Genomic DNA, 72,089 nt, shown 5'->3' on the forward strand with positions numbered 1-72,089 from the left:
GTTTACTTTCCCTTCATCCAGCTCTATGTTACCTTATCAACAGGTTGGATAGCAAATAAACATCAAGGTGTGTTCCATAAAGATTTTAATGTTGGGCGTTCAATCAACACTGTTTCCTATGGTGTGGTCCATCTAATTTTTGGATCCATTTAATTTGTGGGATCATGTTATAATATGAAATGTAAAAGCCGATGGACGGCATGGATTTTAAGAAAATACATCACGGTGAGCCCTACAATCTCAGAGCCACTGAATTAGGTGGTTTCCCGAATCCACTCAAACAGCGGCTGTCTGGAAGTAGCCGTCTTGACGAATGACAAGTCATGGGTGGCCGTTGAAATTTTGAATGGTAGACGAGTTGAACGCCGCTCATCATTATGGTGGGGCCCACTAATAAAAAAATGAGGGTCCTATCGCGGGACTACCATTGAAATCCAACTCCTCCTTGTGTGATCGTGTGGCACGTGTGCTCAGGTCGACTCGCATTGCTTTTGCCGTGACCAGGAATCACTCTCAACCGTTCACCAGGTTGCCCACTCGCGAGAAGAGTGAGTGCCACGAGTCAATTTCTTTAAACCGTTCATTTCTTTTGCAAGCGTGTGACCACCTGATGAGTGCACCTATCAATTTTTTGGCCCTGACCACCCACACGAGGGGCGCAGCGGCTAGGATATTACACGTGAATCAAGTTAGCACGTGTGAGCAGGGAGTAATTTTTGAAGTATACTCGCGCGAGTTCGCTTCAAAGAGCTCGAAAATCGCAAGCGCCAGTTTCTAGACTGCGCCCACAATAGTTTGTTGGGTTTGGAGTTATTTGATACTCTGTCAGAGTATGACGCTTGATACACAGTCACTCGTAAATCGTAGAGGTGGATATACTAAGTTCAATCAAGCCGTTCATATTGTCTAGTAAACTGCCTCTAAGTCACACGCCTAAAATTAGATTGGTTGAGAAATATTAACATCTCATACCTAGACACCTGTTTGTTGAAATAGGACCATTGGATATTTTCACTTTTAACCGTCCAATCAATGTCCACCATTTTGATGGTCAGATAATGAAAAAAAAAAAACATAATTTATTGATCACGGTACATCTGAACAGGGACCAATAATTTTTACAGATAAATTTCGATTACTTGCATGCCACGTATGCAATTTCTAAGTGCACGTGTATCATCCGTGAAAACCACTCTGCCAGAGTATCAAAGTTCCCTTTACTTGACCGGAAAGTTCATTGAACGAAGCTAACAGCCGCCACGAAGTCGTTTCCTGACCGTTCTTTTTTCATGGGACGTTGCTGTTTTTGTAAAGCTGGCATTTATTGCAGATGTCTCTTTCCATCCGTTGATATAATGCATTTGTCCATCTGATGGGTCCAGTAGGGAGTGTATGGCCCAGATTCACTTTGATGCTGGGATAAACAAACTTCAAAGTGTGAAAGAGTGATCGCCTAGGATTTGGATGTAAACTGTCACGTACATCTCCCTCGTTTTAGCTTACGTGTAAATTGTTTAAAACATCCCAACCGTACATCCATGGGCCACACCATGAATATTATCTTGGACAAAAAATCAGGCTGATCTATGAATCACGCGAGCCACACCGTTGAAATCAATGGAAATTTCAGAGATTAATCAAAACACGCATGTGTGGCCCACCATTCAGAGGACCAACCTGATTTTCACTTCCAATAATCTTCAGGATGCGATCTATCTTTTACACGGGTTGGATGTCCCTTCACGTAATAATTCATCCATAATCATCACCGTCCATTTTCATATTTACATTTAAGAATGGTGATGATTCGCACGTCTTATAATAAAGAAGGATTGAACTGGTATATGATGTGGGCCCTACTTGCTTCCAATTTCCAGTCACGTGGTGGATTGGGTGGGGCCCACGTATTGATCCCCAATCAATTTGGAGCAAACCGTTGAGAGGATTCCCCTGCACGGGTTGGATTTCCCTCTGTCGTGACTTAGTATCCAGCTTCTGTCGTGACCCACTGGGGCCCACATGCTGGGATAATAATATAATCTGAACCGTCCATATTCTCTTTACCGCTACAAATAAAGTATCGGTTCATGATCATGCTTCTACTGATGTCTCAACATTTGATTTTTGTATTCAAATACCAACCGTTGAAATTCATTGTTCCAAATTTATCTAGAGATTGTGATGGTCTCAACCGTCCGCTCAATGTATGTTTATTGAAATGGCCCTTATAGCATACAATCCACAATATGGATGGTTCAGATCGTGGGAGGAGACACACGTACCCTGGTCTCAAAAGAGACAAAACGACCCACACCTCCATCATGGGCAAACCATCTTCGAGGACCATCCTTCCACATGGGAAGAAAAATGGAAATCATCTGCACATTCAATGTTAGCCGACTGTTCGAATTTAGTGCATGTGGGGTCCATGCGTCAATAATCGGAACCGTTGAAATTATGGACTTTACCATCGATGAGTGATTTGATGAACGGTTTTCATATGAAGGCTTCACAGCCCTTTAATTTTTGAATTTGTATTTTGGAGCGTTGCTGTATTTAATTATATCAACTGAGTATTTGTAGACATAACTATTAAAGGTTAGGATCTTCAAGTTTTTAGATGTCATGATTTCAGCCATCCATGCTTATCAGGCCTGCAATATAAACGGTTTGGATGATCAATCCATGAGTTCTCGTGATCAGACTACATCTGAGCCGTGCATCATATGGGCCCTACCGTGTAGATAGATGTCTTTGTCCACCATCTGTCTGCCTTAGATCTCTAGCTGTGCATCACAGGCACAATAATCATAGTTGCAAAACTTACCAACGGTTGGATGAGTTGAATGGCCTGATATTTTGGTCGAGTCCAAAGTGAATCAATGTCGATCAACGGACAGGATTGGCCCCCTTCGTAGCATGTTAACACATGTGGCTGCTTCTAGAGGTGAAGGAGCTCTTGTGCTCTTGCAAAGTTTGACCTTTTTCCGTCTAGGAAATTAAATTTTTTTTAAAAAAAACTACCTACTGAATTTACATTACAGTACCATTTTTAAAAAGTAATTAATTACCTTAATTATCATTAGAGTTCTACATGAGTGGATCACATGGTGGGAAACAATGTATAAGGCATCACTCAATCTTTTAAATTTTTTCCTTCTATGTGGCACACCTTAATTCTAAAACAACTTTAGTGTGGCATATAATAGTTGAAATAGATTTCATATAATCATCAGGGTATAATATATATACCATGTAAAAATCAAAAACATGAATCTTCCGGCTGTTTCCTTTGACATGCTCATGGTCACATAAAGATACCTTGTTTCAACAATGAGGTCTTTGTATAGATTCCCTGGGGTGTGGCTAACAATGATGCTGACATTGACGTGTGAACTGACGGTGGGGTGTAACAACAAGCTAACAAAAAAAAAAAAAACAAAACAAAAAGATCCCATAGTCACATGACAATGGGCCTTTAAAAAATCAAAGGTGGCATTCAAATTTCTTTTTATATATCCATTTAATTTTCACTAGCCCACCCCTTTGTGTGAAATATTCTCCTGCCATTTAAGTGGAATCCTACATTAAGTTTAGGGGGAAAAAACAAGGTTGGTTAGATAGTCTACACTAAAGGAAACAATTAGGGGCGTTTGGCACAAGGCATTAGATGAGATTAAGTTAAATGGAATTGAAAATACTATCATTTAAATTTCATACCATGTTTGTTTTTTTAATATTTGCTAGGTTTATATGCTTTGGAAAATGAGTCATGCACCAAGAAAGCTTATGAAGAATAGATTTGTAACATAGGCTTTTGAAATCCATTTGAAATTCGAAATATAAGAGGCCATCCTACCTGCTCAATGTGAGTATCCGACTAATGAGTATGTCGATGTTAGCAAGTTATATGAATCCCACCATGATACGTAGACAATACGTGAACCTTTTATACATTTTAAGGCATGAGCTGAATTTTTGTCAAATACTTAATTTTTGTATGGCCCGCTGAGATAATTATATGAAAGAGAATCCAACCATTAAAAGCCGCACCAAAAGTTACATCTATGGCTCAAAAATCTGGCCCATCCATAACTTAAGTAAGCAACACTAGGAGAAATAATTTCAGACATGATGATTGCTTGTATACTGTTTTCCAATTGTGTGGTCCACTTAAATTATGGTTTGTGCTGAGTTTTAGAATGCGAACCTAATAAGGTGTGATGCACACGATGATAGGGGTGGATTTCACGTAAACATGTGCCACTGTTAAAAAATCAACAGAATATGGTCTAATATTAATAATAATGTAGCTTATTGAAAACTTTTTAAAAAGTACCATAATATAAATTAAATATTAATGAGTGTTTTGTTTTTAAAAAAATCCTTTAAAAGCTTATCCTCCTTTCAGACATTCGTTTTTTTTTTTTATTGTCCTTTTGCTATATCATGACACTTCCTTTTCTTTCTATTCTTTTTCTTTTTTCCTTTTTTTTTTTTTTGCTAGGTTATTTGCTTTTCTTTCACATAGCGACACCATGGACTCAGTTTATGATCTGCACCGTCCATTTGGGAGAATTTCCTGTGATAATCTATTCTAGAGAAATCTCACTGAATGGTTGGTACAAATGATCGTGCCAAAACGAGAAATGCTGGTATTGGAAGATCAAAGGCCCATTAAATGGATGGTTGGGATTTTCTATTTGATGAAAGTTTTGGTTGTGGACATTACTTAGTGGATGAACATCTCGGATTTCTGAGCGTGGAACCTGTGAACCTGTAGTCGCTGTGATGTAGGATACAGGTCTTGCGGACTACAATTTTGGGAGTCTTCCAGACTATCAAGACGCCCTGATGATCGGATCTTCTCATGCGGAGCCCGACTCGCGAGTAAGATAAAAGAGTCTTGCCTCTAACGCACCATCTTAACATACGTGTAAAAGATCCAATCCATTAATCAGCTTTTCCTTCCAACGTTGACGATGACTCTTCTGGACGCGGATTTCCTGCGAAAGCCTTTCTCAAGGAGTTCCTGCGCTGGAAACTTAGGTGGGGCCCACCGTGATGTTTATGAGAAATCCACCCCGTCCATCCGTTTTGTGAGCTCATTTTAGTACATGAATTAGTAAAAAAGGTGAGCAGGATCCTCGACTGAAGTGGGCTGCACTAAAGGAAAAGGTGGGTAGGGAAATTCCTACCGTTGAAATCACCTTGGGGTCGACAGTGATGTTTACATGCCATCCATACCGTTCATAATGTTATTCTTACTGGGATGAACTGAAAACACAAATATTAGACTGATTCAAAACTTCTATGGCCTCATGAATATTTCAACTATGGACGTTAAATCCTCATGTTTTAGGCCACTTGAGTATTTTACCCAGCTCATTTTTGACCTCCTATCCTAAAATGAGCTCACGGAACGGATGGACGGAGTGGATTTCTCACAAACATCATGGTGGGCGTCAACTAAGTTCCAAGGCAGAAACTTGGTGTGAAAAGCTTTGGCAGGAAATCCGTGTACGACTCACCTCCCAAAAATGCGAAGGACGCTTTATCAGCTTACATCTAATGCCTGAGAAAAAAAATAGATAGTTACAAAAAGGTTGAACGGTCCACACTCAAACTTAGCATACATAACTAATGGAATGGATTGAGTCTATGGAAGGAAAGTGTTTAATGCCCACGGAGTTGGGTGTAATTGGAGTAAAATACACTAAAATGCATCCTTTGCTGTCACGGAGTTGGAGGTAAATGACAACCTAAGTAAAATGAATATTAAGCATACGCTACATCTAGGGGTGTACACGTTGGTTAGGTCGCCCGACTCGACTTGAAAAAGGCCGGTTCGACTCGGTTCGAAGCTGAGTTCGAGCCAAGTCGAGCTGATTTTTTGAGCTCGAAAATGAGTTCGAGCAGGCCCTAGCTCGACTCTACTCGGATCAAATCCAGCTCGAATCAAACTCAGATATGTGCCATTGATGTTGTTCACCAACCGTTTGATACAATGAGAGAGAGCGTGTTCACTTTTGAAGACCAACTACAAATATGGTTTGAATTTAACTTTTGTATGTGATGTCAGCATCTGTGCCCCCCTCAATAGATGCTTATGCGGTACACTTTTTGGGCATCTTTGGATATGAGAAATCCACGATGTTGACATGGATAGCTATTCTGATTATCTTTTCAGCACTAGCCAACTGGATTTAAAAAGGGTGTTGTTTGGATAGTAAATAAAATATGAGATTTATTAGGTAATAGTCATTTTATATATTGAGCAAGGTAATGTAGACGAGAGTAACACTGTTTGTAGACGGAAGTACTGGCAACTTTGCGAGGCCGTAGTTTTCTTCGTAGTCAAAACAACAAAAAACCAATAGAGAAGAGAAAAGTTTCCTTGTCATCTTCATGTGAATTATATGTGTCCAGGGGTGCACATTGAGTCGATAGTTTTCTTTGTAGTCGGTGGGGCTGTCATGAAACAAATATCTTTTTTTTCTTTGTTTTTTTGGATTTTTATGTTACTTAGAAGGTGTTTGATAAAATACCTGTAAAACCATTGCCATGTTTGTAAAACAGTGGAATTTTGAAGTTGCAGTTTTAGGTGTCTGTGGAAATGCCTTGATGGCGAGCTCGGCTCGATCTTGGCTCGAACTCGGCTTGAGCTGCTGACCAAATCGAGCCAAGCTGGCCAATCAGGCTTGAGGACCGAGCCGCGCCGAGTTCAAGCTGAGGTCAGCCAGTGTTCAAGCCGAGTCGAGTTGAGGTCAGCTCGACTCGGTTTGACTCGATGTACACCCCTAGCTACAGCATACTTAGTAAACTCTACAGGGTTGGTCATGGATTAATTTAGGACATGAGCTTAAAATTGAAGCATATACAAGCTCAAGTGGACCACAACACAATAAATAGTGAGAATATAATATCCGTTATTGAAACCTTAGTAGGGCCATAGTGATATTTATTTATCACGGAACCTGTTTAAAAGGTCATAAAGACTTAGATGAAGGGAAAACATAATTATTAATTGTTTTTGTTAAATCCAAACACATGCTATGAATGACTTGAATTTGGTTTGAATTTGGTCAAATGTGTGTGACCATCAATAATGTCTGTCATGCATGCTAGAGTCATATTCGCCTCAAATCGATTGAACACTTGTAATCCCAAGTGTCGAAGTAGTTGGATTAGGGTTGAACTTGTGATGGTTGATATGATTGTTCAGGTACTAATGTTACAACAATCAACAATCATGCAAATGATAAGAAATGGATGGGTAAATCATTTAAAATGAGATATTATTACCTTTATGCTAGGGAGAACTGCAAGGAGCCAACCCTAGTATGAGAGGACTAGGTTGGGCCAACCTATGGTGTACCAGTTGTTATGTCAATTGCAACGCCGGGTAGCTAAGTTGGTATGGAAGAATTGTTACGCCTCAAGAAATCTTTCTCTATTCAAGTTCACGTACAAGGTTTTTAAACAAAATTTCGATAGGCATCATCAATTTTATTGATTTGCATGTGAGAATAGTATAATAAATGAAAGTAAGCCAAAATAAGTAGAGAAATAGAAAATAATTACCTACAACTATTTGTGTGAATATAACAAATGAAGTGTACAATCTGTATGGCGTGACTAGTGTGATCTACTAAGGACTTAATGATTGATGGGATCTGACAACGAAGGTCATGGATATTTAATTTACTTGTAAGGCATATTACATGTTGGGCATTAGCGAATTTAATTTAAACTTATGGATGGTAGACTTGCTGTAGCATGATTAGACAAAACTGGAATATTTCAGTTAAAATTAGGATATGTAACATTGCGTTGTAGAAATTTATTGATTGTGCATATTGAGGGCTCAAAACTCTTTGTCGAATACTACTTTTTATCGACCTTAAAAGGTGATGACTGAGTCGGGATTTCTTGCTAATTCTTAAAAGTTACTCGATCGTGCAACAAGAGGATTTAGATTCTTTTTGTCATCATGATTTGATATTCTTTTTTATTTTAGATGAATTCGTCTTCCAACCATCTATGGTCTCCAAAAAAGCATCAATCATTTATGGGAAAAATTTCTTTTTGACATGATTATGTGAGACGACCTTGTTATGCGTATCATGAATTGTGAGATATTCGGTACCATTGATGCTTTAAATAGTTTTTTGCATACACTACAAGTTACAAATGCTACTCGTATGACAGTCGAAGTATCCCTCTTATCTCAACCACAAACGTCTGTACAAATATGAGTTGTGCTACTTTTGGCAGGTTATGTGTTGTTGAAGTCATGGATTGAAGATTTCTCAAAATGCATGTACAATTTGCCTCCCGTCATTTGTACAACAGTGTAGACATGCAGTAACATCCCATTGGACAACATGGATTACACCAAACCAGCGGTACACATCAATGTGGTCCAAAACTCTTGTGGCCCTAAGAAGTTTCTATATTAGGCATTCAATTTACATTATTTTCCATGGTGTGGTTCACTTGAGCTTTAGATATGCTTCAATTGCCACGGCTAAGACACATGCATCATGGTATGCCCACAAAATATACCAAAAACACAAACCATATTGAGTTAACCAGTACACAATCTACTTCCAACGACAACAAACTTTTTTATGTGCTTTCGGAATTCATTAAAAGAATGGTATTTTTGTCATGGATTTTAAAGGTAGGAGTATTTCATGATAACAAAGGTGTTATTAAGCTTATAACATGATACAATCATAATATTCGAAAACAATTCAATTATCTGCCATATTACACTTATTGAATGATGTAAATTGGCCAAACAGTTGTCATATAAATGGATAGTTAAAAATTAGTTGGCAAGTCACCTATTTGTGGCCCACTTAAGGCTCAAAACTTCTATATTTTAGTAAAAGAATATATTTTGATGGTTGTTATGGGAAAACTGGACCGACCAATAAGAAAAGTTCAAGTCATAACTTAGTGCACTTCATCAAATCAAATAAAGACATATGCGACTAAAAATCCGACCTGCTGGTCCTAGATTGAGGAAGGAATGAGGTTAAGCTTGGTTTCTTGTTAGCAGGTTGAAAGATCCATTGATCTGCCTGACGTCAAAAGAAGCTCAACTACTCGCCTAATGAGTTAAGTCGGCATAACCTACAACGTCCTGGATTTTCACTGTTTTGGATTTCCAAAAATCGTTGAATTTTTTTTAAAATGTAATTAACTTATATTATCACTTACTGACCATTAGCACTCAATGTTAGTTTATACACGGGTGGTACCAGTAAAGAACTGCATAAGTCCGATTAATCAACCGTAGGAAGCCAACGAATCCGCTCAATCACTTAAACACCGAATTTAGTCACATGATTGGCTCACACATAGCCTAAATCTAACCAACCTACCACTGATTAATCAAGATAATTGTAACTAAATTAAAAGATCTACTCAAAACCAAGTTAGATAAGGCCCAAATCTTGACTAATGGACCAAATCAACCCCGTTACTCTTTTAGCCTAAAACCGACGATTTAAAGTAATCATGACCAAATCTCGACTTTCACTAGTTATAAATAGGTCACACTATGAACATAGTTAATCTAAACCCTAATCATTACCCACGAGAAATTTCAATACCTAATTCATTTTAGAAATGCCTCGATTTTTCGAACAAGCTCTAGACCGCTCGTTAGTGGGCCACTAGTTCCAAAATTATAGAATAATGTCCGTTTTACTAGGCTCGACGTCTATCATGGGAGTCGAACCTGAGTAATGTCTAGAACTGCTCAACTTGAACCGAAGGACGAGTGCATGAGAAGTACAAATACCCTAAATGAAGAAGCTGAAACTTAGGTGAATTGGGTCATCCACTCTTATACAAAGTTGAGGATTTCGAACCATTGGTTTACAATCAAACTTCACACATAAAGTACAGATATTTTCCTACTCATATCCGTATAGCCGCGGCATCGATTGACCATCAGTAACCGTTGAACAAACTTCTAATCATATCTATCGATTGACGCATCCAAATGGGGGGCTGATCATGTCCATACGTAGATCAGCATTAGGGCTAACTATCTTACGGTGTATATCAATATGTGCACCCCATAGTGTGCCTTAGAGGTTAGAAAAAACCCTCATATAGGGCTGGTATAGTAAAATTCTAACCCTTGCGGCCATTTACACCAAATCTGACACTATAAAAGGGCCTCATTTGGACACCCCCTTCACCCATACGAATTTCATGCCCGTCCTTGGGTGAAGGAGAAGAGAAAGAGAAAGAGAGATGAAGAGAAAATGAAGAGAAAGATAAGGGAAAGAGTGTTTGTGTGAGTGAGGGGAATCTTGATACTTGTAGGGTTGGTATTTCCTCAACTAAACTGGTGGCTATTACAAACCTCCACTAAATACACCAATGCCAATAATCGGAGGTAAGAATGGTATATTTTTTCTTCAATTAAGAAACCTAGTGTAGATTTCTAGTCATTAATGTTGTTTTTCTTGATTTTGATTTAGAAATTGGTGGTTTTACCCAAATCTCCAAATCCTAAGATCTCAAAGAATAAAAATCTTCTCTTAAGGTGCGGACCATTATCCTTAGGTAGCCAAGTACTAATTTTATGATAAATTTAGTGATTGTGGATGTTAGATTGATGTACATAAGTACTTTAGAGAAAATCTAGTTAGGAACCTACATGCTAGGTCTACTCAACACGCATGCGATGATAAATTGATGTTTGATTGATTTTCAATTCGTTTGGGCATGAAATTGGTGTTGCATGTTCATTTCACATCCAATTTTTGCTTGATCTTCTCTTTAGCATGTATGATTGCCTTATTTCTTGTTAGATTTTTATACTATGAGTGATGTGTTATCCTTTGCCTCTTAGAAAATCTAGCACCACACGTACACACGATTAACTTATGCTGTTAAGAGTAGTTGCATTCATTTTAATATCCTGAAATTTTATGTTTAATGTATTGTACTAATAATTCCATCTGTACTTGAAGATGAATCCTTAGCTACTTAGAAGTGATATTAAATACAACTCATTCTCTGGGTTGGTCAGGAACTGAGAATTATGAGGGTGGTTCTATTGGTTGAACTGCCTTGTGACCAGACTGATTAATTTGGACGGACATAAATGGGCGACAGTAGTGAGACTACATGGGTTGCTTGCACCCGATGTCGTGCGTTACATGCTCGCCTGAATTTGGACGGTCTAGTCCACCGACTGACCAACTATGCTTGTTAACCATGTTTGCTTGCGCCTGTTTGGAACCTGAAATACCCCTCGCCCACTGATGCCTACTGACAACAGCTAGAAACTGATCTACGGTCTTGTGAGTCGGGCATGGTGGAATGAGACACTGTGTCCGAGCTGTCGGCCTATGCTGGGGTGACGAGCCTCCCTGTAGTGACTCCGAGCAATCTCACTTTCCAGCACTCCCCACATGCTTGCAATCAGGGATGAGGACTCAGATGAGATTAAGGATCGCGGGGTCCTGGCCTCGCGCGTTGAGGGGTCCGGGCCTCGCAAATGGATGAGGGCATTGATATCGTCGGGATATACCAGTTTCCCTAACCTGTTGGATGAATGAAATTAACTAAATACTCAGCTAACATTATTCATACATCACATTAGCTAGGATTTAGCGGCTCGACAGTTGAAGTCGTAATGATAGAATGTTGGTCATGCGTGGTCGTGAGACGAAGTCGCTCGAGGGAGTGTTGTGGGTGAGGTCATGCATCATACACAACTCATGCATACACATTAACAAAGACTAGTTAGTGATTTATGAATGTGTGCTTTTTATTAAATTCATCATGGAATTGTTATTTGATGTAACTTATGGGTGATAACACCTACTGAGTTAGCTACTCACTCCCACTCTGGGACGGTGTTTTAAAACACCAACTAGACACGTCATTAGATGCAGGTGAGGCGGAGCTCGACGCGTTGAGCAGAGTGAGCATGGATGAGGAAGAGGAGTTTCCTACTTCCAGCTCATGGGCGGTCACTGTAAACTGCGCGGATTGATTATGGGTTGTTGAGCTGTGGATTTAGCGCACCATTTCTTTTGGACATTTATTTTATAAAATTTTTTGGACGACACCTTGTGCGACCCGTTTGATATTCACATAGACTTGTATTTCTTAATCGCATTTAATTCAATAGATTAGTTGTGGTTGTGGTTTATGTTCCAGCCAATTCTTTTATTGCTCATTTAAACTTATTTATGTACAAATCACCATAATTAGAATATAAGCGACACCCAGTAATTTGGAGGCCGAGTTTCAACACGGCCCCTGAAAATCCGGGGTGTTATATAACTATAGGTCAGCACACTATCACCAGGTCAGATCGGCATAATCTCATCCCGGCCTCCTACTGATTCCGAACAATCAGATTTTATCTAAGAGAGATCTGCCCGAAATCTTCTCTACATATCTCGAAAGACGTTCACAACACATTCGGGATCTCGAGATCTTTGCCAAGGATTTCAGGATATTCCCCAATGTATTCAGAACCAGAATTTTATAACAACACGTCCCTACCAAGTAAGGAGATTTCCTCTGCACCATGCCTCTACTCAGTTACAAATAGAAGCATCTTCAATGGTAAAAGGTACACACAATATCTAGCCAAAAAACTTTGCTTACAACTAGACCCAGATTTCCTACCTAACTTAGGCATTAAAAGATCCTTGCATGAACCAGGGTTTCATTTGTCCGTTGTGCGGATACTTAAAATTCCAAGAAAAGCTAATTGGATTTATGCATCAACAATAGTCTTATTATTATAATCATCCTATCAAATATTATATACAAAGGCTACTTTAAAATATTAAACAAATTTAATTTCCATATATTCTAATTATGAACATCTAAACACAACTTTTAAATTTCAATAATAATTCGATTCAAATGCATTCTAAATTTAATGCGTAAAAGTATCCAACGTGTGTGGGGGTGGAAGACTCTCAGGAGTTTCAACATCCGGTCAAAGGTTCAAGTATGCATAGGTGGTGAAAGCGAGTGTGTGTGTCGTGTGTTAAATTTTTTTTCTTTTTAAATTTTTAAAAAAAATGAAAGAGAAAAAAAAAGAAGAAGTAGCCCAATACCACATGATTAATGGCCGGATATAATAAACTATTGCGAAGACCCTTACCAATCTAACTCGCGCGATCCTACTTGTATTTCTCCAGAACTGCGGGCATTTACGTAACGAATTGACTGACATATCCAAAAACAAGCAGAACCCCTTTTCCCACGAGAATCACATTGGCGTTTTCACGCCCTTCTATCGACCGTCCGATCAGATAACGTCTCAGCAATCCGCCTCTTCTTTCCACCAACTACATCCTCGTGGTCGGGAGCGGATTAGGTGTTACCCGGGTAATACGTTAGTGGGTGCTATCCTGAATATGGGGTCCACCTTGATGAATGTGTTATATATCTACACCGTCCATCTGTTTTTCCATATCATTTTAGGCGGTGTCCCAAAAATTAAGAAAATATAAATCTAGTAGGACCGCACCACAGGAAACAGTGTTGATTGAATGCTCACCATTAAAAATATCTGGGGCCCAGTTAGGGATCAATGTTTATTTTTCATCCAACCTGTTGAAAAGGTAAAAAAGAACTAGATGAAGGAACAATACAAGATTCAGATTGATCCAAAAATTATATGGCACACAATAAGTTTTTAATGGCTAATCACGAAAATTTTCAGTGGTATGATCCATCTGGGATTTTAATCTTGTTAATTTTTTGGATCAAGTCCTAATATTAGATGGAAAAACGGATGGACGGCGTGGATATTCAATAAATTCATCAAAATGGGCCCCACATAGTCAGGGTAACACCCGGATAACACGTAATTCGCTCCCCTCGTGTCGTCAAGCAAACAGCGCCACGCGTTACTGTTCCGTCAATAATAGATGAAACTGGAAAGTAGAGCAATCCAAAAGTGCAGTTATTGATACTCTGGCAGCGCGTGATGCTTGATACACATGCACTCAGAAATTGCACATGTGAAAATGTAATGAGTCGAAATAAACCGATTAAATTGTGGAATCCACTATCCACGAGTCACAGATCCAAAATCATATTATCTAGACAATTATATCGTCTGATTCTATACTCTTGTTTATGGAAACAGGACCATCGGATATTTTCATTTTTGACCGTCCAATAAATGTCCCATCAATCCGACGGTTGGGTAATCAAATTAAGCTTAATTTTTGGTTAATAATGCATCTGGGGTGAGAACCATAATTCGTGCACTTTATCTTGTCTAACCCACCCACCCATTAAAAAAAATACATGCCTGCGCATCATCTGTCACACCACGCCAGCCTATCTATGCTTCCTGCATGTCGAGACCAAAACAAAAGGGTACGTTTTTGGTATAAATAAGACGCATCATTCACCTTTGTCTCATTCGACCCAAAACAAAATAAAAATAAAACTAGCTTATTAAAGTAAACCTCTGCTGATAGATGAAATTATGAAGATTAAAATATTTTTACTTTTTTCAGCTATTTTATCTTAAAAGTTTGAATATTTTCATCCAAAACTCACTTTCATGCCTTAAAAATTTATTATGAAATATAAATTTTCAGGCACCCAAAAAAAAGAGTACGGTGCTAATTTTTTCAAAACAAAATCCCACTGCGAGAAAAGAAAAAATTAGCACGGTGGACTCTCCCCTTGCATGTCTTTTTTATATGCTCGGAAATTTATGTTAGTAAAGTAAATTTTTAGGGTATGAAAAAATGCATGTAGACAAAAATGCCCTTATTGTTAGGATAAAACAACTCGAAATAGTAAGAGTATTTTAGGCTTTTTGGGTTAGTCTGTGTAGGCAATGTATACTTTGATAAGAAAATTTAATTTATTCGGGTAGAATAAAAAACGTGAGTGTTCTGTCAGGTTTATGGTAAAAAAATTACTGCCGCATCGTGCATTGCCATGCAGGCCTGCGCTAAGACTAAAATAACGACCGCCAATCACAACTGTTTCCTTTGCGTGGCCCACCTGAAATTTGGATCTACTTCGTTTTTTGAATAATGACTAAAATGATCTGAAAAAACTGATCTACGGTGTGGATATATATATATCAAGGTGGACCACGGTATCTGCCTTACCGAACTCGGTGTTACCGCGAACTGACCGAATCCGCTCCCATCAACTCCAAAAGCACGTGACATGGTTGTACCATCCATCCACTGGGAGTTCACCACGGGAGACGTCCACTGCGTGGAAATGGCGTATGTGGGCACACGTGTATAGAAATCCAAATCGTCCAATTTGTGGGCCGCATCGTGGATGGGGCATATCCCAAAATTCGCCCTTCAAGGACAATCTCAACAACTGATTTTGACCACTGCATTCCCTGTGTGGCCATTCTTTTTATCTGAGCATTGATGGCTCCCAGTTGGACGGTTTATATAAATCCTGCAGTCCCAAGCCATTCCCCGTGTGCCCCACCTGTGTACGTTCGAAGTTCCCAACTCAACGGCGGATTCGGATTCGGTAGTCACTCCTCCAGGGTCGACATCAATCATCAGTCTACGCTGGACAAGCTCTATGTGCCTTATCATGATGCATGCGTTTTATCCACGCTGTCCATGCATTTTTTCGTATTATTTTAGAGTATGAGACCAAAAATGAGGCAGATCCAAATCTCAGGTGGACCACACCACATGAAAAAGAGGTGATTGAACACCTACCGTTAAATTTCTTGAGTCCACAAAAGTTTTGGATCAAGCTGATATTTGTGTTTTCGTTGCATCCAGGACTGTATGATCCAATCAATAAGTTGGATTGCAAATAAACATTACAGTGGGCCCAAGAAATGTTTTAATGGTGGCCGTTGAATCACTAATATTTTCTGTTGTGTGATCCATCTGAGACTTGAATCTGCATGTTTCCACTAAAATGAGATGGAAAAATGGATGGACGGCGTGGATAAAACACATAGATCATGGTTGGCCCACAAAGCACCGATCTCGGTACTGTAGGGTGACTACCGACTCAAGTCCCTCGACGGCGTAAAAGCTACCGCCATCTAGAAGAGAGATTTTATTGACCGAAGAAGAAGGTTTTTATTTTTTTTTCTTTTAGACTCTCGCAGTGCCCGATGCTCCATATACACGCACACGTGCATCTGCACACGTGTAATACAACTCACCCACGTGCAATACAACTTACCTTAATCATTTTATTCAAATCGTGGCCCTCCACGGGTTGACCTCCAATACATGGTCTTAACTGGCTGATTCGGGGACATGTAATGGACGGTTAGAGCAGAAACCAATCAACGGTCCAAATTAATTAAATAAATTTCCATTGATTAACCAGTTTGATTTTGGACCACGACCCACTTATGTTGGTCCCACTTTTTGGGCAGTTTGACAAGCGGCAAACAGTCTACCGGACCAACGGTTTTATCTGCATGCGTATCGAGTATCGTACTCTGCCGGAGTATATCAAATAGCTCCTCTCTAGAAAACTAAAAGTTTTGATAGTGTGGCTGAGTGTGATGGTTGATGCCAAGCACAAACAAACTGTACACGTGGCATAAATTGAGCCGTACAAATCATTGGAGCACTCTAGATGGAAGAGGTACTGATTTGATTTTGTAACCCCCTGATTGAGTGATATTGACGGTCAGATTAAGAAATCATCGGTAATCAGGTGTTAGAACTGCTCAATCGAATCTGAACTTGGGATGTTGACCCATCTACAGTGGGTCCCACCATATGTATTGGTTAAATTTCATTTATCTATGCCACGTGTACAGTTTTTAAGGACTCAAACGGACGCGGTTTGGCCAGTGACGCTGCCACCAGCCAGGTGGCTAGTGTTCGGTGGGACGCGGATTGCGTACTACCCCCGCCCGTCCATAGATCCGAACGGGCAGTTCTGTGGGCGGCCCCAGCGTGACGTATCTGTACATCCAAACCGTCTATCCCTTTTCCGCATCAAAACAAAAATGAGGCAGATCCAACGATCAAATGGACCATACTACAGATGACTCTTGCATTTAATGCAACTGACATTTAATGCTTCGTGCATTTTAATGCAACTAAGATTATTATTTAGTGTGGTCTATTTGATCGTTGCATCTGTCTCATTTTTTATAGATACCGTAAAATAATACGAGAAAAGGGATCGACGGTTTGGATGTACAGATACATCACGGTGGGCCCGCACACAGAACTGTCCGTTCCGAGCTAGGGTCGGCAGGGGTAGTACGCAATCCGCGTCCTGTTCGGTGCTATGTGGACCCCACCATGATATATGTGTTTTATCCATGCCGTTCATCCATTTTGAAAAATAATTTTAGGCTTAATACAAAAAATTAAGTAGTTCTAAATCTCAGCTGGACCACACCATGGGAAAACAGTTGTGATTGAGTTTCCACCATTAAAAACCACATAGAGCCCACTGTAATGGTTATTTGATATCTAACCTGTTGATTAGGTCACAAAGACTTGGATGAAGGGAAAAATATATATATCAGCTTCACCCAAAACTTTTGTGGCCCCAATAAGTTTTTAATGGTGAGCGTTCAATCAGCACTGTGCGGTTCACCTGAGATTTGTATCAACCTAATTTTTGGGCTCATATCATAAAATGATCAGGTGGACGGCATGGATGAAACACAAACATCATGGTGGGTCCACAGAGCACCAACCACTAGCCATTGGCTAGTGGCAGGGTCAGTAGCCGAACCGTTTCGACTCAAACTGCCTAGTGTAGAACACAGCACCTAACTGAGTACTGTGTATACATTTTGCTGAATAATTTTAATGCAGGATAAAAAAATAAAATAAAATGAACCAGATCTAAAGCTTAAATGGACCATACATGGAAATTTATGGGTATTGAATGCTTATTATTGAAAAATTCCCGAGAGCTTTGATGTTTTGAGTGAACCTGATATTTGTGTTTTTATTTTGTCCGGTTGAATCACCTTATGCACAGGTTATAAGCCTTTGAGAAGTTTTCAATGGCAGGCATTATTGTTTCCACATCCTCTCATGGTGTGATTCACTAGGGCTTTGAATCTATGATGTCCTGTAAATTTTCATACAAAAATTCTAATATGTTCATGAGCAGACTTTTAGAAGGTCGTATTGGCCTGAATAAGTATTATGACGACACTACAATTGACGAATTTGGAATAATTAAAATTTGAATATCTATTTTTGCTAATCACAGATGGGTGATGTCATGAAACTAGCTAATTCAAGTCTTAGTCATCCGTGATTTGCTCCAATTAACCAAATTACTTCTAAACCGCTCATTCGTGATTTGCTAAACTCAAAATTATAGAAAATGTTCATATTTGTTAGGCTTGATGTCTATCACAGATATTGAGCCAAGATCGCAACTAGGATCATTCACCTTGTGCTCACAAGCCGAACGTATGGGATGTGTGAGTGCCATATGAGATAACTTGAATGTAAGTTAAATGTTCACCATCAACTCTTTGTCGAAGTCGTGACTCTTTAATCGTTAGATCACGATCGGACTTAAGACACTAACTTAGGTTATTATCCTACACATATTCGTATAATCGTGGCCTAATTGATAATCAGCAGCCATTAAACTAAACTAAGACCTTCTTCGTTGATTGGTGCGTCTGATTTAGAGCTGTACACGAACCGAGCTAGCTCGGTTAGTTCACTCGACTCGACTCGAAAAAGCTCGATTCGACTCGGTTCGAAGCTGAGTTTGAGCCGAGTTGAGCTGATTTTTTTAGCTCGAAAATGAGTTCGAGTCGAGTTCGAGCTGGCCCCAGCTCGACTCAACTCGGATTGAACCTAGCTCGAATCGAACTCGGATTGAACTAGTTCGGTGACTCGATTACTTTGATATTGATGTTACTCACCAAGTGTTTGATGAAATGACTCAAAGAAGTGTGGTTGGTGGCAAGGAAGTTATGTATATGAAACCAACACCCCTTTTTTCTTAATTTTTATATTGCTTAGAAGGTGTTTGATGAAATACTTGTAAAACCATTGCTGCTGTCTCAAATACAGTGAGATTTTGAAGGTGCAGTCCAAGTGTTTGTGAAAATGCTGCAATGGCGAACTTGGCTAGATCTTGGCTTGAACTCAACTCAAACTAGCCCAAGCTGTTGACCGAACTGAGCCGAGCTGGCCAGTTAGGCTCAAGGACCGAGCTGAGGCGAGTTGGAGCTGAGGTCAGCTAGTGGCCGAGCACCTATCCAATGACATAGATCGACCCATACACCTCAACATCTCATATGATTAATAGAACAAATACTTAGCTATTAGAGCCATTTGCACCTTTTATGAAGCTATAAATTGTCTGTTATTTCATACCTCCTCTCCCCCATACGAATTTGTTCCCTAACATTGAGAAAAGAAAGGTAGAGAGAGAGAGAGAGAGAGAGAGAGAGAGAGAGAGAGAGAGAGAGAGAGCAGAAGTAGAGTTGTACATGAACCGAGTTAGCTCAGTTAGCTCGCTTGACTCGACTTGGAAAAGCTCGATTCGATTCGATTCGAAACTGAGTTCAGGCTGAGTTCGAGCTGATTTTTGAGCTTAAAAAAAAAAAAACCTGAGCCGAGTTCGAGCTTGCTTGAGCTTGACTCAACTCGAATCGAACCCCAACTCGAATCGAACATAGATTGAACCAGTTCAATGACTTGGTTATTTTGATATTGATGTTGATCAGCAAGTGTTTAGTGAATTGACTCAACGAAGTGTCGGCTGGTGGCAAGGAAGGTATGGATATGAAACAAATACCCTTATATCTTGATTTTGAAGGTGCACTCCATGTCTTTGAGAAAATGCTGTAGAGGCTCGATCTTGGCTCGAACTGGCCCAAGCTGCTGATCGAACTGAGCTGAGCTGTGCAATCAAGCTCGGGGACCAAGCCAAGCCGAGTTCAAGATGGGTCATCTAGTAGTCGAGCCGAGTCGAGTTGTGTCAAGCTCAACTCGTGTACACCTCTAACCAAAAGTGTGAGAGTTTATGCACCTTCACCTTTTTATATCTTCAATAGGAACATTAGCCACTCCCGGGTCCTTCGTTAGAGCCTTTTTTTTAAAAAATGATTAGAGGTAATATATGGTTCCTACTTTCTGACCTAAGTCTTCTTAGGTTGAGTTGTATGAATCTTACAATAGTTCATGTGATTGTTTAGGTTTTGAAGATTTTTTCCTAAAACTCTAACCCTAAAAGTGGTTGAAGTTGGGTGAAACCCTTTATGGTGCGGACCATTTTCTTTTTTTCTTATTTTTTTTTCTTTTTTACTTTTTAAACCCTTGATGATATCAGTTAATGTATCTATATTATAATTATGTTTTCGTAGGATATTATTTTTAGATTTTATTTGATATTGCAAACCTTATTATTACTCGTGTCTAATTGTCATGCTCAATAAGATGCTCGAATGAATGAAATTGCTGATTACAAGATATGTGCATAATTTTGATAAGTTGCTTAGTGATTATCTTGCTTATTTATTTAATAAGTATAACTGCTATTGATGTGAGCTCAACGTGCAGATGTCTCAGTTAAGAGGTCGCCCATATTAGGTTGGCCACTCCATGCTTATTCGACTGATCGGGCCTGAACGCATATGGCTGACAGTAGCTAGGCTACACAGGATACTTTCCACCCAATGTTGGTTACATCGGGGTTCTCCCATGTCAACCAAATCAATCTAATGCATGTATGATCATTGTCTATTTTATAATGTTGGATAACACTCAATTGGATATAGGATACCACTGTTTCCCTTAAATGAGATCATTCATAATCGTTAGCGCATTACGATCATACTAAGACTCATAAGTTGAACATGATGGTATAGGACATTGCGTTCGAGTTGTCGGCCCATGTTAAGGTGACGAGCCTTCCCGTAGTGATCATTGAGTAATAATAGAGGCAACACACATACCATGTGTATTATAATTGGGTAATGAACCAATAAATGGATCAAGGGACACAGGTGAAGAGTCGTTATGACCGCTACGAGACTCATGATCATGTTAAGACATGTGATATAATGGTGGTACCCCAGTTTTTCAAAATATATTGCTTGAATAAGACTTAATAACCACTAGGCTGATCATGCATAACAAACACACATGTTGCCAATGCTGGTCACGAGTCACATTATTTTAGGTTAGGTGCTCTATGAAATAAGTGCTGGAGTTGCATGATGATGGAGTGTTGACATTCGGTAAAATAGCCGTTGAAGTCGATTTTTTGTTGAGAGAGTGTTAGATTATGAGAATAATGCATAATGTTATCATATAATTCATGCACTTAAAAAGACTGAATATGAAATTGTTATTTATTCGTGTTATCATTACCAACGGTGATTGACTTGATAACATGTACAACTTAAAATAAATGTTATTACCGAATTGATCACTCACTTTTGATTTGGGACGGTGTTTTTAAATACAAACCAGACATTGTTGAACCGAGCTGAGCTGTCCAATCAAGCTCGGGGACCGAGCTGAGCAGAGCCGAGTTCGAGATGGGGTTAACTAGTAGTCGAGACGAGTCGAGTTGTGTCAAGCTTGACTCGTGTACACCTCTAACCAGAAGTGTGAGAGTTTATGCACCTTCGCCCTTTTATATCTTCAATAGGAACATTAGTCACTCCCAGGTCCTTTGTTAGAGCTTTTTTTTAAAAAAAAAATTGATAATTGGAGGTAATATGTGGTTCCTACTTTCTAACCTAAGTCTTCTTAGGTTGAGTTGTATGAATCTTACAATAGTTTATGTGATTGTTTAGGTTTTGAAAATTTTTTCCTAAAACCCTAACCCTAAAAGTGGTTGAAGTTGGATGAAACCTTTTTACGGTGTGGACCATCTTTTTATTATTTATTATTATTATTTTTTTTTAACCCTTGATGATCTCAGTTAATGTGTTTATATTATAAATATGTTTTCGTAGGATACTATTTTTAGATTTTATTTGATATTGCAAACCTTACTCGCGTCCGATTGTCATGCTCAATAAAATGCCCGAATGAATGAAATTGCTGATTACAAGATATGTGCATAACTTGATAAGTTGCTTAGTGATTATCTTGCTTACTTGTTTAACAAGTATAACTACTATTGATGTGAGGTCAACCTGCAAATGTCTCAGTTAAGAGGTGGCCCATATTAGGTTGGTCACTCCATGCTTATTCGACTGATCGGGCCTGAACACATATGACTGACAATAGCTAGGCTACACAGGATGCTTTGTACCAAATGTTGGTTACGTCGGGGTTCTCCCATGTTAATCAAATCAATGTAATGCATACATGATCATTGTCTATTTTATAATGTTGGATAACACTCAATTGAATATAGGATACAACTGTTTCCCTTGAATGAGATCATTCATAACCGTTAGCGCATTATGATCCTACTAAGACTCATAAGTTGAGCATGATGGTATGGGGCATTGCATTCAAGTTGTTGGCCCATGTTAAGGTGATGAGCCTTCCCGTAGTGATTATTGAGTAATGATAGAGGCAACACGTATACCATGTGTATTATAATTGGGTAATGAACTAATAAATGGATCAAGGGACACAGGTGAAGAGTCGTTACGACCGCTACGATCCTCATGATCATATTAAGACATGTGATATAATGGTGGTACTCTATTTTTTCAAAATATATTGCTTGAATAAGATTTAATAACCACTAGGCTGATCATGCATAACAAACACACATGTTGCCAATGCTAGTCACGAGTCACATTATCTTAGGTTAGGTGCTCTATGAAATAAGTGTTAGAGTCGCATGATGATGGAGTGTTGACATTCAGTAAAATAGCCGTTGAAGTCAATTTTTTGTTGAGGGAGTGTTAGATTATGAGAATAATGCATAATGTTATCATATAATTCATGCACCTAAAAAGACTGAAGATGAAATTGTTGTTTATCCGTGCTATCATTACCAACGGTGATTGAGTTGATAACATGTGCAACTTAAAATAAATATTATTACTGAATTGATCACTCACTTTTGATTTAGGACGGTGCTTTAAAATATAAACTAGACATTGTTGTACATGCAAGTATCACTGAGGTTGATGCCTTGGATGGTGCGTATATGGATTCGGATGATGAGTTTTCATGTCTGGATTTCGATGAATGTTCTTTTTTGTTAAGAATATTATAGATTCGATACATTTTCTCTGTTTTTTTTTAAATATAATTATATATTGGACCCTAGCTGTGGACCCCACAACTTGAATAGATGTATGATGTATATTTTGGACTTATTACTTTACGTTGGATACATTTATTTTAGAGTATTTTATACCGTTTAGTTTAGTTATGTGATTACTTGGATATAAGATCAATCGTATGGAAAATTCATGCTTCTGTGAAAGCACAAGCGACACCTAGAATATATATGAGATTGAGTTCATGCTCAATCCCTAAAATTCAGTTCATCACAGAATCTGCTTCTTCTGTTTTTTTTTTTTTCTTCTCATGCCATAAAATGATCAAGCAAAATTGATGAATATGTGGATAAAACACATACATCGTGGTAAGGCCGACAAAGTAAGAACAAGATCAATGCTATGTTTTGCATTAGGAAATCCAAGTCCATCATACACCATTGAATTCCTAAGCGTGTTGATGCAACAAAGTTTTATTGGCCATGCCATCCATTTTGCCATATCATTTTAGGGCGCAAGCCCATAAATAGAGCAGATCCAAAGCTCAAGTGGACCACACCATATTAAGAAGTGGGGACATGACACATGCCATTAAAACTTTGTTTGCGGCTCATCATGTTATTTATTTACTGTTCAACTTATTCATTATGTTGCACAAACCTAATTGATGGGAAAACACAAATATTGATTGGATTCAAAACTTTCGTGCTGCGGAGAAGTTTTCAATGGCAACCACTTATTCCCTGATTCTTTATGTGGTCTCATTCACTTAAGCCTCGGCTCTGCCACGTTTTTTGGGGCTTGTTCCCTAAAATGGTCTGGAAAAATAAATCAACAGTATGAATATAACACATACATCATGGTAGGGACCATAGAACTTCTCCACATCAACACACCACACATGTCAGTAGTGTGTGCTACACTATGCAATGGAAATCCATGGAACTATAACTATAACACCGATTAAGTGGCGTCGCCAACACCACCCTCATTGCCTGTTGCCTATGGCTCAGTGGTAGATTCACAATAGTTTCAACATGAGGTCATGGGTTTGAGTGTCTATTGTGGTGCGAGTGCGCAGGCCTATGTGGGGGTGTGTGAGTGCATGCCAAAAAAAAAAAAAAACACTACCCTCATCCTTGGTGTCATGAAGTGGTGGGCACTGTGGGCCCCACTGATATCCAAGCTGCTATAGCATGAACCAAAAACGAAGCAGATTCAAAATTCAAGTGGACCACACCATGCAAAAAATGTAAGGACAATGCCACCTAATGTTGGGACCTTTATAGGGCCCATTGTAATGTTTATTTTCCATCTAACCCATTGATAAGGTCACATAGTATTGGATGAAGGGAAAACACAAATATTGTCTTGATCCAAAACTATTGTGGCCCATAAGAAGGTTTTAATGGTGGGTGTGGTTCGCTCGAGCTTTGTATGTACTTCGTTTATGAGTTCATGCCCTAAAATGAGCTAGCAAAATCAATGTCCGGCATGGATATAAAACATTTACATTGAAGGAAGTACCACAATGCCCAACACATCACAATCATTATAGTTGGGGATGATTGGTTTCCCCATTCATGAATGCCTTAATATTGGCCATCTCATTGTGAAAGTGGGAGTGAATTAGTTGTTACCTTAGTAACACCATAGTGGGTGTTTACCTAACTGTGGGGCCTGGCACTTTTTTGGTTGATTTTAAGGCACAATCTAAAAAATGAAGCAAATCTAAATCTCAAGTGGACAACACATGAACAATGGTTTCCAAACACCCACCATTGAAAACTTCTTAAGGTCCACAGTAATTTTAATTTTCCATGAATATGTTGATAAAGTCATATAAATTGACGAAGAGATGGCATAAATATTAGCTCAATGCAGAACTTTTGTAGCTCAGGAGAAGTTTTTAATATTATGGTTGTTTTCTGTGGCATGGTTACTCTAGATTTAGATTTGCTTAAAATTTTGGACCACGTCCTAAAATAAGTTAGGAAAATGGATTGACAGTGTATAAAGCTAGGCGCAGTATGACTTGACTTGGTATACTTGACTCGTCTAACTGGTTTAGACCCTACTTGACCCGAACCAAGTGAGTGAGCCAAACCAAATCAAGTAAACTTTGCCCAATCCAAACTCAAACTGAGTCAGGCTCAAGTCACCTAATAACTGGACTTGCCTCAGGCTCACCAACTTGTTACTTTCTTGACTCAAACCCAACTCTTATATAAAAACTAAATACTAGATTTGGATGTTCCATATATGAGATGCCTCATAGCTGATGGAGAGGTTGCAAATCCCATGGGCCCACCTTGATGTATTTATTCATAGTTAATAACATCTATCTGTTTTTATTTTATTTTATTTTAGGGCATTAAAAAAAAATAAGATCCAAATCTCAGGTGAACCACACTCTAAGAAGCAATGGTGATTGAATGCCTTACCATTAAAAACTTCTCAAGGTGCACTTTGATGTTTCCATAGTGTTTATTTGCCATCCAATCTGTTGATAAGGCCACATAAAGCCTGGATGAAGAGAGATGAAAAAAAATTAGCTTAATCCAAAACTTTTGTGGCCCATTAATGGTCAATCACCATCGTTTCCTTTGGTATGGTCCACCTGATAATTGGATCTGCTTCATTTTTGAGATAATGCCTTAAAATGATCTCAAAAAACAGATGGACGGCATGGATAAAGAATACATACATCAAAGTTGGGCCCCATGGTAAGGGCGGCACTGTCTTGGGCGATTTCGGAGTCTCACATAATCCGCTCCCGGCCCAACCATATATCGGTTCCTCTCGTCCACCAGTTTTGCCAGCAAACGATAGGGTATTTTTTCAGCAATAAGGAAGCTCTAGGTCCGTACGACCTGCGTGTACCCTGGCCACGTGAAGCACGGGTGAAAGGGAAACGGATTGGCTAGTCCCCTGCATTAGCCAATGGCTGATGGTCGGTGCTCTATGGGTCCACCATGATGTATTTGTTCAATCCATTCCGTCTATCTATTTTTGTAGATTATTTTAGAGTATGAGGCCAAAAATGAGGTATATCAAAATCTCAAACGGACCACGTTACAGAAACAGGGTTGAATGAACTTCGACCATTAAAAACTTTTGGGGGCTACAAAAGTTTTGGACGAAGCTGAACTTTATTTTTTTTCCCTTCATTTATGGATTTATGACCCAATCAACATATTAGATGTCAAATAAACAATACAGTGAGCCTTGGGAGGCTTTTAGTGATGGATATCCAATCACTATTGTTTTCATGTGGTGTGGTCCACCTGTGATTTATATACCTTTAATTTTTAAAACCAAAACATTAAATGATCTGTAAAAATGGACGACAATGAACGGCACGAATGAAACACATACATCATTGCAGAGCTCATGTAGCACCTACCACTAGCCAACGGGCTAGTGGCAGGGGGAGTACCCAATCCGTTTCCGGGCTAGTGGCGGGGGGAGCACCCAATCCGGGATTGGGTGCTCCCCCCGCCACTAGCCCGGTGGCTGTTGGTCGGCACTATTTGGACCCCACCATGCTATTCATTCATTTTTACGGATCATTTCAGGAATTGATCCCAAAAATGAGAAGGATATAAATCTCAGGTGGATCACACCACACGGAAACAATATTAATTAGATATCCACCATTAAAATCCCTCTAAGGTCCATTGTAATGTTTATTTTACATCAAATCTGTTGATTAGGTCATATGGACCTAGATGAAGGGAAAAAACAAAGATCAGATTGATCCAAAACTTTTATGGCCCCCAAAAAGTTTTTAATGGTCGACATTCATTCAACACTGTTTCCTATAATGTGATCCACTCGAGATTGAGATATATCTCATTTTTGGTCTCCTACCATAAAATGATATAGAAAAATAGATGGACGGCGTGGATGAAACACATACATCATGGTGAAGCCCACAGAGCACCGACCATCAGCCATTGGCAGGTGGCCGGGGGAGCAGCCAATCCGTTTCCGTTTAAAGATGAACGGTAGACATAAATATTATCCTAATACAAAACTTCCAGGTCCCACAAAATTTCCAACCGTGGGAGTTCAATCCCGTTGTTTCATGTGGTGTGGCCCACCTGATTTTTAGATCTGGCTGGTTTTTAGATTCCTATTCCACTGTAGTCTTGAGAAACTGATCAACGAATCTCTGTAGGCCCCACGTACCTTCCGTAGCTTCTAACCACAGGAACTTCATGTGGCCAGTCGCACACGCAAGTCGCGTCGAGCTCAAGCGGGGCACGTCACAGCAAACGGTGGGGATTGAATTCCCACCGTCGAAACCTCAGTGGAGCAACATAAGTTTTGAATTCAGTTAATATTAGCGTTTTCAGTTGATCTCACTGATGGTAATCTCATGAACGATTTGGATGACATGAAATCACTGGGGCCGGAAAGATCCAACGGTAGACATTTCAATCTCGACCCTTTCATGTCATGTGTTCCAATTAAGTTTTGAATCTGTCTCATCTTTGGACTCATGTCCTAACGTGAGCTCGAGAAAATGATGGACGGAGTGGATTCCCCGCGGACATCACGATGGGCCCCACACATGGCTTCACAGGATAGTCGCGGTGGGCCCATCACGGACCATACAATCACAACCGCGATGCACCATCTCAAGCGCGTGAACGAATACAGCAACCGCCTTCTTCCATAAAACCAGCAACCGTTGCATCTGCTGCCCACCGTTCTCCTCCATTCATACCCTTCTCTGCAACAAAAGCCCCGATTTTATTCACGGTCAGTCAAGACATTCCAATATTCCGTCCATCGCAGCAGTAACTTCCAGACATCAAAGCGCATTTAAAGAAGTCTCTGCCTTCTCCAATCGCTCTCTCACCCCCCAAAAAAGGGAGAAATGTCTTTTCTCAGACGGAGAAAGGGCTCCGATCCCCCAAAGAAATCTGAGCCGTCGGATGAGATTCCGACGGACAAGATCGAGCCAGAGGACGACGATGACAAGGAGAAGAAGAGGAGGAGGCCAGACGAGGAGAAGAAGAAGGCGAAATGGTCCTGCGTCGACACCTGCTGCTGGTTCATTGGCCTCATCTGCTCCACGTGGTGGTTACTTCTCTTTATTTACAACGCCATGCCGGCGTCGTTCCCCCAGTATGTCACCGAGGCGATCACGGGCCCGATGCCGGACCCGCCGGGCGTGAAATTGCATAAGGAAGGGCTGTCAGCAAAACACCCAGTTGTTTTCGTGCCAGGGATCGTCACTGGCGGGCTCGAGCTCTGGGAGGGCCACCAATGCGCTGACGGCTTGTTTCGGAAGCGTCTCTGGGGCGGGTCATTCGGAGAAATCTATAAGAGGTAGTGATCCTATTTTTCTATTTCGAAATTCCATTTTCTTGAATTACTATAAGTTTCAATGCTGAATTTTGTCTATGGCACGTTTGGACCCAATATGGGATTGAGTTGAATTGTAATTAGTACCATTGATCATGATTGATAGTGACGCCCTTTTCCGTTCTGCTTTTTTCAGTAATTCATGAGAGTGGAAACTGGTGAGATTGGATGATTGGAAGTAGTACTTAGGATAAAGGTGAAGCTGCTCTACCATACACGTCATATACCTCTGATTTGAACCGCCTAAGTGGCGGGACCCGCTTAGATAGGCTGTAGATGAAAATTCACACTAATTATAATCCTAACTCCTTGATTTAGGGCATCTAATCGACTGAAAAAAATGAAAAGTAGTAAGCGATCCAAATTCAACAAAAAGGGTCAATTAATCAAAGGCCAGATTTTTCCAATCAATCTGAGTTTAGGTGCTTTACCAATCTATAGTGGTTTCCACTATCTGGGTGGATCGGGTTCTCGCTGTGTGTACAGTCGGGAACTTCACTTGTATCCTATTTACAATACACAATTGATGTGCTGTATTGAAAGTTGTAGAAAGGAACAACAGGCATCTAATGGACTGTAAAGATGATAAGTGGCAGGTGGTCCAAATTGGAGATAAAAGTGTCTGTTAATCAGAGGCCAGGATTCTCCATTCAATCTGATTTTGAGTACTTGGATCAACATATAGTGGTTTCCACTATTTGGGCAGTTCGGGTTTGAGTTGGGTGCCATCTGTATGGTAGGGAGCCTCATATGTATTGTAGCTACTGTGCAATCAATGTGTTCCGTTGAAAGCAGTAGAAAGAAATGGTGTGCATCTAATGGACTGTAAAAATGAAAAGTAGTAAGCTTTCCAAATTCAACAAGAAAAGTTTCCATTAGTCAGAGGCTAGGATTGTCCAATGAACCTGGTTTTGAGTACTTGACCAATCAATAGTGGTTTCCATTATTTGGGTTGTTCAGTTTTAGGGTATCTGCCATCGATGTGCTTTATTGGAAGCCATAGAAAGAAATGGTGCCCCAATCAATCAACTTGTGTTGAAAGGATTGTTAAGGCGCTAGGCTTTCATGTTAAGGCGATAGGCTTCTAATTGGAATGACATTGCTTTTAAGTTGGGCTTGAAAGGATTGTAATTGCAATGCGAGGGTTTACTTGTTTCTAATACAAGGTTACATAATTATCAGTTTCAGTTTCACAGTTCATTTCTCTTGGACATCCAAACATGATGTTTTGGCAGTTGATGAAGTAGATTTCAATGTTGAATTTTGATATGAGTGATTTCTTTTGGGTGCGTCATGAATGATTTGAGGTTTCAATATTGGGAATGTATGCTTCTTCTTCTTTTCCTCTTGAAATCATGCACTTATAAATAGAATCTTGAGCACAGCTATTGTCTTCGGGGATATGTCATTCTTATTTTTAATATATGTTTTCTTTTTTGGTATATGATGGATTTTGCTAGGAGTCCTGCTCAGCTCTGTCATCATCGCTGTGCATGAGGCATAGTTTTAGGGCAATCAGAACTGTTTATTGGTCAGCCGCTGTGCAGGCCATACCTCTGAGCTTATGATGATTTGATGATCCTTGCCATCTGTTAAGTTGGAAGGAGGTTTGTAAACCTACCTCAGAAGGGGGTGCATGTTTCAAGGTGGTCAATTTGGCTCTTTTGAGGAAATGGCTTTGGAGATTTGGGGTAGAGGAAGAAGTCTTTGGAGGTCCATTGTAGTTGGGAAGTATCGGTCCTCTCGGATAGGATGGTAGATAAAGAATTCATTGTTGCATCATGCTTCCCCCATTTGGAAAGTTGTTTCTAGGATAGTGCCAAAGGTTTTCGAGGGTTTTTATTTATTATTATTATTATTATTATTTTTTTTTGGGGGGTGGGGGTGTTAGATTCTGGGAGGATATTTGGTGTGGGGACTCTACCCTTAGGTCTGCCTTTCCTGGACTTGCTGGGTTATGTCCCTAGCCGGAAATTTCGGTCTTTAGCTGTTTCATCTCCTCAGGGGACGGTGGTGTGGGTCCCTCCTTACCGCATAAATCTCTTGGATGAGAAGATCGTTGAGCTGGCTAATCTCTTTCTCGCTTGAATGGGATTCATATTAGTCCATGTGAGAAGGATTCTTTCGTTTGCAGAATGAAGAAATGTGGTCAAATCTCAGTTAGATCTTTTTTTTTTTTTCAGCCTAATATCTGGCTCTCCAATTCAGTCTCCTTATCACTGCATAGCTGCGGTCTGGTCTTATGGAGCTTCCCCTACAGTAGCACATTTGCTTGGCTGGCGGGAAGAAACAAAATTTTGAAGGTGGACAACTTAAGTAAGCATTTCTTGGTGCTGCCAAACATCTGCCTCCGTTGTTTCAAAGATGCAGAATCAATCAACTATCTTTTCATCCACTGTGACCTGATGAGGGAGGTTTGGACAAGTATCTTGCTTCAGTTTTGAGTTTAGTGGGTTATGCCGTCATCCTTGGACAATCTCTTCCTTGCTTGGCACTCAGCTGCTCTAGGCAGATCTTCCTCTTCCAGATGGAGGACTGCTTTCCTCGCTGTTATTTGGACTCTCTGGCTTCAAAGGAATGATCATTGTTTTGGTAATAGGAAAAATTTCAGTCTTTGGGTGATTAACAGGGTAAATAGTAGTATAATGGAGTGGGCTCCTTAGGTTTTGCCTGCCTGCCTTGTATTTGTATTCTTTTCTTTCTTTTCCTGTTCCTTATTTTCTTTTTGTGTTTTCCTTTCTTCTTGCCCTTGTGGCCTCAATAAAATCAGTATCTTAAAAAAAAAAAAAAACATTTGGGTGGTGATTGTCATTTTATGTGGACCAAAATGAAAGAAAAAGGCCATTTCATAGTTCTTATGGCTCAATCTGGAAATTGATTTTCGTGAAAACCTTTTTATCTCATTTGCATATTGAGCTGATGATGCAGTTGAAATTTTATTTGATCACATTAGGATTTTCTGTGTGAGGACCAGTGGGAGATTTTTATTTCTTCGTTCCTCTTCTGACACCGACTTTTATGCTGTGCCAAACTTGTATAGGCCTTTATGCTGGGTTGAGCATTTGTCACTGGACAATGAAACTGGGCTGGATCCTTCTGGTATAAGAGTTAGGCCTGTCACAGGACTCGTGGCAGCAGATTACTTTGCTCCTGGCTATTTCGTATGGGCAGTTTTGATTGCTAATTTGGCGCGTATTGGGTATGAGGAGAAAACCATGTATATGGCTGCATATGATTGGAGACTCGCTTTTCAGAACACTGAGGTATTTTTCAATGTTATGCTTCTCCTCCCAACTTTGAAAGTCATAAGACCTCTTGGTTAGGATCGAATCTTTAGCCACACTCTGCTCTACTCATATTCTCATGTTCCAAACTACCAAACATGTGGGGGCATCTGAGCCATGTATCAGGTAGCAGCAAGCCAAACTATGTGGATGAGTTGCTCAGAAATCTTGGTGGCCCATTCATCAGGCACTCAACACGTGTATGGGAAATATTGACTGCTTGCAATTTTTTGTAAACAGTCAATGGTTTGCGTACAGTTGATGGCCAGACCATCCTGATTGTTGGCCAGAACATCTAAACAATGGGGCCGCCTGATGCAGGCTGGGTGTCCACATGTGAGCCAGTTTGGCGTGCTTGGTCACATGTTGACGTATGCATGGGCTTAGCATAGCTTTATTTTCAGAACATTTCCAATCCTTTTTCTTTGTTTAGGCATTGTGCTACCAAAAATATTTTCTACAATCTGATTGTATATTTCTTGTAAAATTCAATTGATCAGGTACGGGATCAAACCCTTAGCAGAATAAAAAGTAATATAGAGCTTATGGTAACTACAAATAATGGGAAGAAAGTCGTCGTTATTCCGCATTCTATGGGTGTTCTCTACTTCTTGCATTTCATGAAGTGGGTTGAGGCACCAGCTCCAATGGGTGGTGGAGGTGGTCCTAACTGGTGTGCCCAGCATATTAAGGCAATCATGAACATTGGTGGACCATTTTTAGGTGTTCCAAAAGCAATTTCAGGACTTTTCTCTTCTGAAGCCAAGGACGTTGCTGTTGCCAGGTAATCTCTCTCTCTCTCTCTCTCTCTCTCTCTCTCTCTCTCTCTTTTAATTTTTAATTTTTTTTAAAAATCTTTACTATTATGCAGTGAATTGTTCTGTGTATTATCATGCTGTGGCCTTGGCTTTCTTTTTCTTTCTTTCTTTCCTTTTTGTTTTTTGTTTTTTTGTTTCCCCAAAGGTTTTGAAATGTAAGCTACGCTTGAACATTAGATCTCAATGTTGATATACATGCTGTCTACCATTGACCTCAATGTGATGGCTTTGGTTTTTGCCCAGTGTAATTCAAAAGTTGGCCAGAAACTATAAAATTCTGCCTAATAGGTGCGTGAAGCGGGAGGTACAATGGCCACCTGTGAGATTAGGAGATCCACACTTGTCAAAGTTTCACGTGTTCAAGACCTGGATGTTCATGTGTATGTGCCATGGCCCACAAACAGGCCTCTCCAATCATCTGTGGGCTACCTGTGTATGAAAAAGTTGGATGAGAAGTGACCAACAGTTCACGCTCAACATGCACGTGTGTGGCCCTCCTGCTGATCAGAGCGGCCTGATTTTCACGACACGGTAAATGCACCACGTGTCCCGCCTGATGAATGGCTCAGATTAGGGAGATTGGGATATGGAATCCCACTCTTGCAAGGAATAGTGCTTGGCAAACATGGTTGACCTTTGTGATTCAAGTTGCTATTTATAATTATTTTTTTGAAAGATGAAATTTTATTAGAACAAATCAAGAAGAAAACCTACATAGGAGGAAAAACAAAACAAGAGAGGAAAAGAAAAAGGAAGAAAAACAAACACTATACAATCATAGCCCCAAAGCCAGCAAGACCCCCAGAGAATAACGCGTTTGCTAAGGAGCCCAGTCCCTAAACAAACTAAGGAATTTACTAAAGATCCCGACCTCAGAAATTCTCGAATTATTGAAACACAGATTGTTTCTCTTGAGCCCGATGGACCAGAGGACTGTAAGAAACATGATTCGCCACTTCTTCGTACCTGCAAGGACCCTTCTTTGCAGTGGCCATGAACAAAATGGGCCTTCCACATCTTCTGGCATAACCCAATAAATCCCAGCCATTTGCGTCACACGAGACCGGGATTTCACAGAAAAGCAGCAATGAATGAAGAGGTGGTTGGCAAATTCTTCATCTTGAAGACAGAGGCTGCATGCATTAGGCAAGAACAGGCCCATTTTTCGGAGGCTATTGATGGTAAGAATACGATTTCTCCCAAGGAGCCAAGCAAAAGCTGCTACTTTTAGAGGGTCTCCATAAAACCAGATCTTCCCCATATGGCTAATGGATCGTAACGAGTCAACCGAAGCAAGATGATTATAAAATGATTTGACGGGGAAGACACCCAAGCTCAATAGGTTCCAGGAGAGTGAGTCCTCTTCACCAATGGGAGATGGGCCCTGTAGGCGCGAGAGAAGGGACATAAGGTCCAAAAGTTCATCGTTAGACAAATTCCTCCGGAGCAGAAGGATCTAGACACCATTATCTATGGACCTCTAAAAAAAATTGATACCAAAATGTTTTTATCAAAACTTAGGTAAGCAAGGGAAGGGAAGGGATACTTGAGGGGGGAAGGCCCAGTCCAGGGGTCTTCCCAAAATCTGATTCAATCACCTTTCCCAAGGACGAATACAAGTTTAGAGAAAACTATGGAGGATGGTTTAACAATACTTTTCCACAAGAAAGAAGAATGATAAAGAGAAGAGGGTTTAGTTCTTCACCCCCTAGATTGAAGACCATACTTAGCAGTTATAATAGACCTCAATAGGCTGGAATTTTCAATGGCAAACCTCCATATCCACCCAGCAAGGACTCATTAACCATATCCAAGCATCTAATTATAGCCCCACCCTTTGAGTAGGGAGAACAAACCTCCTTTCAATTAAGAAGAGGGAACTTCTTGGAGGAGGATCCCCCTTGCCTAAAAAACTTTCTTATGTTATCAATTCGGGCAATTACTGACTTGGGACATGAGAACAAGGACATGATATAGAGGCAAATTAGAGGAAGAGGTTTTTATAAGAGTAATCCTACCACCCAAAGAGAGAAGTTTGCACTTCCAGGGGGGGAGTTTTCTCTCCAAATGCTCAGTAACTATGTCCCAAAGGTGAAGAGGAGGTTTTCCTACACAGAGAGGGAGGCCTAAATATGTATTTGGGAGAGAACCTACACCACATTCAAAAGATTCAACAAAGGAAAGAGTCTCTTCTTTAGACAAGTTAATCCTAAAAAATCCACTTTTAGCAATGTTAACTTTGACACCCGAGACAACTTGAAACCAAAAAATAGCCATACTTAAAAAATCCATCATGAATTTCTTAGCTTCATAAAAAAGCAGAGTATCATCTGCAAATTGAAGATGTCCAAATCCTATATGGAAAATTTTCCACCTTGAATCCTTGGAAAAGATCCTCCTCCCGCCCTTCAAAGCACGTGTGACTAAGAGCCTCTGAGGGAAGGACAAAAAGAAAGGGGGATAAAGGACCCCCCTGTCTTTAAACCTTGGGAAGCATTGAGGAAACCAGACAAAGACCCGTTAATTAAAATAGAAAACTTACCTGAAGATATGGTAAGATCCAACATCTCCATTTATCCCCAAACCCCATTCAAACCATTATTTTTTCCAAGAAAGACCATTCAACGTGATCATAAGCCTTTTCTAGGTCTAACTTACACATGACTTCAGCATAGCCTGATCTTGAACAGGAATCCAAACATTCGTGAGCAATCAGAACATTATTGAGAATCTGTCTTCTGTAAACAAAGGCACTCTGATAGGGAGATAATGCTTGTGAGCACATTCCTCAACCTCTGGCTTAGAACCTTAGGTAAGATCTTGTAAGGCCTATTGATTAGACTAATTGGTCTAAATCCTTGAGGTTTTCAGCCCCCTCCAACTTCGGGATCAAAGCAATGAGGGGAGCCGATTGGAACAGAGGAAATCTTCAACAAAACTCATCAAATAATATTTAATTAGGTGCCAGAAAGATTGGTAAAAAACTATCGGGTATCCATAAGGGCCAGTGGCTTTATCACTATCCAACTCAGAGATCGTAGATTTGATCTCTTTGAGGAGGAAAGGTTTTTCCAAGGACTCAGCTTCTTCAATGGAGATACAGTCAAAAGACAAATTATAAATAGAGGGACGATCTAAATTATCACTGGATAGCAATTGAGAGTAGAAATTCACAATTGCACCACAAATTTTCTCCTTCTCAGTCACCCTTTTGCCATTCAATATGAGGGAAGAAGTACAATTGACTTGCACCCGGGCATTGGCAATACTATGGAAGAAATTAGCGTTCTGATCTCCTTTCATCCAAACAGCCCGGGATCACTGACGCCCTTTGATTTCTTCCTCTTTTAGGCGAGATCAATGATCTTGAGTGGACTTATCTTGAGTAGCAGAATCCTCCTCCAAAAGAGGTCCATCTTGTTCCTTTAGGTCCAGGGACTGGATTGCATTGAACAAAGATATCATCTGAGATTCCCTAAGACCAAATGCCTCTTTATGCCAAACCTTCAGCTTCTATTTATAATTGAATCTGTAAAGGTGCTCACTATAAATGATCACTGCAGCATTTGTTATAGCCTTCCTTGGTCTGAGGAACAACTGAAAACTGCATAACCATACGTTTTACATACATGAGTTTGATAAAAGCATTTTGCAGAGATTTTATTTGCTGCCAACATGCAATGAAAAGCATGTTCCATGTCTCGATTTATGCAGATATGTTGTTTGGTGGAAGTTCAATAATTTTCCAGTTTTGAGGATTTCAGAAACAGTTCTGTCAACTTGTGCTTCAATGTCAAATGAGTTGTGACTCATCTTTAGGTTAGCATTTTTTAAAGTTTTTTAATGATATGGTTGTAGATCTCAATTTTGGATCAATTAGGTTTCCTGACTGCACTCAAAACCAATTTTACTGTTTTGTATCAAATACCTGTATCTTGATCTAAGACAGTTGGAGCACGAAGTCAATTCGTGATACACCGCAGCTCCCTTGGACTATCTCATGGCCATTCCCTAACAAGCCTTTTCTCCATTCTTCTCAATGCATTTCAAAGTCTATGAGCTGTTCTATGCACCCTATTCTGTAAGCCTTTTTTTTTTTTTTGGCATTACTCTCCTTGCATGATTATTTTTTGGTTCACTGTTTGTCACTTCATGATACAAGAGTGCCTTAGGGTGTGTTTGGATATGTGGATTTTGTTGGGTGCCTGAAGAAGAACATGCAACAATTACACAATCAATTTCACCTTTTTCCCCAAGTCTTCTTGTTTCTTGTGCCAGGGACTTCTGACCATGGATAAGAGTGATGATTGCTATGTGGAATCCCCGCATCTAAAAAGCCCAACTTTCTTGTCAGTTGAAAACAATTTCCATGTCCTCACGAACCTTATGTATCCAAACACACCCTTAATGGTGAGGAGAGCATGCTCTGCGTAGCTTGTCCTGCAGTCTCATTTGTTCGCAGGCATGGTTAGGTTTACCATTAAATATGGTGACGTCAAGGGAGATGATTTTTGGACAATCTGTGTCAAGGAATTATATGGTCCTGCTCATCAGCAGAAGTACAGTTTGCTGATGCCCAGGATTCCTTGCAAACCATTGATCCTATGGGCCCCATATGGATCCATATTGGATAGGGAATGCCCTGATAATCTCCTAGTATGAGAGATTCTAACCCTTCGATAGATCATCTTTTTATTTTTTTATTTTTTCTGTTGCCATTGATTGTGGACCTGGATCTGGAATAGGAGGGAACTCTATGTTTCTGCATAGTTGATTGTATTAAAGGATCTGAGAACGATCGGATTGTATAATTATGACAATTTATTGTTTTTTCTTTTGCTGAAAAAGCTTGTCACATTCATTGGCTCTTCTTATGATCCCACTTGATAAGGAAGATTTTTTTTTTTTGTTCTTTTCTTTTTTGCTTATTTATTATTATTATTATTATTTTTTTAAATTTTAAAGTTTGGGTTATTTATTGAGCTTGTGTCTTTTGGGAATCACCATGGAATGGTTGGACAAAAAAGTAGAATTACAAAACTAGCGTGAATTCATTTACCATATCATTCTGTTAATATTATTTGTTGGCCACCTGTTGAAAGGTTAGGATCATTGACATTTGGGAGATATCTGGGGCATCCCTCATCCAAGAAGAGGCCAATCATATCAATGGTTTGGATAAACAAACTAAGGGCCAAAGATGTATGGGACACTCCAGCAAATCATATGTTTGCCTATGATCAAATCCTTCAATTCCTCACCTGAATGATGGGATAGTTGTTGATATGTCTCACTTGAGTGTTCAATCTTCTCTGTTCAAAGTATTTGAAAGTCACCAGCAGAGGTAGAGAGCAGAAAAGGCCAATCGTCACAGAACTTGACGTGGACATACACTGATAGCAGTTGGTTGTGGAGGTCCAGATCCTGATCTCCTTTTAGTATGTGGACCTGCAACATGCTACTTGGGACTTCCTGCGTGGAGAATATGGTACACAGAGCATGTGCTTATGTGAACACTTAATCCATGAAATACGGTGCCATAATGAAAGTCATTAACAAGTTTACAAGGGTGCAACAAAATTATGGCAGATGGTGCCCGTCATAGTGCCACAGGGAGACGGATGCAAATCAGTTGCCACTGTATGCGCGGGATGGATTGCCAAATTTATTGGTATATATGAGTATGATGGTCCACCTGGTTTCCGTTTGTGTCTGAGGGCTGGGTGATGGGTTAATTGGTCTTGTAATAAGGATTAGGGATCATCATCATCATCATTACCTAAGCCTTATACCAATTAATTGGGTTGGATACATGAATCCTACTCTGCCATTCCACTCTATCAAGGGCCAGACCTTCAGTTAGATATAGTTCATCAAGTCTTTTCGTACTACCTCCATCCATGTTTTTTTGGTTCTTCCTTTTGTCCTCTTAGCGCCATGATGACTGGCATGGTTCTTGCTCTCCGTTGCATATGACCAAGCCATCTAAGTCTACTTTCTCTCATGGTTTTCCTGGTTTGGAATGTGACAAGGAGTTTTTTTTTTTTTTTTTTAAATAAAATCTGGAAATGGGCTATTAAAAGTTTCCTTGTTTTAGTGGGGATTTCCAGGGCTTCTTACTGTTTGATTCCTTAGAAGGATGGTAAAGGTATTTAGTTCATGCAGTTCAGTTTTGGGAATTTTATTTATTTAGGTTATTGATAGCTAAATGAATTTATAATAAAAAACTAAAAGAAAAGGAAAACAACACCCATCATCATGATGGATGAGAGTCCCCTATGCAACTCACGATTCTTATCCTTTTTATTTTTACTCGGGTTCACGCATACGATGAATGAGGTTTGTTCTTTTTTATTCCATTCTGATGTTGTGAAGTAAACCTTAAGGTGTGCTGTTGAAACTTGAAATAAGTCGGCTGTAAACATGTTTTTGCGTTTTCTATTGTTAGTGCACATAATATCTTGTGCCTTTTTTTTTTTCTTTTGAACTATGGCTTCTAAGTGCCACTGTACAACCCTCTAGGACCTAATTGAAAAGCCTACGTTTGCTGCTGCTGTCACATGGCAGTAAGTGCCACTATACAACCCTCTAGGATCTAATTGAAAAGCCTACGTTCGCTGCTGGTCATTGACATTGACATCGCTCATATGAATCTCTCCAATGTGCATTTGAATTGGTTGTTAATGATTATCAAGTGGAACTTCTTTAATTCAATTTACCAACTGTCTTCTTGGGTAGTTCCAAAACTAGTGCAAGCAGCTCAATTGTGACAGCAATTGTAGAAATTTGGAAATATCTGATGATATAGTAGGCAATCTTTGTTTTCCTTTCTAATAGTATTTTCTCATAGCCTTCATTCATTCAAGGAGCACCACCATAGCATCATTGTTTGCTAATATTGCTGAACTGTCTTTACAACCATCAACCTTTTTTTTGTTTGTTTGTTTGTTTTTGTTTTTGACCACTCTATTTTCATATCTAGGGAGTCAAATAAGGGATGCACTCCTGTGGTGCCAGTACCACCATAAGCTCATGGTGCTACTGGGCAGATGCAGGTTCCAGTGATGTTTTCACTGAATCCAACCTTATCAAAGCGTTCATACCATTCATCCGGTCCAGATGGAGGGTTAGAAAAAGATTCAGGCTGTTTCGTGACTCTAGGTGGGTCCCTGTGAAATTCAATGGTCAGCGTCCCCTCCAAGTTGTTCCCTTTCCTGTGGCCCACCTTAGTTTTGCATCGGGCTGAGTTTTGGATCCGACAGGTTTTCTGAGGTGACACATCTGATAGACAAGTTGGATGGTGTGAATCCATCATGTGAGCCCCACATCTTCTTGGTACCACTGTAAGCTTACGTGGGTACCAGTACCACTGGAGCACGCCCCTTCAAATAATGTTTCCTTTGCATCCATACACCTTTCAGAAAAGAAGTTCCCCTTGCTGGATTTGCTGCTATTTTATTCCCTAAGAAGTATGTCTGTAACTCCTTTAGATTTGCTCCACATTTTGCTGCCACATTCACATCCTGAATCATATCTTTTGTTTGGTTCTAATAACAACCTGTATTTTCGTTTACATGCCTGGAACTTCATATTTTCTTCTACATGTCCGGAACTCTTGAAATGTGTTTCCTTATGCAGGGCAATTGCACCTGGTGTGTTGGATAATGATTTATTTGGTATCCAAACTTTGAAACATGTAATGAGGATGACACGTACATGGGATTCAACCATGTCAATGATACCAAAAGGTGGAGACACCATTTGGGGTGGGTTGGACTGGTCACCAGAAGAAGGCTATGAATGCATTTATAAGAAGCAGAAGAACAATCATTCACAGGTTGAAGCTGCTACAGAGATGGAGAAAGTGGGTTCTCGTCCAAGCCGTGCGAAATATGGAAGGATTATATCCTTTGGTAAAGATGTTGCAGAGACACATTCATCTGAGATTGAGAGGATCGAATTCAGGGTAATGCTTCTGGTTTCCATTCTGCATGCATATCAAGGTTTGCAAGTCAGTTTCCGTATACTGTATCGGTCACCGCCAAGATGGGGTCGTATCGCCTATGGATTGAGCTTGTTAGGGCAGATACAGCTGCATCCTCATGGGCGATATGGGTACGTATACGTGATGCGGTGCCCCATGAAAACCCCCAGGCCCAACTTTCAGCCTGATCCAAAACTCTGGTGCCTCTTTCTTTGAAGTGAATTCAGTCTTTTCGTTGGGCATTTGTCAGGTGACCTGAGCCATTTAAGAGCTACGTTCCACCATTTGGAAGCCATGGGTAAAACATGGGTTAGTATGAATGACCCTAGCCATTCGATCCACAGCCATGTGACCTGAACATTTGTTGTGTTTATGTTCAAGTACCATCTTTTGAATGGTTGGGAACATTTTTACAGAGATGCGTCCATTGTAGGGCCGAGCTATCCCTTAAGGGCCCAGCCTATTAAAGTGGGTCTTTCACCAATCCATATGGCCCAACCAGTGGGCTGCGGTTTCATATAGCCAGATTACTACCGCCTTTTCCCTTTAAAAATTTTCCAAAACTGATTTCTTTGCAGTTACCATATTTGGATGCTTAGCTGTTTATTGATATGCAGGATGCTGTTAAGGGTAATTACATGGCCCATTCCAATGTGTCATGTGGTGATGTATGGACAGAATACAATGAAATGGGATGGGGGGGCATCACTGCGGTTGCCGACTACAAAGTCTACACAGCTGGTTCGGTTCTGGATCTGCTTCATTTTGTTGCTCCAAGGATGATGCAGCGAGGGGATGCCCATTTTTCATATGGGGTTGCAGACAATTTGGATGACCCAAAATACGAGCATTATAAATATTGGTCAAATCCTTTAGAAACAAAGTGAGAAGCTATACCTTTCCAGTTTCCTCTTAGTTCAATCGAATTGACTTTGATACTTCTTATCAGCTATCACAGAAACGATGCTTTCTCCTGCAGATTTTGTTTTTTAAAAAATATATTTAACTAACCTGGATTGCACTACATCAAATGGAAGCTTTAATATTCTTGGCATATATGTACTGCAATCCAATGTGACAAATATCACCAATATTATGAAAATATCTCAATAATATCATGAGAAATACACAAAATGAAATTATTGCGATATTTACTCGAAAATTGGTAACTGTTATATAAATATACTTGAGTTTTCATTACTTCAATTTGCTAAAAGTCAAGGTCCAACCTTCGAACCTTGGATAGTGGATGCAGAACTAGTGATATTCAATATTCTGATTCATTGCCTCAGCATTTAATTCCAGAACGTTCTGAACCTGTCCATAATGAAAATATGTATCCAACCTGCTCAATCACATACGTGTTGAAGAGTTAGAAATAATTTATTTATTTTTTTTAAAAAACTGTAAATTGATTAACAGGACAGTTGTGCACTGTCCACTGCTAGTCCTTATTGTGTGCTCCCACAATAATGGTATGCGTGGCATGCCTATCTAGTATCCATAGTTGTCAGGTACTTCTTCTTCCTTTTCCTTTTTTCTTTTTTAAACACACACCCACTCATGGCCACACACACCACAATTGGTACTTGAACCCATGACCTCTGTGTTGAAACTCTTGTGAGTCTACCACTGAGCCATGAGTAGGGACCCCGTAGTTGTCGGGTACTAAGTGATGTCAGAATTTCATGAAATTGGTCCCATTCGAAAGCCCGTTTAGTTATGGAATGGCTATAGTTGTGTGATTCAAATACGAATTGTGTGCATGTAGGTGTGCGTGCAGGCGTGTCGTCTTCTTTTTTGAACTTTTGATGGGTTTTCCTAGGAGTGAGACTGGAACTGCAACTCATTGATGAGACTCCACACAACCACCATTTGAAAAGATTCCAAATCATCAAAATCTTTTTTGTTGCTCAATACCCCATGCTTCAACCTACTAATATTCTTGATCAATGTTTATAGCTTTTCCATATTTATCCTGGAGTCACGATTGTGAGCTGAACTGTGGCCTATAAAATTGTTATATGCTTCTTTTTTTTCTTTTTTCAAATTTCTTTGAGGCCTTTTAGCCCTAATAATGTGGCAAGAACCTGCATTAAGCACTTGTGAGAAAGATTTTCTTTTTAATTTTGCATCTTTTTGAAATAAACCATGCATGGTTTGATTTTTTATTTTTTATTTTTTAAAGTTAACTATTATGGTTGATTTGAACCGTAATAGTTATGGTGGAGTTGAAGATGTCAATTGTCACACCCCAAAATTCGGGTACCCGAATAGGGTGTCCAGGACCCGAATTCCAGACCCGTGACCTATATAGAAAAAAATAAAAATAAAAAGATAAGGTATGACAATTTCATATGCATTTCAATTTTATTTTATTTTTTTTAAATCACACCATAGCCCAAAACTTTAAAATCCAAATACAAACTAAAATAACTAATTACATAATCTGTTATTACATCGATGCATAATTATTTAACTTGAAGTAAGAAAATAAAATTTATCCTATGTAGAATGACATGCCACGTGCATCTAACCACATTCTATGCTCCACTACTAATAGTAGTACTCTGCATCTTCAAAATATTCATAACCTGAAACGGTTAAAACATAATGAGTTGACAACTCAATAGGATCACATCAATCCCGAGTTGAAAATCTCACAAATATTACCAAATTTAATCTCGACATATTAATCAAAATAAGACGAACATTGGATGTAAAATCATAGTAAATAATTTGACATTCATGAATATGGAATGAATAAATTGTTTATCATAGATTTTCTAAAAATACTAAGATTTGGAGTGGGCAAAACACTCATGTGTGCTAATCCTTTTAGGGGATGACCCACGGTAAAGCATCGGTGTTGATCCTTTCAGGGTATGACCCTCGGCAGAGCACCGGTATAACCTTTTAGGGACAAAAGCCCAGGGCAGTGCACCCGTGTGTACTGATCCTTTTAGGGAATCACCCAGGGCAGAGCACCCGTGCCGATCCTTTTGGGAATGACCCTGGGCAGAGCACCCGTGTCGTGCTGATCATTTCGGGAATGACCCTGGGCAGAGCACCCGTAAGAATCATTGCATAAAAGAATAATTGTTCACATGCGATGCATCTAACTTACAAGGAAACATTGTAACAAATAATATCAGAGCACCCATAACAAATAATATGGTGATCCTTTTAAGGCAGAGCACCTGTAAGAATCATCGCATAAAAAAAAATAATTGTTCACATAATAAATATTCATCATCACCACTAGATAATATTAAATGCAAATAATAATAATAATAATAATAATAATAATAATAATAATAATAATAATATTTGCATTGGTTCAGTAGTCAAATAAAGAATATCCTTCAATAGGGAATTACTTATGAATTTTTCAATGTCTAGATTATATAAGGCAATTTCTTATGAATCTTTCAATAGGGATTGATCACCTACCTGCTATGGAAAAATTGTGTGATGGGAGGAAAATAATCTGAAGCGATGCTGATTTCTACGTGTACTAACTTGGATTGATCAACTCTGAACTCGATGTGGAACCCTCACGGATACTCTCCCTTCTCCTGAGCTCTCTTTTTCTTCTCACAGATTTTCTCTATGGTTTTCTCTCGATAGCATGAGAAATAGGGTATAAAAATGATGTCAGGTGAGTTGGTGGGTTCTGAGTTTAATGGGCGGTTTAGATTGAGGAGTGGGTCCCACCATGATGATGACAATCAAGGTGGATGGGTTCCCATCCGCAACCGTACCGCGGAGAAGTGGGAAAGAGAGAGAGAGTCGTGGAGGAACTAAAGGCAACAGTGGAACCCAACGTTAAAAAAAAACGGAGTATTACATTAACACAATTGGCACTGGTTGACAATTCAGCATAGATTGAGATTTAGTGTTTCCTTGTTTTGGGCCCTTTTAGTTTTGGAACATTGAAGCCATTTTTTTTTTTTTTTTTTGTGGTTTTTGTTTTGTTTTTGTTTCTAAGGGTGCATGTGGTTGCATCAAATATCATGAACTTTCATGATATTGTACACCAAAATAGACAGATTAATCATGGAATTTCATGATATTTGGTGCAACCAACACACCCTAAACAACAATAGACAATGTGTTGTAGTATTATGTTGACATTTGCATGTCTTAATGTGTTACAACATAATATAGAATATTTGATCATATCCCACTGTTTATATTTGCTAATTTTATTGAATTTTTCTATATTTTCGTAAAAAATCATAAAAAAGTGTGTTCCTATTTATGATTTATGACTTGTGATCTTAGCCCCTTTATGATTTTACAATCAGATAAGACTTTCAAAACGTTGGTCTGGATTATAGACCACTGTGCCGCATGTCCATTTTGAGTGCAGCATGCCATGTAAGGAAGTTTGAACCTGTTTGGATTGATGAAATCCTCTTTTCTATCAATCGTTTTCCACATACGTGATGTTTTCCGCCATCTGCGAAAACAAAGTCCCAAACTATGGTGTTTTCAACTGACAGGAATCAAAATCTGAGAATTAGATCATTTTATAGTTTTCTTGTTGTTCTTGGTCTTAGCCAGTTACCGGTTTGTAGCTTGATACCGATTTCGGGTTGCTAGGCTGTAGTGACACAATCTTGCTTTGGTGGTGGAAGAAATCTTTTTTACTAGGTGAATGTATGGCTGCTGTTTAATCTGATGGAATCTTCTTTGCAGATTGCCAAATGCCCCCGATATGGAAATTTATTCTATGTATGGAGTTGGAATTCCAACTGAAAGATCATATGTTTACAAGGTATCCTCCTCGACAGAATGTTTCATTCCCTTCCAGATTGATACCTCAGCTGAGGGTGGAAACGAAGACAGTTGTTTGCAAGGCGGAGTGTATTCAGTGAATGGAGATGAGACCGTGCCTGTTCTAAGTGCCGGCTTCATGTGTGCAAAAGGGTGGCGTGGGAAGACCCGGTTCAACCCTTCAGGAATTCCAACGTACATCAGGGAGTATGATCATGCCCCACCTGCTAATTTTCTGGAGGGGCGGGGCACACAGAGCGGGGCCCATGTTGATATAATGGGTAACTTTGCATTGATTGAAGATATTCTAAGAGTAGCAGCGGGGGCCACAGGAGAAGACTTGGGGGGAGATCAAGTCCATTCTGACATCTTCAAGTGGTCTGAAAAAATCAATTTGAAGCTCTAATTTCAGCTGGTAATCCCTGTAGCCTGTTTATGCATTGCCTTTTTGAAGAAAGATTGATGGTCAAGAGTTTTCTTTTGCCTGCACACGTGTGAATATAGTATGCGTGCATTGTTTGGGCCGTTCATCTGGTGGGGTGGGGTCACAGTGAACAAGACCTGGCCAAATATTAGCCCGGTCACGACCAACCTGATGAATGGAGTGGCCTTATTTTTCGGCAGGTGCATTTTCACGGCTGCCTCACCTGATGAATGCCCCTGAGATCTCACATCATAGGCCACACTGGCAGGCGTGCCATGAAGAAAACCCTCAACCCCTCTAGGGATCTTATATCTGGACTTGGACTCGGATTCAGTAGTGACCCCTCCAGTACCGAGGTCAGTACTGGTCGGTGCTGTGAGCCCCACAACCCACAATGATTTATGTTTTTTTTTTTTTAAATCCAGGCCGTCCATCCATTTTGGCTGCTCAATGCCCTAAAATGAGGCAGATCCAGATCTCTGGTGGACCAAACCTCAGGAAACAGTGGTGATTGAACACCCACCATTAAAAACCTCCTGCGGCCCACAAGTTTTGGATCAAGCTGATATTTTTGTGGATCAAACTGATATTTGTGTTTTCCCTTCCTTTGGGTCTGTGGCCTAATTAACAGGTTAGGATGACAAATAAACATTACAGTGGGCCCCAGGAAGTATTTAATGGTGGGCATTCAGTCACCACATTTCCTGTGGTGTGGTCCACCTGAGATTTAGACCTGCGTCAATTTTGGGCTCATGCCCTAAAATGAGTTGGAAAAATGGATGGAGGGCATGCCATAAAACACATACATTGTGGTGGCAACCAGGGTCACTACCCAACCCAAGCCCCTTGTTTCCGGGCCAGGGCATGGTCACTGTTTCCCCACCTGTGTAGAATGTTGTCCCCAAGATCTCACACATGCACGCCACAATGGTGATGTGCTGCGAAGAAAACCCTCAATACTAATTGTGTGGATTTCTCCTTTCCCACCATCCGATAATGGCGGGCAGGAATCTTAAAATGCATTTCAAAATTCCTTTTGAAAACCTCCCATTTTGAAATGCTTTCCTAGATTACTCATTGGAAGGCCTTGAATATCATTACCTTTATGAGAACAAACAATACGGCCCAGCGATCCTGTGAGGGAGCGCCATTTGATACTCAGGCACTCAGAAATTGTAGACATTTTTCAATGCAGGGATTTGAATTTGGGGCCACGTCGAAGACACGAGCCGACAATCACACGATGCAGCGGGTGCTGCTACCATCTGCATTGTATGTTGTACTTCAATTGATGATATACCCAGAGGGGGCCATTTAGCTGCCGGTTCGTTGCAGATTTATGGGACCCATGATCACACACCAGTGGGGCCCACACCTTTTTTTGTTGGCTTATATTTCTTCTGGGCATTTGTGAATATATCTCATAATTATTCAGTACTTATGGTAAAGTAATATTTGTTGTAGCTTGCCTGTTAGTCGCCCGGAATTTTATATTCATGTATAATTTATTAGTAATTTTTCTTGCCCCCACATGCGAAACTGGCACATGTATTTGTGATGAAAAAGAGAGAAAATCTCAGATTTCCTTGACTAGTCCATGTATTAATTAGAACCTGCAATTCCCCATGTGTAGGACCATTGGAGCCATACAAAAAGTGGCCCACACCAGGAAGATCATGTGACCTAACACGGTCATAGATAAGAGCAAGGGCTATTATTATCAAACCATATAGATATATATGTATATATATTAATTGAAAATGACATTCAAGCCCAATCAAGAGCTGTACCAGCCATAAACTGAGTGGACCAGGCCTAAGATGAAAATGCAGTTTTTATCAATAATGATACGATTATTTAGAAACTCGCTTTAATTTTCTAGACATAATGCTGCTTTATTATTATTGTTATTATAAAGGGTGAAAATGATCTCTCAATCTTTGCCAGCAATGCCGGCGCAGATTTGGGCCCGCTCATTTCGGAGTCGTTCGATTTCAGCCCTCAAACTCTCATCGCCTCCACAGATCTTCTGCAATGTATTGATGCGCCTATCCAAGCTTTTCACCTGAGCCCACCATTGGAAAGAGCATGTGAGAGATGATCGCTTGCATGATATCTGAGCCATGCAAAAGGTGGACCCCACAACTACAATAAATGGGTAATTCTTTCCAGATAAGACCCAAGACCCGAGCCTGGTGCATAGGCTTAGAACAGCAGGCAAAACCTAAAAGGTTTAGCTGGGCGGGCCCTAGGTCTACGCCCAGTACAAAGACTACGGTCTCCTTTCGGCCCATTTCCACCCAAACACTGTATGTGCGTAGTGGGGATCCTTTTAGAAGTGAGGCCTAGTTCCAGCAATCCGGACCATTGGTCTTTGGGGGCCACTGTTTATGGATGATTTTCACATTTTAGCAATCTAGACCGTTGGTCTGGTGGGCCACACAGTGTATCATTTTCACATCTCAATTGGCATACATGAGAGAGAGAGAGAGAGAGAGAGAGAGAGAGAGAGAGAACCTTTCTATAAGGCCAGCGTTTCAACCCATTGCGTCTACATATCTTCTTAAGAACAGTAGAACATACTGATAGTCTCTGTGAGGCCACTTGTATGGGTAGATGGAAATGGCCCACCAAATCCTTCAACTTCAATTTCCTCGTTCGCTCCCTCTTTTTATTTTATTTCAATTTCCCACAAAAAAAAAAACAAAACAAAAATTTGAAGAAATAATATTCATTTCAAAGCAAACACAATAAATAATTAATTAAAAAAAAAAAAAAACCTGTTCTGCAATTCCGCTCTTGGATAGTTCAACGAAACTTCTTTCACCATTTGCAGCCCTCAACTGACCTAAAGAGGAAGGTGTTGGAATGTATGTCCTTTTAGTTCAATAAATTATAAATATATTATATTATTATAATCGATTTTTGGGCCCATGACGTAACATGATCTGACATAACGGATGGACGGAGTGGATTTCTCACCAACATCACGGTGGGCTCCACATAGCTTCCTGTCACAGGCAATGGGCGACGGGTCCAACCTCGATTTCAGATGGGTACGGGTCCAAAATGACTCCCCTGGACCCGACACCCATTTGAACCTGTAGTAAATATAAGTATGCAACAAGATTGACAAAAATACCTGATTGCTCGACCGTTTGAAGCAATGCATTGGTGGGGTTAGAGATTGCATCGCTGCCGTCCAATACTATGCATGGAGCACCATCTGGTGGCCCAATCTCTCCGGATCCTGTAATTAAAGGAATACACGGCTAATATTGTAAATTTGTAATTTAAAAAAAAAAAAAAAACTGTTGACTCTGAGTCAAAGAAGGCTAATTCTGTCATTTCATCATATTATTATTGAATAAAACCTACCCGTTGGATCGATGGGTTGAAAAAGTGGACCCGGGTTAGCAATCGCATCGCCGTCCATTCCAGTGCATGGCACACTGTTCAGTGGCCTCACATCGTCAAACCCTAATGACAAAAAAAAAAAAAAAAAACACAGGGCCAAGATTGTGATTGGTTGACTATTATGATCTGAACTGTCCATCTGGTGGGCCCCACCGTGGATGATCTCTTATGATGCCAGAAAAATCACCCGTTGTGATCATAACCATCCAAATGGTGGCATTCAAACGGACGGTTGAAAAATGCAATCAGTCAATCGTGATGTGGGCCCCACATACAGGGATCCATTAGAAAAGGTAAAGTGGATTCTCCCCTGAAATGGGTGGGCCATTGACGAAAATTCCCCATCAGTGGAAATTACTAAAATGCCCTCCTCTATATGTAAACGGTTGTTATAAAAAAGTACCTGATAGATGGACGGGTTGGATAAATGTATTGGGGTCATCACAGATCGCATCCCCACCGTTCATTCCAATGCACATTGCATCGTAGAAGTCGCAGATCGAGTCTTTTACCACAGCAAATCCCTCCCGTTCGCGCATCTGACCATAACCTATCAGGTATTGCTTCACACCTTCGAAGGTCTCCATGCTGAAACTGGGCCCCATGCAAAAGAAAGAAAATCCGGCTAAGAATCCTAATCTATTGATAAGAACCCATCTCCCACAATGGGCCCATGGGCCCACCATTCCCACCAATGTGTCACATGTGTAGCACATCTGAAGGTGGGACCCATCATGACTATCAGGATGATCTAGCAAATCCACTGATTAGGTGGGCCACACCTGCAGCCAGAGACATACCTTCAGCCACTCATTGATTTTAACAGGGTGGCCCACCATATGAATAGACCAGAGTGATTTTTACGCCGGGCGATCTTTGTGGTGCGGCCCAACTAGCCTGGCCTAATAATCTGGTCAGTTCTCTCTGATCAGGTGAGCCACATTGTTAAAAAAATTAAAGATAACTAAATAAAAGAGTATATAGATGCTAATATATAGCTTAAAACTCTTACTCAATCAGTCGGCGATCGACGCCTGCAACCCCGTTAACACCGTATTGGACGACTTCAATGATGGCGTGATCGAGATGGCCCACCGTTCCATGAATCTCAAGCTTCGTCGTATCAATGCCTATATAACCATGTAATTTTGGGTCAATGGTATAGATTGAAGATAGCCCAGAACCTCCATAATCAGATGATCAAAGACATCCATATAAGGGGGCCATCAAAAGGACCACTCTCACCCTTATTGGTGCAACTTGGTCGATTGGGTCTGGTTGAAGAGTCAGGCCTGAGGCCCAACCCAACCCAAGGTAATGACAGCGAAGTTCGGGTCAGCTAGGTTATATCCAGTTAGGTCGAGTTAAATTAGGTTAACACGTCCAATTAGTAAAATTACGTTTAAAATAAAACGGCGTCTTGGCCCCACCAAGATGATAATTTGTCCACGCTGGACTTTGTGGGGCCCACCATGATGTATGGTTTTTGTCCATGCTATCGTATCCATCCATTTTGCCAAGTCATATTAGGGTATGAACTAAAAAATGTGGCAAATGCAAGGCTCAAGTAGACCACATGGTGGAGATTGAACACCCACCATTAAAAACTCCTTGAGAGCTGCGGAAGTTTTGGATCAAGTTGATATTTGTGTTTTCGCTTCATCAAATCTCTACAACCTTATAAATAGGTGGGATGGCAAATAAATATCATGTTCAACCCTAGTAAGGTTTAAATGGTGGGTGTTATTATTATCGCAGTTGCTTCCATGGTGTGGTCCACTTGAGCTTTGGATTTGCCTCATTTTTGGGCTCATACCCAAAAAAAATGATCCAAAAATTGAATGAACAGCATGGACAAAACCCATTTATCATGGTGGGCCCCACGGAACCCTTGCTTGGATGAATTATAGTTGGACGAAGGGCAGGAGAATATTTTACTTCCAAATAAAACATCTTTTTTTTTTTTTTTACACGCCCCACACACTGACGTTGTAGTGAGATTTCACCACCTATGGATACTCGAACCCTTGACCAGGTGTTGAAACTCCTAAGAATCTATCACCAAATAAAACATCTAACTATTAAACAACATCATTAAAGTAATACATGTAATTATTAAAATAAAATTAATAAAATAAAGTCCATAGTTACTACTCAATAAACAAATAAATTAAAGAAGTTGATGGAGAGGATGTCACACATATGACATGATGGACATCACAAAACTCCGGTGTCGTGTGGTCCACCCAAAACATGTTAAATGATTTGCCTGAACTCTCTTTTCTATCTAACCCATAATTTAACATTTATCTCACATATATTTGATACGGCCTGCATTTATCTCAGCCCCAGCCCTAACCCAATCCAATTAAAATTGGGCCATCGATCTTCGAAACGAGCCCAACCCAACCTCAACCCAACCCAACCCAACCCAAAGTTGAGATTAGGCCAATAGATTTTGGGTTGACCCAATTCCAAGTTGCACCCCTAATCAAGTGGTTTTAGAATTATAATTATTTTCTTAATCAATCTACGGTGGGCCCCCCTCCATCAATGGCCTTCATTGATGATTGGTGGACCACCTTCTTGGACCCACATACAAAATCAAATAATGATGAGGTACAAAGATTTCATATTTGATCATATCTCTAGAAAACATGTGATTATTTATTAAGAGAAAATGAGCAATTATATTAGAAGAATCTAATCAGAACATACCATTGCTATGGATCACTTCCCTTAATACTTGGCAACGGTCACAATTCAACTGATCATGTGGGGCCCAATTCAATAATGGCCCACTAGTTACATGATCCACATTCAAAGTTTCGGGATTCCCGCCCATAACAATCGATCCATCATGGATGTTTGTAAGTCCCATAGGAGTATTTGTACCATCTTCTGTAGGGATGAGATTGTCACATGGATCCCACAACAAGCAATCTTTGTTCGGATCCAACGGTTCAGATGACAGATGGGAGTCCTGAAATGATAGAGGGGGAGGGGATGGACCGTTGGATGGTGATGGATCGTGCGGTGGATGGAGGTAATGGGCATGATCTAAAATTGGGTCTTCCCAAAATTGAAGGACATTGATTGAGGACGGACTATCGGTTGGATCCGTATGAGGGATCTGATCGTCCATTAGTCCCTCATCGACGGTGGCGATTCTTCCTTCTCCTGGCCACACATGTAGCGGCGCTGGGCCACTATAGCCGAGCGCCGCAATGGTAGCCGTTGGATTTCCAAGCACCGGATGGGTGCTTGAAAGGGGTTGTGCCAACAGAGATTGAGAGAAGGAAGAGAATGAGAGAGAGGGTTTCTGAGATTTTTGAATGGGAAGTTAGCGGGAAATGGAGTTAGTTAGGGAATTGGTAGTTATTTACGGTTGTTGTATCACAACGGTTGGATTTCCCAAACACCAATGTCTTTTCGCAATTCGCAACTGACAGGGTTTAGTGGGCCCCTCATAATATAATGTGTTTTATCTAAGCCGTACATCTTGTTTTCCATATCATTATAGAGCATGAGCCTAAAAATGAAGGAGATCCAAATCTCAAGTGGACCACACCACAAGAAAATCAACGGTCCTTTTTTTCCTCCTAACGTTCTGATTTCAGGCCATTAATTAGGTGGGCCCGTTGTGTCCCCTCACCAAGTGGGCCACACGTGTCCGTTGAATATAAATCAACGGTCTTTTTTTTTTTTCCCTCCTAATGTTCTGTATCTCTCATACAAGTATAGCCCGCCTGATGAACGGATTATCCTGATTTTCAGGCCGGTGGTCCACACCTTATGAATTGCACGTCCACCCACCAAGTGGGCCACACACGCACGTTGATATAGACCAATGGTTCCTTTTCTTTTTCCAACGGTCCACATCTCTCATAGAACTATAGCCCGCCTAACAACCGGAGCATCTCAATTTCCATGCCAGTGGGTCCCACCTTAGAATTGCAGGTCCACTCATCAAGCGGGCCACACGTGTGTGGTGAATATCGACCAACGGTTCCTCTTCTTTTTGCATCCTAACCATCCGTATCTCTCATACAACTATAGCCCACCTGATTAACCGACCGACCCGATTTTCACTCAGGTGGGCCCCACCTTATGAATTTCAGGTCCACTCATCAGAAGAACATCGAATATAAACCAGTGGATCCTTTTTTTTTTCTTTTTAACGGTCCATATCTCTCCTACAAAAATAGCCCGATGGACGAGCAGATCGTCCCGATTTTCACGCTGGTGTGGACCCCACCTTATGAATTGCCAGGATAGGGTGGGAAGAAATAAAAGACATCATGGATGTTTTATTAAAACATGATTACAATCATTATTAGAATTATTTTCCAGTGTAAGAGATTGCTTAAAAGAGGTGAAAATCCAAATGCATCCAATGCAGGATTAAGACCAAACACCTTCACATCAACACCAATCTCTTTATCACCGTTGATTGATTGTACCCTTTCCATCATCACTTCCATCAAAATCATCAAAATCATTAAAATCAAATCATTATTATCGAAATTAACGGAAAGCCGACCGCATTTGATCTGAACCGTCCGTTTGACTGATCGGATAAGGAATTGCTAGTGAGAACAATCATAGAGCCGGTCGGTCTAGTTATGAGGTCGAACTGATTGGATCGTACCAAAGGTGGGACACCTCGAGAATCTACGACCGTACATTTTAAAACCCCTTTGTGGGTTTGGCAGCACTGACACCGTTGATTTTTGTTTAGCAGAATCAATCAACGATGTTGAGATCCTGTGGATGTGGATTGAAGATATTTGCGAGACACGTGCCAATGTGGGATCGGGGCCATTCATCAGGTGGTGGCCATTCTCTCTCTCTCTCTCTCTCTCTCTCTCTCTCTCTCTCTCTCTCATCGCTACCGTACATGTGGCATATATCTGATCTCATCAAGGGTTGCATCCATTGGTCTGCAAAGACCATCCAACCGTAGTGGGTTCTAAGTTATGGTCTACTAATATTTTTGGCCTACCAGATGAACGGTTATGATCACCCTGAATGTGTGCTGAATGAAGGGTGCAGATTGTAGGAAGATAGAAACCGAGCTGAATGGTTACTCAGGTGGTGGCACTGAAGAGCGCAGTACCCCGTGGGCCGGTCCGATTTAACGGGTCCAGGTCCGTTTACGAACCCGTTTAGAACTTGGGCCAGGTTCGGGCCCACCATCTTAGACCCACTTAAAATCCCATGGGGTTAGGTCTGATTTACTTTACTGGCCACGAAATAAGGTGTTTGAAACCATATACACGTAAGAGATCCTGTTTACAGGCCATGCATGTATCAAAGTGGCACACGTGCGCGATCTAATCCATCCATTGGTGGGTCAATCATGTAAATGGCTTTATTTGATCCAGGCCTGACCCAAAATCAATGTCGAAAGACCTGATGGGTGCCCAAACAAGATCAGATTAGCCTCTGGGTCCAAAAACTGAACGGACCAGGACCCAGAAAGACTCGAACCCTATCGGACCGGGCCCCGGTACTCTATAACCTGACCCGAACCCGACCCACTGTGACTCGACTCAGGGCTGAGTGGGCCCCACTTGCCCTATTTCGAGTTGAGTCGAACGAGTCACATCACACTCATCCGAGTCTTAAAATCACGATTCCTAGCCTTTAGGTTTCTGAACTCGGCCATCACTCAGACTGAGTTGACTCAGTGTTTTCAAAGAGCGAACACGGGATTGTGAACCCATTGTCAGACCACGGATTTATAGAAAGCGGATTGGGTACAGAGTAAACTCTGTTGGGCCCACCGTGATTTTTGTATGTTATCCACGCCGTCCATCCGTTTCTACAGCGTATTTTAGTGGTTGAGCCCAAAATGGAAGAATATCCTAAGCTCAAGTGGACCACACCACAGGAAACTGTGGGAATAATGATTTACACTGTTGAAACCTTCCTGGGCCCACAATGATTTACACTTCATAAATGTATGTGGTTTATCCACGCCGTCCATCCGTTTCTACAACGTATTTTAGTGGTAGAGCCCAAAATGGAAGCATATCCGAAGCTCAAGTGGACCACACCATAGGAAACAGTGGGAATAATGATTTAGACCGTTGAAACATTCCTAGGGCCCACAGTGATGTTTATTTGTTATGGATGATGGGAAAACACAAATATCAGCTTCATCCAAAACTTCCGTGGCCCCCAAGAATTTTTCAACGGCAGGTGGACGTTCAATTCACACTGTTTCCCGTGGTGTGGTCCACTTGAGCATTTGATATAATTCATTTTTGGGCTCAAGCACTAAATTTATCTGTTAAAATGGATGGACGGAGTGGATAACATACGTAAATCACGGTGGACCCCACAGAGTTTTACTTCGCAATACGCTCCCGGATTTATAGCGGTGGGAATCCCTGACCTCTCTTGTGCTCCATACATATCTCAAAAGAGAGAAATGATTAGATACAGCTGCTGTACGAAAAGTCTGGTACAGCCTTTTTATATTTTCTGCAACATATTACACGTGTAGAATGTCCAATCTGTTCAAAAGGTGGGCCGTACTATGATGATCATTTTATTTGGAAATCAGCCATATCTTCTTATTGAGTAGGACACAACGTCAAAATTAATGGACAGCCATTGGTAAGACTCAGTGCACTGTGTGGCCCACCAAAAGAACCGATGGGGATGATTCTCACAGCGGGCGATCTCCGTAGTGTGGCACAACTTTTTCACGGATTGGATATTTTATGGCCATGACAAGTTGGGAAAAAAAGAAGTAATTATATCTAAACCGATCACAACTACTAATAAAATAATCAACGGCCACATTCAAACCAATCGATCGTGTTAAGTAATTGTATCTAAACCGATCACAACCACATTTTAACCACTACTCCAGCTCACATGGTCACTAGGTGGGCCACTCATGTATGAAAACAATGGATGGATTCCGAATAGTCAACGGTCAGATCTAAACCAGTCAATCATTTTAGGCCCACCTAATAAAAGCCTTACATTTAACCTCTAATACAGCCGCCCATGATGTCACTAGCTGGGGGCATTCATGTACGAAAACAATGGGTGGCTGAGAAAGGCTCACCTGATGAACAGACGGGATATACATGGTGGGGCCTAGGGGTGTACACGAACCGAGTTAGCTCGGTTAGCTCGCTCCACCCGGCTTGAAAAAGCCCGATTCGACTCGGCTCAAAGCTGAGTTAGAGCTGAGTTGAGCTGATTTTTTGAGCTTGAAAAAATTTTGAACCGATTTCAAGCTGCCCGAGCCCGGCTCAATTCGAATCAAACCCCAACTTAAATCGGACTCGGATTGAACTAGTTGGTAACTAGGTTACTTTGATATCGAAGTTGCCCACTAAGTGTTTGATGAAATGACTTATCGCAGTGCCAGCTAGTGACAAGAAAGGTATGTATATGAAACAAATATCATTTTTCTTTGATTTTGATGTTGCGTGTATAGTGTTTGATGAAATACTTGCTAGTGTTTTACATGCAGCGAGAAATTTAAAATACACTGCATGTATTTGTGAAAATGCCGCGTAGCCTCTATTTAGGCTCGAGCTTAGATCTAATTCACCCGAGCTGCTGAGTGTACTGAGCCGAGCTGGCCAGTAAGGTTTGAGGACTGAGCCAAGCCGAGTTCGAGCTAAGGTCAGCTAGTGGTTGAGTCGAGTCGAGCTGAGGCTAGCTCGACTCGGTGTACATCCCTAGTGGGACCCACCTAATGAACATTCCGGATCTAGCAAGCACGTGCCACATTAGCACGTGCGCGGGTGAAGTTTATCCGAATTCCTCAGTGGCCCCTACAGTGATTCTTCACTTTCGTTGTTAGTGGGAGGAGGCCGTGGGCAGTGACTGAGTGGGATTTCGTCTGTCACATGATCAGAGGTGGGGCCCACTTGGGGTGTAACCAAGGGAATCCCACTTGTGTGAAAATGATAAAAAGGCAGAGAGAGAGAGAGAGAGAGAGGGAGAGCAGCAACAAAGTAAGTGAGGAGAGAAGAAGATCTGGCTTCTTCCCTGTGACTGTCCATAGCAGATGATAGGGACGCATGCGTTGCACGTGACCAGCCACGCGTGCGTCAGTCGCAACAGAAGATCCGTCAGGTGTAAACCGGATCGCCCCTCCTTCTTAGAAAAAATCAACCTACACACCCACGTGTGCATTTCAAAACTACACTCGCATCACACGTGTACAAAATATGTATTTCTGGAAGATCTGATCCTTTCATCAGGTGAGCATACCTAATAATATGAATCTAATAAATAAATAATTTAAATAAGTATAATTTATGGTTAAAACAAATTCAAGTAAATATGAACGGTCTATATTTTATCTTAAATTACAGTCCATTTTCTCTCTCATCTGACTTAATTTTTAATAAATATTATATTAAAAGATAATAAGTTTCCTACTAACCGATTAGATCATTTCAAATATTTCATGGTGTGTGCGTATGAGGAGATGGCTCAATCATTCTGCACACGTGCGATTACAACAAATCTTCTCAACGGAAAGAAAGAAAGGAAAAAAAGGAAAAGGTTAGTCTTATTACAATAGCGTCCTCGGGATCGCCAAACGCATCTTTTCCTCTTACCGTTTAAAGAGATGACACGCACGATCCTCGACCCAAGGATATCTATCCTCGGGTTTTCATGTTGCCGAGTCTGGTCCATTGATCCTTTGATCAAGAACGTTGGTATGTTGGGCCTCACAATCCATTTACTATTCCTTAAAAATATATATAAGATTAAGAGATCCCTGCCGCTCATCTTAACCCATTTTATACTCGAACGATGGCCGTTACTTTATTTCACATCTTATCCGTCTATTTTACAGGACAGAAAATTGAAATGGTGGGATTGTCTTGTGGAAATGATCTGGATAGCTGAGTTATGTGGTCCACGTATACAAACAGAAAACCCGTGTATGTTTGCCATAACCTCGGGCGGAAGATCCTATCAATGATTCTCCCCCATCCCTCTCTCTTCTAAGGGCTGAGACATGTCTCCTTCTGCCTTTAGTGAAAGCTGCCATGTCTGCACACACTGTCTCCTCTGCCTTCCACTACACGCCAAGACTCCTCCTTACACGTGTCGCACGTGCCCCCACAACCCCAAGTCATTACAAATGGTGGGCCCCACTTACATTAGCCACAACCCCATGATTCGATTGGTTGGTTGGGTGATCCTAACTTCTTTCTAACCGTACGTTTTGTTCGTTTCGGGCCATTTACGGAAGCCGTACACGCCCACACGCGTGCCTGTCTCTCATTGTGACGCGCATGTATGGGATCTAAGCTCTACATCAGGTAGGACTGGTTGAAGCTCCGAGGCCCATGATGATGTTTTTTGTTCTATCCACGCCGTACATCCACTTTGTCAGCTCATTTCAGTTAATCATCCCAAAAATTAGGCAGATCCAACGTTCAAGTGGACCACACCACAAGAAACAGTAGGGATTAAATGCCTACTGTTAAATACTCTTTATGGGCCACAGAAGTTTTGGATCAAGCTGATTTTTGTTTTTTTTCCCTTCATTGAGGTTTATGTGACTTTATAAACGGTTCAGATGGCAAATAAATATCGCACTGGGCCTTAGAAAGGTTTCAGTGGTGGTTGTCACTATCCCCACCGCTTCCTGTGGTGTGGACCACTTGAGTTTTGGATCTACCCCATTTTTGAGATATTTCACTAAAACCAGTTGGAAAAGTGGATGGATGGTGTGGATAAGACACAAACATCATGTCCCATGGATCTTGTACCAATATCGAGCTGGGTAGTGGAGGAGTCAGGTGAGCTACGCTGTTTAAATCTTCTGGCATCAAACATCAGGATATTTTATCCCTCAGGTGGGCCACAGCATACCAAAACAAATGAATGACTGGAAAAATAAATTTGAACCGTTGATTTACTTTGTAATTGTAGGCCTGCTTGTAGAGTGAAATTGTCATCTAAACGTTATTTCCAACCGTATGGAAAGCTCATGTCTCTCACACGTGACAGTTTCGCCCATTAACTGGGCCCACAATTCGGATGGTTCAGATTGAGTATTGAGTTACAATATAACAACCGTGCAATGATTTTGTGCACACGCGTGAATGATTTACATTCTGCAGTCACATCTTTTGATGAGTGGACCCTTTTTTCTTCATTTGGTGATAAAAGGATTACACTAGTCACCATCAAGTGCTGTAAATCCACTACACAACTCACCGTGCTTCATTATCAAGTGCAAATTTCTATGTGGGGCCCATCTAAGATAACGTAACCATTCATTACGTTATCACAACCGTGCAATTAAGAGCATGCAAATTGGATGGTAATGCTATAAGTTGTGCTACTGTCCATTTTTCAGGTTGTAATTTGAACGGCTCTGATTACCCACCGTGGATGACCGTTACACAGTTAACTCCTCCTTTCAATGGGCCACTGAGATCAACGGTGGGATCAGCTGGACCCCACGTTATCTTTCCTGTAACATGTAAAAAAGCATTATCTGAGCCGTTCGATGATGGGGCCGAGACACTCAGATGCTAAACAACGGTACCTACCCAGCCATCTTATCCAGGACTCACCTATCATCGCTTGATCAAAGGCAATTTGTGGTGGGCCCAAAGAATAGAAGCTTTAATTATCGCAATCACGTGCCACGTGTACGGCTATCTAACTTCCATCCACTTGACTTTATTAAACTGCTCCCCAATGCTTCTCGATGGTGGGGTCCACTAGGACTTGAGCGTTCAGACGCACCAATACACGACCTCACGGGATGCGAGTTGTCTGTGCCCTGTGGCGACAGGAAGTTCCTGTAGTCGTATGCTATGGGGGGCCTACAGAGAATCCTGTGATAAATCCACTCCGTCCATGAGTTTTTCAAGACCACAATAGTATAGGATTCCAAAAATCAAGTAGATAAAAAATTCAGGTGGACCACAGTACACTAAATAGTGAGAAAGGAAAATTCCACCGTTGAAACCTTCGTGCACCGACCATGATGTTTATATACCATCCAAACCGTTCATAGAGTTAATCCCTCTCAGATAAATTGTAGGCACAGATGTAATACTTATACGGAACTTTTTTGGCCCCCCAAAAATTTCCAATGGTGGATATTCAATCCTATCTGTTTCGTATGGTGTGTGTCCACATGATTTTTGTATATTTCTGAATTTTGGAATACTGCCCTATTGTAATATTTAGAAACTGATGGACGGAGTGGATTTATGAGTGGCATATCTGTGGACCCCACATAACATCCCACCACAGGAACTAGGCTCTAGCAATTCTCGTCCGACCTCACGTGCATCTCCTGGGGCATCGAAGCTGGTTTCGTGCAACCTCGTGCACCCATGTGGGGTGGGGCCCACTTGATTATTTATTATTTATTATTATTATTATTATTATTTTTTGACAATTGGCTATGATCAAAGATCCGGCTTGACACTTTCAAACCAACAGTGTGAAAGTCACTCGCTACCTCTTATTTGATTGGATGGTGATGATTTGTCGGCTCGACATATCCCATCTGCTACTGAAAATAGGACCATATGGTGGGCCCCACATCACCTACACGTGTGGCCTGAAATCAAAGACAAAGACCAAGTCTCACAAATTAATCTGTCGTGATTAGGGGCATCTAATGTGAGGTGGAAGAACACCAGCCCTGAGATCCAGTATGGACAGAACACCTATCAGAGATCCAGGCCATTCATTAGGTAGGCCACAAAATCAATATGCCATATACCAAAAACCAGACACCACAAGCTTTTAAAATTGCCCACTAACGTACATTGAAATAGCAACGATGATAAGTTTTCCTGACCGCCCATTCTTCTCATTCAACTGAGTCCTTATTGATGAACGGCCCGAAATTGTTTTCGCTCCATGTCATGTTAACATTGTACCCTACTTGATGAATGGCTCAGATCTCCGAATCTCTAACACATCTTCCTCCCCAACACGTGATGGGCCACTCACTAAATCACCACCCTTTAGCGATTAAGAAGCTGATTCCATTCGATTATTTTGAGTGGACTGGTGACGTGGACTGAAACGGTACATAGTCAACGTGATGAGATGCGACAGTCGTACACGTGAGAGTGCGTGATACGTGTCAGAGCAATGGCTGCTGACACAGCTGCTAGTTCGATGGGTGGCACAAAACTAAGGAAGTCAGGATTTCATCAATGACTGGCACTGGAGAAACCATAAGATCCTGAGTCCCGTGATCCAAGCCGTTATTATCGTGGGGTCCATCGTTGATGGACCATATCCAAAAATTTCACCACAGGAGATACTGATAACCGTAAGATTTATTCAAAATTTATGACGATTGGTCTATCCGTGATGGGTTCCATCACATCAACGGTATAGATCACTGAGAAATGGGCTTCACTTGTACAAAATGAAAACCCGCGGATAATGTAACTATCCTCGACCGAGGATCAAAGCTATATCTGGCTTTGACACTCTCTGACTGAGATTTTCCATTGTTCCAGGCCGGCAAGGGTTGGTGGCATCGCGCACGTGCGAAAAGACATGTCCCAGACAAGGAGGGCAGGGTCACGTGCGGATCAAGTGAGACCACGCATCTCGGTGGGCCCCACAACTTGTTTTAATCAATTAATGGCGCCCGTGCGATGGGGATAGCTGTCAATGGCTAAGTGGTTGTGGGGTCCACTCAAAGCTGCTTGTCTGGCCAGCCTCCGTACTATCACCATTTGAGGTTTTAAGTGTAGCAATTCGATTCTAGACAGCTGTCTGTTCATGAAAGGATAGATCATAAGCAGATAAAACAGGGACGGAAGACAATACGTGGCGAGCGTATATTAAATCTTGACTGTTGAAATTGTGGGCCCATATCAGATTGGGTAGCTGAGAGCTACCCAGATGGCACGGTCTCTAAGTCTACAATGATAGGATGATTTTTTGGGGTCTGAACGGTTGCATGACACGGTGCATCTGATCGGTGGCCCACATCTCTAGACAGCGTACACAGTTTTTCAGTTTGGGACTGGGGTCCTTAGTTCGTTACTGTTGGCAGTTGGTCTCAAATGTTTTTGGGCAACAGATCCTTGGTTTGGATTACAGATCCACGGCCCCCACTTGTCATTAATGAAAATAGTGCAGGATTGCAGGGCCACGTATCTGATGAATCTGTTTGGGCCGGCCCAGACAAGGCCTAGGTCTAACCTAACCCTTAAGACCCAATGTTGGAACTCACAATGGGCCTAGTGGTTCTGAGCCCAACTTGAAAACAATGGTTGGGTCCCAGGTGAAGGGAAAGTTGATAAAGATCTTATTCCCGGTTGAATTTTCTGTATTTATCTATTTATAAAGTGTTTATTAAGACAGTCACAGATAAAAAGAATAAAGAAAAAAGAAAAAATGGGATGAAACTGAAGGCCCATTTGGATTGTGAATTACATTAAGAAAATATCAAAGTATCATCGTTATCATTAGAGTTGGGCATTGAGTCGAGTTAGATTGAGTTAGGGCTAACCTGGCTTGATTTAGTTTTGAAATAAACCGGACCCGAACTTGATTTAACTCGGTACCAAGTTTAGCATATCGACCTGATTCGAGTCTAAGTCTGGCTTAGACTAATTCAGACCAAGTCCCACCCAATCACAAGTAACAAGTTGGTATGAGTTGGGTCAAGTGCAATGGGTATCCACGGGCTGAAATCACAACTCAAAACTTAGGTTCACTTGTCAATATTGCAGTCACTTGTCAGGCATCATTATTGTGATTTTATTACTACTAAATCATCTAAATTATGTTGGTCAAATTACTTCTTTCAAGTCTAAGGAATTTGTAACCATGTATGTTATTGATGTAATTGGAATTCCAAAAACATTGAAAGAATTAAAATGACATTTATATGATATGACACTTCCATATAAAAAGTTGGTTAGGAATTCTGAAATGACTTGATCTAAGCTAGGTTTAGCCATGCATGCATGGCCTAAACTCATCCCATGGGTGAAGCTAGTAGGTCCTGAGCTGGTCGAAAGCCGTGTATCCAGGGAAACAGGTTGGGTGAGCCCATTTTTGTCCTTATCTACTAGTCATGATCTAACAAAGAGATTAAGCAGAAAAAAGTAAAACGCGCAAGCAAAAAATAATATACACGTTAAAAAAGGAAAAAATCTTATCTAAAAAGATAAGGTATGTTACCGTCGTTGTCTTAAAAATAGATTTATTGAATTAAATTCAAACAACTATGCCCTTTGTTGATTTTTAAATCTATTTTTTCTAATATTCATCGCAGGAATTGTGGTCCACCTGGGTGTGTATCTCATCCACCCAATCCTACAGGGTCATGCCACAATGAAAGTTGGACACTCCAAAATTTAAGTTGAACTAGCCATTTTTTGTGCCACAGGAGCAAATTTGGAGGTTTTTAGATGGTTGTCCTGCCAGATAATTGTATGGATATGGTTTTTAGTTAATCTAATCATAATAACAATGCTCATATAATGCACTTATTGTATGGCACATAGACAAGATTGTGGGCCCACCAATGAAAAATGTGAACAACTATTCTAAAACCTTCAAATTCACGTGGTGACCCACTTTGACGGTCGGATCTGCCCGATTTTTGGGGAGTAGAACTTTCATGCTGAGGATCACATAATAAACGGTCCGGATTCCATAAGTCCAGTGGGCCCCAAAGCCTGGCACTTGTAGAATAAGCTCATACTACAGCAGGTACTTGTACAGGAACCAGCCTCCTTTGGCACGTGCCAAATGGAAACCCACCTTCCATGTACCGAGGGCACACCGAAAGGTTGTTCTCCCCTACTCCCGGCCCCATCCTCCTTGGACGGCGTATAAGGATCCCAACACAACCTCAAAATCCAATTCCCATTCTAATCCATTAAAACTTGCATCGGGATTCCCACCCATCATATATGGACGGTGGGAGATTGCGATACACAGACTCTCCATCTACCTCGGCACACACAATCATTCCAAGGGACATCTATATAAAACTTCAATGGCCAATGACAGGCTGGTCAATCCAATAGGGGAGACAACTCCAGGCCATCGTCATCCAAGCTGGGCCCCACCAAATAAATGGTTTAGATCAGTGAATAGTGGGCCCCACCTATATAAAATGGTGAGTCAAGGAGCATTATATAATTCCTCAACAGATAAGGGATTAGTGTTCTGCCCAGCCCTTTCAGTGTACCCAAACGTGTGGACGAGAACGACCCTGACCAGAGCTGCACCCCATAAAACGAGCACTCAACCAAAACAACGTCCGACCACATGGCTTGCCCTTGGCTGGACTGGCCCCCACAATCATACGGTGCGAGCATGAGATGCGAAATGAGTAATCAGACGGTCACAAATACCCTGAGATTTTAAAAAAAAATCTTGCAAATTATCGTGCGAAATTGATAATACGATATTAGTGCGAGATTTTAAAATTCTCGAATGTTTTAATTTGTTGTGATTTTATCAGCTAACTTATCCTGGTTGTAATGTAATGATATTTAGGGGTGCATATCGAACCAGTAAAACTGTGGAATTGGACCAGAGCTAACCAAATAGTCCGGTTGTTCTAGAGTGCATGGATTCCGTTTCCAGTTTCAAAAATCAAAGAACTGGTTATGTTGGCTGGGTTTTCGATTTGGTGGTATATAGAAACGAATTGAACCGTGAACTGATCCATAAAAAATTAAAAATCGAACCTGCAACCAAACCAATAACTAAACTATTAAAAAAAATAAAATTAATATCCTAAGTCCCTGCTGCGGCTGTCCAACTCTCTCTTCGATTATCTTTCTCTCTCTGCCGTCGCTCCTCTCTATCTCTCGCTGCTCATCTCTCTCTCTCTCTCTCTCTCTCTCTCTCTCTCTCTCTCTCTCTCATAATTGAGTTGGATTATAAAAAGTCCAAAATCATTTGAACCGATTCGGAAACAAACCGATTTTAACAATCCAGTTCTAGTTCGGTCATAGGGTGCTAACTAGAGGTGAGCAACTTGGGTCCGATCCGGTGGATCCGACCCGACTAGACCCGACTCGGTACCATTCCGAACAGAACCGACGGTCTGATCGGACCTGATTGATTCTGATGGTACAGATCCAAAAGCATTTCGAATCGGGTTCGGATAGCATTATATCCGAACAGATCCGGTCCGAATACCCGAACAGACCAGAACAGACCCGACCCGGTTTTGACGTCGAGTTTGTTTTTTCCCCCTTTCTTCTTACTGTCTTTCATCCAGAATCTTTTTTTTTCCCCCTAATTTTACAAACATGGGTTGCTCTGAACTCATGATATTTCAATTAAAAAAGGGAAATTTCACAAAACAAGGGAACCCATTTTCTCTATTTTTTTAGATATTTCTAAATTCCTGCCTTTCACAACCCCTTTTTCTATCATTTTGGGAAATGGGTTTTGTTATTGAATCCATTCCATTGCTTGTTCATAGTTTTCAAGATCTGGGATACAAGAAAAATCCAATCTTTTTGAAGTTTTGGTCGTTTCTTTCCATTTCAAGAATTGGCTTTTCTCTGAAAGCTAAAAATATTGAAATTTTCAAAGAAGTATTTCAGATGCAAAATAGTAAGAATTCTCTCTCGATTTGTGAAGTGGGTTTTTACTGGAGTGCTTGAAAATTTCAATCTTTTTGAATTTTCTAAGCTTTTTCCTTTTATTTCAGGAATTGGTTTTCCCTGATAACTAAAACTTTGAAATTTTAAGGCAGTATTTTTATGCCTCTGTTGAAAAAAAAAACCTTTGAAAGACTCATATCTGGAGATAAGTTGCAATCCGATCTGAACTTTGCACAAAAATCGAGTTGGACTCAGATCGGTTCAGACCAGTACATGTTCTGGTTGAACTGAGTCAATTGACTCAGACTCGATTCCGGTTCGGTCCGGGTCCGGGTTGGACCATGTAAAATCCGGACCTGAGTCAAGTTGGGCCAAATCTAAGCCAACTCGGTCTGATGGTCTGATGCCCAGCTCTAATGCTAACAATCCGTTTCCGGTTTCAAAAATCTTAAAATCGTTAAGAACGGTTTGGTTCCAATTTCACCCCAGAATTGGACCGAACCAACTCGTGCACACCTTTAATGATATTTATGAAAATTCATTTTTTAACTATATATTTATTAATTTAAAATAAATGGTTTTAATATTTTATTTTCGGTGATATTTTCCCCATAATAACTTCCAAGAAATTGCCGAGAACGAGATTTGTCAATACGGTTGTCGAGACAAGTAGACAATCGTGTTAGTTCACCACCATTTTCAGCATGGTCATGACTTGCGGCAGCACACATTGCATGTATGTATGGTACTTCAGACCGTCCAAACGGTAGATCTCGTCATGGACACTTCCTGGATGATCTTAATCATCTGATCTCTACCATCGAATTTGATACGCATAGGATTTCTATAACGTCTGATAACTGTGATTATCATCTATTATCCGTCCACAGCAGTAGATTGGACGGTCCAGATTGCTATGCATGTACACCATATGGTGATGAACTATCTGTAGGTATTGTCCAATCAGACATGGAACTCGAGCGTTGTGTATGGTTGCTGAGAAACATGCTCTGCGTAGCTAATAAATGCTTGCTAACGGATAACAACTGCTAGTTATTAAAACTCAATGGGAGCCTTGATCAACCCACACGCAGTTTACACGTGGCCACACGTGACACGTGTGTGAGATATCTGATCCGTGAATCAGGTGAACCCTACCATAAGATATCAACCATGATGGTTATCGGATCAAGAGATTTTTACTGTATATATCAAAGAGGACGGTTTAAAGAATCTTCCAACGGTCTAGATTTAGCATTGCGTATTGCCCAGCTGATGAGTGTAATGGAACGATCTTTGGTCCAGCTTATCTAAATATTTGGGTACACGTGTGGAACTGACAGATTTTGCATTCACCTGCTAAATTGGCAGGTGGGTCCGCGAGTAGAGGTGCGTGTGTGGCTTGGAAAAAGAGATTGAAGATTTGCTTCGTACGCTGGCAGATTAGCGTGAACTGATCCGTACTCATGCAGTCAGCGGCTGTACACGTGATATACATTGAATTTGAACCGTCCAAATCATGGGCCACAGAACAACACGGTTTGGACTATTAGAAGTACAGCATTATCACGGCACCTAGCCATCAAAGAAGTGCCCAATCTATTGAACGGTTTAGATCCACTGCACGTACCCACCGATTAGAAGGTAGAGATGCTTTATAGACCGAGTTTCCTCCGATTCTGATCCACATTCTGAGTGATCTGATGATCCGAACCGTCCATGTTGTGAAATCTATTCTAGATAGATCACCAAGAGAAAATTACTCTGAACAGATTATTCTGACCATCACTCGCAATGGATGAATTTAAAACAACCAAAAGAAATTTTCTACGGTTGTCATTCAAATCTATAAATCAAAGGACAGGATCATGGATGAAGCGGGACTTGAGGATAATAACTTATCTATGATAATTACAATAAAATGGACGGTTCAGATCGTCAGAATATCTCAACATGTGGGCTCCAGTAGGTGGAGCGGCACACGGTGGATGGTCAGTCGGGTGAGAGGGAAGAAAACCAACTCCCATTTCCTCCTGACCACACGATCCCATCAGACGTGAGATTTTTGGGAAGTAGCCCTGGCAAGAAAAAAAAAAGAAAGAGGCTTTGTTTATTGTAGGTGGGCCAGGGCCACTTAAGCTTGCCGTTGGAACTGAAATGTGGGGCCCACCAAAGGAAAAAGAGAAGATTGGAGAGAATGATGAAGGCCATCCTCCTCTATATGCACGCTTCCCATCTTTTGGGTGATGAGAAAGACAGTAAATAGTATTTATATACAAAGGACAATTGAGTTCATGTAGACCCCCGCATGCGCTACGTAGGTGAAATCTGAGCCCTCCATTTGGTGGGTCCCACTTACTATGTAATATAATTTTATTTTATTTTTAAAAAGAAAGTAAGGGAAAGCCAAAACTCAGGTGGGCCACACCACAAGGAATAATAGGGATTGTATGTTGACCATAGGTTTGTATCTGGGGCCACAATGGTGTGTATACTCTATAAGACCTGTAAATCATGTGTAACTTGCCAGGATGAATTAAAAATAAAAAAACAACCTGATCCAAATATCAGGTGGGCCACGACTCTGATGGGACGAATTATCATTGAATCAAATAATTTAGCTAGCGGATTCTATCAAAACTTTTCTAAATTGGACTAGGAACTGTTGGATGTGCTGATGAATGGCTTGATTGGTTTTTAGCAAGGTTCAATGACTGTCCAAATAATAATAAACAGTTGGATGGCTTGATCAAAGGACAAAAGTTCCTTTCAATGGTCAAAGGTCAAATTCAGTTTAGAATGTAGTTGGACAGTTCAATAAGTTTGGTAGGTGGGTTGGAATTGCATTTGGTCCTGTGCAAATTTAGTGTAATTGCATTTGGTTACAATTAGGATTTTAAGTGGAAATTGAAATCCACTACACATATGGGCTCCACATTGATGCATGTGTTTTATCTCCATGAATAGGCCATTTACATGTGGCATTCTAGTTATATACACGTACACAAGTGACCGACAAGATCCGTCGTTAATTTGGTTTATTGATTACAATTCCACGGTGCACCAAATAAGATTTTGCTTAATTCGTGATTTTCCATTAACAAGAATTTTATCTTAAACATAAGGATTGGGATGGCCAAAATACCATGTTATTTTCTAACATGCAGTCACCGTACAATAATGATGTTAATTCCATCTAATGCAATTCCATACCATTTAATTCCACTTGAACATATGCTTATATGTAAATGTGCAACTTTGACCTTAACACACTTTTAATAATCTCGAGCAGTTTCCTTTCTTTGAGTACAAAACTATTTTAAAGAGAATTACTTAGTTTAATGATGGTTTCAACAAGAAGTCAGTATACATTGTTGGTTGTATACTTGTTTTAACGAGGGTCTAATGCTTCGTCTCTCTATTGATTTATTATCATAGGAAAAAATTTCCAATACCATCGAAATAAACATGGATTTTACATATATGATATGATGTGCGCCACACGCTTGATTAAAACAAGTATTAAAAAGGATTCGGTTGGAATTTGTAGAAGCGAGAATAGCTTTCAAGTAGAGATGATAATAGAAGTACACAAAGACGCCTTTTGGCGAGTGTTTTAATAAACTCTTAATATTTAAATAATTTTATAATAGATTTAAAATTAATTAATTTTGATAAATTTCTCCAAAAAAAGAAAAAGAAAAAGAAAAAGAAGGCCACATCCATTTATTGAATTCAATACAAGGTAAAGACATTTTAGCAAGCACGGATCATTTATATAAGAAACTATATCAATCTACCATCTAAATTCCTATGTAGAACCTTGCCAAGTCCATACATTTATACAAAATAGTGTTTTTTTTTTTTTTAAATTAATTAATTTACACACATATATATTACATGAGCACTCGATCCCATGATTTCAGTGTTGAAATAGAAATTGTCTGTAATTGAGCCATGGATCCAGACTGACATCTACAAATTGGCATTGCCCAAAGATAAAGGTGGTCCACTCAATAGATATGCTATGTTATTAGAAATAAATGGATGAGTTAGGAAAATTGAGCTGATTCTTCGCAATTGCAAGTTTGTTCACTTGATTGCAGACCACTTTTTTTTTTTTAAAATTCCCCACACCCACCCACCACAATGGATCTCGAACTCATGGCTTATGTACCATTGAGAAATGAATAGGGACCCTATTGTGGCCCACTAACTAGTGAACTGATCCGATTTTAGGGATAGTGATTCAATAGATTTGTATGCTTCTGATGGATGGCTTGGATATTGCACTTGTGTGCCACATTGGCATATGTTGTGGAGCATGTTTTAGCTAACTTGTACACACGTGTGGGCTTAGCAAAGCTTTGCATATGTACATTGTTACTCATGCATATAGAAATTATTCAGTTTAATTTAATTTTTGTATTTTAATCTTATTTATGTACAATATACCTGCACAAATAGCCTTTTTTTCCACTCTGTTTTCTTAATTCGAAATTGTATTAAACCTGAACCGTCCATTCTCATTATTTTTGTGTTTCTAATCCCTTGAATGAGTTTTTCACTGTGTTTTTAGTGATCCAAATCGGATCAAATGCCGATATTTCCTTAATGTAAATCACAAGCACTTTTCAACCGTCCATCAGATATCCATTAATAGATTGTTAAATTCTTTGACTCATTATTCTTTTTTATTTTTATTTTTTGGGGGTATGACACATCTATGGTGGGGCCCAACGATTGGATGGTTTTGATTGAGGTATATGTATGCAATTTTCTACAGTGACTGTTGCATGTGTATGGATCTTCATACTCTACCAGCTTATCAAATAACGCCTGACATGTAAATCTTTCTTAATAACTTAATCAAAACTCTAATCATAGAAGCTAGCCTGCAATTCCTTCCCTACAACATACATATACATGTAGGGAGTAAATTCCTGTGTTTGTTAGGCAACTTTTTTTAAACGGTGGTGATTCATCCTACTCACATGTGGCACTGCTGTACAGATATCCAGACCATCCAAATTGTGGTTCTCATTTTGGATGGAGTATATTTCTAAATTCCAAAAATAAAGTCATCCTGATCGTTCAATTAATGGCTATCAAAATGATGGCTTAAAACAACACATTGACTGTCTAGATTTTTAATACTATTTTCTTAGAGCAAATATTTATTTCTATGTGGACAGTTGGTTCAGCAATTTGGGCGGTCTGGATTTCCCTGCAACTATGCCACGTGTAGGATCGAAGAGTTACCACAATTTTTTGAATGGTGCAAAACTAACGGAAATCCTATTTGTATAAAAGCGAAAAAAGATATCTAATTAAGAGGGAGTGGAGAAATGCTACGTGCACTCACACGTGTGCAACTTGAAATTGCAGTCGGCGGTCACACGTGAGAACGCACACCTATGTACAAGATCAGCATGGTTCACGAGGCAATCCTTACTTTGTAGATTCCATGCATCTAAAATCAGGCCAATGTCATAATCATGTGGTCCACACATGAAGAATGAATTTGAAACATTGCTCAGCTTCTCTTAACCGTTGATTTATTTTGTATGTGTGTGGCCTACCAGATGATCGTATAGAACTGATTGTTTAAAATGTGGTATTCTTTCTCTTGTAATCTCCCGACGAGTGGATTGGATCGATCTTCTACACGTGTTGGTCGAGTGCCAATTCAAGGGGTGGCCGAACGTGTGAGATTAGCATTCCTTGTAGAGATTTGGAACTGGAATACTCTACCACCCCGGATTTAGACAGTGCGCAAAGCATCCACGCATGTGGGGCCCACCATGATATACATATTTGTAAAATCCACTCCATCTACCACGGTCTAACCTATATTTTAGATCTCAAGGCTGGAAATCATATAAAATCATTGTGATACCTTATTTCTATATGTTCTTACAGTAGGCAATTAATGAGAGACATAGCCTATTAAAGAGACACATGTATGATGTTGTAGAGATGCTGCGTGGTATATTTAAGGCATTAGTAGCTAAGCAGACCATGGTGGAGTTAAGTAAGCTTGGTGTAATTATCTGTATATATGGCAAGCTAATAAGTAAAAATCTCCAAGGAGGCGATAGTACCAGAATAGCTGTAGTAACCATTAGAACATGAAAAACAGATCAATTTAAGGGTATATATAGTAAGATTTCAACAAAGCGAATTATCTTAACATAATCTGTTGCTTTTATCTACCGTTCACATTTTATAGTGTA

At 40.4% G+C, this 72,089-nt stretch overlaps 1 protein-coding gene and 1 long non-coding RNA gene across 4 annotated transcripts; one reads left to right on the forward strand and one right to left on the reverse strand.

Annotated features, from left to right (window-relative positions):
* Window positions 1-27,864: 27,864 nt before the first annotated feature.
* LOC131251683 (phospholipid:diacylglycerol acyltransferase 1) lies at window positions 27,865-47,449 on the forward strand. 3 transcript variants are annotated; one of them, XM_058252564.1, is made up of 8 exons: window positions 27,865-28,528; window positions 31,605-31,827; window positions 32,349-32,632; window positions 36,616-36,747; window positions 40,305-40,632; window positions 41,268-41,533; window positions 45,355-45,847; window positions 47,036-47,449. In XM_058252564.1, the coding sequence occupies exons 1-7, from the start codon at window positions 28,074-28,076 to the stop codon at window positions 45,836-45,838; spliced, it is 2,172 nt and encodes a 723-aa protein (XP_058108547.1). In that variant the 5' UTR covers window positions 27,865-28,073; the 3' UTR covers window positions 45,839-45,847; window positions 47,036-47,449. The 3 variants fall into 3 exon arrangements, with proteins under 3 accessions (XP_058108547.1, XP_058108546.1, XP_058108548.1); XM_058252563.1 differs by having other exon boundaries at window positions 27,867-28,528; window positions 47,052-47,449; XM_058252565.1 differs by lacking the exon at window positions 36,616-36,747 and having other exon boundaries at window positions 27,871-28,528; window positions 47,052-47,449.
* A 46-nt stretch (window positions 47,450-47,495) lies between these two features.
* On the reverse strand, window positions 47,496-49,102 carry LOC131251684 (uncharacterized). The gene is made up of 4 exons (XR_009174013.1): window positions 48,999-49,102; window positions 48,637-48,704; window positions 48,374-48,523; window positions 47,496-47,921 (listed from the first exon to the last, which is right to left on the reverse strand). It is a non-coding gene; the product is annotated as an uncharacterized LOC131251684 (long non-coding RNA).
* Between the last annotated feature and the right edge of the window lie 22,987 nt (window positions 49,103-72,089).

Source organism: Magnolia sinica, chromosome 7 (genome assembly GCF_029962835.1).
Source record: "Magnolia sinica isolate HGM2019 chromosome 7, MsV1, whole genome shotgun sequence".
Classification (NCBI taxonomy): domain Eukaryota; kingdom Viridiplantae; phylum Streptophyta; class Magnoliopsida; order Magnoliales; family Magnoliaceae; genus Magnolia; species Magnolia sinica.

Coding starts and splice junctions, on each gene's coding strand:
- LOC131251683 (XM_058252564.1), top strand. CDS start 28,074: ATGTCTTTTCTCAGACGGAGAAAGGGCTCCGATCCCCCAAAGAAATCT. Junction 28,529..31,604: donor TTCGGAGAAATCTATAAGAG/GTAGTGATCCTA, acceptor AAACTTGTATAG/GCCTTTATGCTGGGTTGAGC. Junction 41,534..45,354: donor TCAAATCCTTTAGAAACAAA/GTGAGAAGCTAT, acceptor TCTTCTTTGCAG/ATTGCCAAATGCCCCCGATA.